General features: G+C 36.6%; 2 protein-coding genes and 2 pseudogenes across 2 annotated transcripts; 3 read left to right on the top strand and 1 right to left on the bottom strand.

The window, feature by feature from the left end:
• Positions 1–28,420: 28,420 nt before the first annotated feature.
• On the top strand, positions 28,421–31,411 carry LOC132165783 (Late embryogenesis abundant (LEA) hydroxyproline-rich glycoprotein family). Its single transcript, XM_059576470.2, has 2 exons — positions 28,421–29,234; positions 31,027–31,411. The coding sequence occupies exons 1-2, from the start codon at positions 28,617–28,619 to the stop codon at positions 31,111–31,113; spliced, it is 705 nt and encodes a 234-aa protein (XP_059432453.1). The 5' UTR covers positions 28,421–28,616; the 3' UTR covers positions 31,114–31,411.
• Positions 31,412–39,604: 8,193 nt separating this feature from the next.
• LOC132189812 (monolignol oxidoreductase AtBBE-like 15 pseudogene) lies at positions 39,605–41,449 on the bottom strand (annotated as a pseudogene).
• Positions 41,450–51,344: 9,895 nt separating this feature from the next.
• LOC132167540 (uncharacterized) lies at positions 51,345–55,406 on the top strand. Its single transcript, XM_088512689.1, has 5 exons — positions 51,345–51,961; positions 52,259–52,599; positions 53,044–53,291; positions 53,859–53,923; positions 54,284–55,406. The coding sequence occupies exons 1-5, from the start codon at positions 51,345–51,347 to the stop codon at positions 55,404–55,406; spliced, it is 2,394 nt and encodes a 797-aa protein (XP_088368815.1).
• A 15,894-nt stretch (positions 55,407–71,300) lies between these two features.
• The window catches only part of LOC148587565 (uncharacterized), a 9,509-nt pseudogene continuing 8,720 nt past the window's right edge, over positions 71,301–72,089 (top strand).

Genomic DNA, 72,089 nt, shown 5'->3' on the forward strand with positions numbered 1-72,089 from the left:
CACATGCATATGTTGATCAGGCACACACATATGAAGAATTCATGCAACCAGGTATTAATCAAGTTAAATAGCACAACAAGATCATCACAAAGGCACCAATATTGAAATATTAACAAAATATAACTAGGGCTTCAATCAAGCCCTACTAATTAAATTAGCTACACATAGAGTTGATGTTAAACATCTTCATAAAAGAAAAGAAAAGAAAGGAAAAGAATAGACCTGAAACTTGAACTTGAAGAGCTCCTATTCTTCTGCTTACAAAGCGTACCTATTCTAAAGGCTTAAGGGTCTATTTATAGGCTTTAGAAGTCCTTGACAAAGTAGTAAACCTAGGGATTTCGTAGGGTTTCAAAATCTTTTACAATTGGGAGTTGAAAAACCCTAATATGGAAAGAATGACAAGCTGGCCGCCACTTGATATGTTTCCTGCGCACGGGTGCGATCGATCACAACCCGTGTGTGCTCGATCACAGGTCTGCGATCGATCCTTCTTATGTCCTGCACTCGATCACTCTTGGCCTGATTTGTGTTTCATCTTCTCAGGTACTGCGCTCGATCACAGGTACCCTATGATCGATCGCAGTGTCAGAGAGCTCCCAATTTTCCCATCTTCTCTCTTTGAGCCCAAATCATCTAGATTTACTTCATTTTCTTCCAAAAGCCTACAAAAGTATGAAAAACACAAAAAGGAATGAAAATGACCTAATTAATCAAAACCAAAGGATTAAACCATGCAAGTTAAGGGCTGAAAATATGAATATTTTAGCACTTATCATCCCTTAGCAATACAAAACTAAAAACTAAATGGAAAAACAGAAAACAAAAAGATAAATTCATCTTTCGTGGGATGTACAATTGCATTTAGCATATGCAACAAGCCTTTTAAACCTCCAAGAATTCCCTAGAGGATGAGTGAAGTCTCGTGAGGGTTTTCCAGGAATGTTACCCACAAACATTATGCAGAAATTCATGTTATTCAAAAATTAAGGTATCACTCTAAACCATGATTCACATTCATTAGCAAGCTTAAAAAGATAAACTCCATCTTTACAATGAATTGAAATTTTGAAATTTAATCACTTACAAAACACATGCTAAGGCATCACAAGTTCGAAACAATGTAAAGTGAAATAGCACATAAATATGAAGCTTCCAAGTATTTCCAATATGCAATGTCTCCATATCTCAAAGTTCACTGAAATCCCCATTAGAATGAACAACAATGACATATTTTTCTTCTTCTTCTTCTTCTTCTTTTTTTTTTCTTTTTCTTTTTCATCAAGTTGTGCAATGTTTGGTTTCCTTAAGCTTTCTAATTGACCCATGTATCAAGTGTTAAGTCAATGACTCCCAAACCAAATGGTTTTAGGGCATTAGGTGTAGAGACACCCCTAGGACTTACTAACTCGAGTCAAAAAGGCTACGGAACCAAACTAACCATAACTTTAACCAAATCAAAATTCTTCACCTTTTGACGTGAACACTCAATGCTTTGAGGCAAGAGATCCAGTTACTTAGTGAAAAGCTTATCAATGATCTTTTTTTTTTTTTTTTTTTATCACACACACACACACACACACACATATATATATATATGCCAAAGTATCATTCTAATAAATCATTCAGTTTTGTTGTCTCAATTATCTACCTAAATTAATAGGCAAATAATTGGATGTTTTACCCCCAAGCGCACGAGGTCAACACAGTGGTATAGTGTGCAAATACGGGATCATTCCCACGAGGATTGCTGAATTTTGTCTAAAATAAATTCCCAAAGTAAAATAAAACAAAAGATTGGATTTGAGTTAATAATGATAAAAAGGTAGGGCTTTGATATCCACCACTAATTATATTTAGATAATATGTTAATATGCTAATGTTTTGATCATGTTATGTATATCTAATATTTGTCAACCACAGGGCATGGGTGTATACTCCTTAAGCTATAGATTTTCCTAAGCAACGAGTTAGGCATGGGTGTATACTCTAACTCTTTTCATTCCTAAAGGATTTAGCATGGGTGTATACTAAGTTGTTCTTTAGGAAAGCATATATTCTATGGAAATCGACAAACACATGAGGCCTAGGGCATGGGTGTATACTCCCGGTTCCCCATGTTGATTAACCCAAGAACCCGGTGTTGATTACTTTTGTTACTTATGTTAAACCCAAGACTCGGTCATCCAAATTGATTTAACTTACTAATCTATACCACATGCACATGTTGATCAGGCACACACATATGAGGAATTCATGAAAACAGGAATTAATCAATTTACATATCACAACAAGATCATCACAGGGGCGCCAATATTGAATATCAACTAAACATAATTAGGGCTTCAATCTAGTCCTACTAAATAAATTAGTTACACATGAAGTTGATGTTAAACATCTTCATAAAAGAAAAGAAAGGAAAAAAATAAACCCGAAACTTGAACTTGAAGAGCTCCAATTCTTCTCCTTGGAAAGTGTCTATTCTAGAGGCTTAATGGTCTATGTATAGGCCTTTAGGAATACTCTAGAAACCCTAAAAATCGTAGGGTTTGAGCCCTAGTTCACTCTAAGCTACAAAACCCTAAAAGTTGCTCTTTCCTTATTAAGGTTGGCGGCTGTCTTGGCCATCATGCACGGGTGCGCTCGATCGCAGCCCGTGTGCGATCGATCACAGGTCTGCGATCGATCCTCTTGGTGCCTGCACTCAATCGTGGTTGCCTTGCAATGAGCCATTCTCACCTGTAGTGTGCTCGATCGTAGCTCCCCTATGATTGATCTCACTACCAGAGCCTTCCAAAATCCAAAATTGCTCTTTTTAAGTCCAAAACTTCTGAGATTGCTTCTTTTTCTTCCAATGACCTACAAAATCAAGGAAAACACAATAAAGAGCTAAAATGACATAATTAACTAAAACTAAAGGATTAAAACATATAAGTTAAGGGCTGAAAATATGAATATTTTAGCACTTAACAAGTTTAACCCAAGACATAGAAACACACACAGATTTCATGTCATACCTCACAAATTATGTACTAATGTGCTTGTGTAAGATCAGATCAAACATGTGAATTCTCAACTGTCCTAAGCAAGTAACCAAACTGAAAAACTCAATTATCAGATCATGTGTTCAAAATTTTAAGCTCACCAATGAAATCAAATCACAATTTTTAAGATCAACCAAAATTTTAAGACAAACATGATTATGCATTTTTTTTTCTTTTCACAAACAAAAATAAAATAAAACTGGGACAATCTTTTTCTTTTCATAAACAATAAAAATAAAAATAAAATAAAACTGGGACAACGTGTGTATAAGTTGTCTCCCATACTCTCAAACTTAAATTACACATTGTCCCCAATGTGTCTATAATATGGAAAGAATTTACCTGAGAGATGGATGACATGTTTAGAATGGCATGGCTCATAGCACACCCCCAAACTTGAACTGAAGCACACTTGTTCCTGAAAATTAAAACACTAAAGTAACAAAGGGAAAACATAATGAAACTAAAAGTAACCAACAGAAAAATAAAACAAACAGGAAAATAAAAAGGATATGCTATGGGGTACCTCCCATGAGCACTAAGTTTAACGTCTTCAACCAGACTGTGACACTTTAAACTTGAAGCACCAGTCTTTTCTTCTCTTGCACCAAAGGGAATGAATTCTTCCTATTACAAGATACTTCTGAATGTCTATAGATCGGGGAGGAGCACTTTGAGTTTTCTGCAACAGTTTCTCATACGGGAGGGAATCATGAACTGGATAATACTCAGGGAATTCATCTATGTTGATGTCCACAAATTGATCATCACATAACCCCAATAGCTTTTCTCTTGGATTCTTAGTAATTCGGGAATAGGAGCTGATGTTGAAGAAGTCTTAGTGCTCTCTTCCTTTTCCGATGTAGCTCTTTTAGAACCTCAGTTTGCTCATCTTCTTCTTCCACCTTGTTGTTCTTAGGAGTGGAATCCAATAAGACCTCAACTTGCTCACGTATCATGTCAAGGTCCAAATCAAATTCATATTGAGCAAAGTGCTATTCCAATGGATCCTCCAGACTTGGCTCACTAAACATCTCAGCTTGCTTGAGGAACTTGTCAAGATCCAAGTAAAAATCAAATTGATCAAAACACTCATTCAATGGATCCTCAAGACTTGGCTCATTAGAAGTCTCAGCATACTCAAGTAGCTTGTCAAGGTCAAGGTCACCTCCAAATTCATCAAAGCACTCTCCCAAAGGATCCTTAAGACTTGGCTCATTAGAAGTTTCAGCATGCTCAAGTAGCTTGTCCAAGTCTAGGTCACTTCCAATTTGATCAAAATGCTCTCCCATCAAATCCTCAAGACTTGGCTCACAAAAACTCTCCTCAACAGTTTCTTCATTCCCAAGTGTGGTGGTTGTTTGCTCATGATAGTAATTGTACTCATCCTTCATGTAGTACTCATTAGGATTGGCCACCAACTGACTTTGACACCCTTCTTCTTCTTTTTTAAGTATATATGATATTTGCTTGTAGTGATCCTCTGTCTTGACCATGGTGTATTGCAACCGTCGATTACAGGCCTTGCTGTGGCTAAGAAAAGCTGACAATGTTTTTTCTAAACTAGCATGCGGTTCTTCTAACATAGAATTCTTCGGAGGAGTTGTCTCTTCTTGGTATTGTTGAGGTGGAGAGGAATATGAATAGTCATATATGAGAGATGGTTCCTCTTCATGAGCTATTATCTTGAAAATTGATTGCCTCAGACTGGGACTAAGACATGAATATGATTGACCATAGAACTGTGGAGATGGCTCCTCTTCTTGTTGGCAAATACTCTCGTCCTCCATATAATGTCCATGAGGAGTGGTAACTGACTGACTTTGAGGCTCTTCCTTTTTGAGAAAATTAGTTCTCTGTGTACAGTGAGCCTCTGTCCTTTTAACTGATTTCAAATGAGAGTTCTTCATCTCCTCAATTGCTGAACTGATCATAGCTAATGTTTACTCAGAAAACTCAAGAGGAGGTGGTTCAGCTTGATACTGCTGTTGTGGAGCTGATTGAGAGGAGTATGCATGATTATAGAATTGATAATATGAGTGATGTTGCATTCCATGAGATTGTGGAGCATGAATTCCAGGAGCTTGAGCTTGCCATGAGAGATTTGACTGTTGGCTCCATGATGGGTAACAGGAATCAAAATAGTGGTCGTTCCCCGATGTGTTCGTATGCCAAAAAGAATTGTTAGAAATTTGTCTTATCGAATGACATTCTCTAACATGGTGATAAGGGTCATGGCAAAATGAACATGGTCCATGGGGTGTCAGAATGTTTCCCCACATGTGTGAAAACAAAAATAAAATAACACAAAGAAGTTAAAATTAAAAGGGAAATAAACACAAAATTAAAACTTACAAAACTGGATACTCGAACAACCCTTCATGAAACAAAAGAAAAAAAAAAATCAGATCTATAATTAGTGCAGTAACTATGCTGCTCTCTGGATGTGCGATTGATTGCACCGTGAGGTGCACTTGATTGCACTGGTGCGCTCGATCGCACTAGTTGGGCGCTCAAGCGCACCTCCAGAGGCAGAACAGGAACTGCGGAAAAAACTAGAAAAACAGAAAAATTTAAAACAAAAATAAATTAAAGGAAACAAAAATTCTAAACAAAATCAAACAATCCCCAGCAACGGCACCAAAAACTTGTTGTGCAAATATCTACCTAAATTAATAGGCAAATAGTTGTACGTTTTACCAGCAAGTGCACAAGGTCAACATAGTAGTATATGATGCAAGTACGGGATCATTCCCACGAGGATTGCTAAATTTTGCTTAAAATAAATTCTGTAAGTAAAACAAAACAAAGATTGATTTTGATTTGATAATATAACAAAAGGTAGGGCTTTGATATCCACCACTAATTATGCTTACATAATATATCAATATGCAAATGCTTTGATCATGTTATGTATATCTAATGTTTGTCAACCTAAGGGCATGGGTGTATACTCCTTAAGCTATAGATTTCCCTAAGCAACGAGTTAGGCATGGGTGTATACTCTAACTCTTTTCTTTCTTAAAGGATTTAGCATTGGTGTATACTAAGTTGTTCTTTAAGAAAGCATGATTCTGTGGAAATCGATAAACACATAAGGCCTAGGACATAGGTGTATTCTCCCGGTTCCCCATGTTGATTAACCCAAGAACCCGGTATGAATTTCTTTTGTTACTTTTATTAAACCCTAGACTCGATCATCCAAATTGATTTAACTAACTAGTCCATATCACATGCATATGTTGATTAGGCAAACACATATGAGGAATTCATGAAAACAGGAATTAATCAAGTTAAATATAACAACATGATCATCACAAAGGCGCCAGTATTGAAATATTAACTAAACATAACTAGGGCTTCAATCTAGCCCTACTAAGTAAATTAGTTAAACATGAGTTTGATGTTAAACATCTTCATAAAATAAAAAGAAAGGAAAAGAATATACCCGAAACTTGAACTTGAAGAGCTCCAATTCTTCTCCTTGAATATTGTCTTTCTATTCTAGAGGTTTAAGGGTCTATTTATAAGCCTTACGAATACTCTAGAAACCCTAAAAATCGTAGGGTTTGAGCCCTAGTTCGCACAAAATTACAAAACCCTAGAAATCACACTTTCCATATCAAGGCTGGCAGCTGGCTTGCTCCTCGCGCATGGATGCGCTCGATCGCAGCCCATGTACGATCGATCGCAAGACTGCGATCGATCCTGTTGCTTGTGCGCACGCCTTGCGCTTGCCTTAGTCTTTGCCTATAGTGCGCTCGATCGCAGCTCCCCTGCGATCGATTGCACTACTAGAGCCTCCAATTTTCTTCAAAATCGCTCTTTAAGCCCGAAACTTCTGAGATTGCTTCCTTTTCTTCAAAGGACCTACAAAAACAAAGAAAACACATAAAAGAACTAAAATGGCATAAATTAATAAAAACTAAAGGATTAACAAATGTAAGTTAAAGGCTAAAATATGAATATTTTAGCACTTAACAATGTCCTTATTGATTCTTGTGCATTCTGATACACACTTTGACTAAAATTGGTGCTCTGATTATCACAAGTATGTTCTTGTGTTATTTTGAAAAGGGTATCTGTTTTTTCTTGAAAATCAAGTATGTTGTTTTTCATAACATAATTGAGATGTGTTGTTCCTCAATCTTTGTCTTTATGTCAACAAAATTTGTGTTTGTTTCAAAACATTTTTGTTGATTGTGTGTGCTTGCATATAGGGTCTTGGTTATGTTTTGTATCTCTTTATGCCTTCTAGAATCTTCATGTGCATAATTCGCTGTGTTGGCTATCTCCTCTCGGAGGTGGTTGTTGGTTGTGTTCCTTACCTTCCTATGGCATAAATTAATCAAAACTAAAGGATTAACAAATGTAATTTAAGGGCTAAAATATGAATATTTTAGCACTTAACAATGTCCTTATTGATTCTTGTGCATTCTGATACACACTTTGACTGAAATTGGTGCTCTGATTATCACAAGTATGTTCTTGTGTTATTTTGAAAAGGGTACCTGTTTTTTCTTGAAAATCAAGTATGTTGTTTTTCAAAACATAATTGAGATGTGTTGTTCCTCAATTTTTGTCTTTATGTCAACAAAATTTGTGTTTGTTTCAAAACCTTTTTGTTGATTGTGTGTGCTTGCATATAGGGTCTTGGTTATGTTTTGTATCTCTTTATGCCTTCTAGAATCTTCATGTGCATAATTCTTTGTGTTGTCTATCTCCTCTCGGAGGTGGTTGTTGGTTGTGTTCCTTACCTTCCTATGCTAGGTTGAGAGCAAGAGTAGATGTTGGTCCTACACCTCCTATGGCTCCTTTTGAAGTTGAAGATTGCATTTGCCAAGGGATTTGTGACTGGCAGTGGCTGAGCTTTGTTTCATTCCAAGAAGCTCAATCAAAAAAATGGGTAAAGGTTGTCTTAACCTTAAACTTTTTGTTCACACACTTGCAATCACATATGTTCGTGCACCACCTTTGCTTAGGTGATTGAATTCCTTTGTGATTGCAGTGTGTTGTGTCTTTGCATGCCTCTTGTTTTATCCTTCTTGTCTATTGCATGCTTTTATCCCTGTGATTATGTTGTTGATATTTTGATGAACCATTGGTTATTCACTTTCAATATTTGGGATTTTTTTTTTTTTTTTTTTTTTGCGCATTTGCATTTGCATTTGCTTTGCTCTTTGATTTTTTTGTTTTGTGCATGTGTTGTTTGTTTTTAAATGTTTTGGACTCTTTGACTCACATGCTCTCATGTTGTGGTTTGTGCTCATAGTGTATGTTTTGACTTGAGCCTTCTTTGATACCACTGTGGTCTTTTGTACCCCCCCTGTTTATACCTTAAAAGGATACAAGTGATACCACTTAAATTCCTTCATTTGCCCGTGTTGACAAAAATGGAGAGAATGTGATTTATGGAGACATTGTTAGGGAGTGGTTGCTCATATTAAAGGGGAGTTAACATTAGAGCCATTTTTGTTTGTGTGATATCTTTCATATGTATATTGTTTTCTTGACATATTATATGAGATATCTTGGCTCAATATGCCTTATGTCACATGCTTGTTCTTATGTGCTTATTTGTTTAAATTCTTTCACATGTGTTTGGTTATATTCTCTTTCCTCTTGAGTTGTTAATTTGGGGAGAATGTGTTTCATTCATTTGCCCCTTTGACCATTCAGGCAAAAAGGGGGAAGAGAGTATTTTGTGTGAGGGGGGGGGGGGGGGGGAATCTTACGCTTATTGATTGGTTTGGTGCTTTGATCTTCGTATCCCACAAACAAATTTTTGTTTTGTGCTTTGATCTCTATTTCTCAACTTGCTTTTTTGTTGACTGGTTTGATGCTTTGATCTTGGTATCTCACAAACAAAGTTTTGTTTGGTGTTTTAATTTTTGTATCTGAACTTGCTTGTTGTTGACTTATTTGGTGCGTTGATCTTTGTATCTCACAAACAAGGTTTTGTTTGGTACGTTGATCTTTGTATCTTGCTTTTTGTTGACATGTTTGGTGCTTTGATCTTCGTATCTCTCAAACAAGGTTTTGTTTCGTACTTTGATCTCTGTATCTTACAAACAAGGTTTTGTGTTCCCCTCTTTTATTGGCATGTTGCCTTGTGTTCTGCAGTTGTTCTCTTATTGGCGTGTTGCCTTGTGTTCTGCATGTTAAGTGCTAAAATATTCATATTTTAAGTCCTTAACTTACATGTATTAATCCTTTAGTTTGGTTAATTTATGCCATTTTACTTCATTTTTGTGTTTCCTTTGTTTTATAGGTTTTTGGTAGAAAAGAAAGACTTTCCAGAAAAGTTCAAAGCTTAAAGGGCAAATTGAGAAGACCTAGAAGATATGGTTAAGCTTAACCAATCATGGTTAAAGTTTAATCAAATAAATGAAATGATTAAATCGGAATTTCTCAAATTGGAGTCAAAATTGGATTGGATTCAAAATTGGATTCTGCATACCTCTCGGTCTTTTGACCATAACATTCAGCTCAGATATCCGATTGAGGTGATTCAAGCAACATTGGAAAGCTAGCTCCAAATCCTATAAATCATTGTGAAATAGTATTTGCCTAATTCGAAGAGCCGCAATGCCAAAATCATGCCGCAAGTTAAGACTGCAATTTTGAGCAAATCCTATTCCGATTTGGACTTAGGTTTTCTTTATCCTAATTGGACTTCGACTTAAATCTCCGAAATTCCTAGGATTACTAGGGTTTCTAGGACTCTCCTAAGCCCTATAAATAGACCTCTAACCCTCACAATTCAATAGACAATTTGAAGGAGACAACTTTGAGGAGAGGAATTGAAGGCTACTTCTAGGAGCGGTTTTCGGTTCTTTCTTTACCTTTTCTTTTTTTATGTGTAACTAACTCTTAAGGAGTGCTAGATTGAAGCCCTAATTATGTTTATTTAATATTTCAATATTGGCGCCTTTGTGATAATCATATTGTGTTGCTTAACTTGATTAATTCCTATTTTCTTGAATTCCTCATATGTATGTGACTGGCCATTATATGCATGTAGTATAGACTAGTTAGTTAAATCAATTTGGATGACCGAGTCTTGGGTTTAACATAAGTAACAAAAGATATCCACACCAGATTCTTTGGTTAATCAACATGAAAAACTGGGAGTAGACACCCATACCCTAGGCCTCATGTGTTTGTCGATTTCCATAAATTTATGCTTTCTTAAAGAACAACTTAGTAGACATTCATGCTAAATCCTTTAAGAAAGAAAAGAATTAGAGTAGACACTCATGCCTAATTCGTTTCTTAGGGAAATCAATAGCTTAAAGAGTAGACACCCATACCCTTAAGTTGGCAAACATTAAGTATTCATAATATGATTGGATTATTGGCATATTGTTGTATTATCTAATAATGATTAGTGGTGGATATCAAAGCCATACTTTACTTTTTCATTTATCTTTTTATTTCCTTTTTCACAATATCAATTCAGTGACAAGTTGATATTCTTAATTAATTCTAAATAAAATCACAATCATCGTGGGAACGATCTCGTACTTGCTGCATTGTACTATTGTTTTGATCTTGTGCACTTGCGAGTTAAAACGTACTAAATATTATCTATTAATTTAGGTAGTATTTGGCACAACACTGTAGTTCTTCTCTTGTTGGGATGTTGCCTTGTTTGTTAACAAAAAAGCCCATCCGTTTATTTTGGCCACCACTTTGGATGGAAACCAAGTCACGTGCGTCACACGTGACACTTTTCAACAAAAAAGTTCGAAATTGCCCTCGGGGGGTAAAGTGTAAACATAAAGAAAAAATTTTAAAAAAAATTACAAAAATTAAAAAACAAAAAACAAAAAACTCGGGTTAGTTACCTTTTTAAAACTAAGGTTCTTTTTTCTCACTTAGATTACAAATCGTACAACAGATGGTACATGACTTATGAGAAAAGACCAACTTAGTACTTCCGTCACATTCGGTTAGCCCAAACTAACAAACTGCCACGTGTCATACCCAAAAAAATGCCAAATGTCCTAAAAATATTTGGCACCACATGTCCTAAAAAAATAAAAATAATTATAAAAAAAATTGAAAAAGATAAACCCTAAAAAAATTGAAAAAATTATGGGCCCATTTTTGCCTTTAGGGGTGGTTTCCGCCACCCCCAGACCATTTCTAAGGGTGGCTCAGCCAGTTATTAAACTAGTTTTTTTAAGGACATGTGGCATTTTTTTGGGGGTGACACATGACAATCCGGTAGTTTGGGCTAATAGAATGAGACGAAGGTACCAAGTTGGTATTTTTCCATAACTCAGGTACCATCTGTGATACGATTTGTAGCCTAGGTAAGAAAAAAATTAAAAAAAAAAAGTGAGAACGTTGGTACTAAAAAGGTAATTAACCCGAGTTTTTTGTTAGTTTAGTTTTTTTTTTTAAAATAAGCTTTTTTAAAAAAAAAAAAAAAAAAAAAAAAAAGTTTTTTCTTTTATTTTATTTTTTTTATATTTACACTTTACCCCTCCAAAGTAATTTATGTTTATATTTTACCCTCCGAAGTAATTTATGTTTACGCTGTACCCCCCAAGGGCATTTTCAAACTTTTTGGTTGAAAAGTGTCACGTGTCACGCACATAACTTGGTTTCCGTCCAAAGTGACGGCTAAAATAAACGAATGGGCTTTTTTGTTAACGTCTGAAACTTTGTGGGGGTCAAGTATCACTTTTTAAATATTGAACGTCAAAACGAAATTGGGTAGATACTTCATGGGGTAAAGTGTATTTTCCCCTTAGAGTTATAATGAAGGAAGGTTGACAAATTATGCGTGTGTGATATGAGTGAAATTATGATAATGAGATTTTAAAAATGAGAAATGCTAGATATTAGAATTTTATTCAACATTCATAATAATAAATAAATAAAAATAAAAGATCAATGGTTAATTTGAAGTATCCGGTCAACATTATTAGACAATTATAGGATGAAAATGTAGTAATTGATAATGTTCCCCTCAAACTTTCATTTGGGACAATAATTTTCCTAAACTACCAAAAAATTGTCAATATACTCCAAGGCCAACAAAAAGACAAAAGTGACCATAAATATTTTTCTATAAGACAAAAGTAACTCCACAAATTAGGAAAAAAAAAAAAAAAAAAAAAAAAGAGGAAAAAAAACTAATAATTAAAAAAAATGTTAAGCTTGTTACAAAAAAAAAAAAAAAAATGTTAAGCTTATAAAACATTTAAAAAAAAAAAAAAAAAAAAATCTCCTACAAAATAATGTGACACAACATGATTGAATTTCTTAAAATTTGAATTCATTTCTTTCGTGTTTTATAATTTGAGGAGGGAATAGGAAAAAAGCCAGATGCAATCCATTCTCGAAGCTATGAATCATCAGCAACTCCAAGCACACCAATGGATACTCCTCTGAGAAACGTGTTCGAAAGGGCCGGCACTACCGCCGCACGCAGTTTGCAACTATGCATTTCCATTTCCTACGTTTTCTCAGCAGCCAAACATATTTTATGTTGTTATTTTAGGGAATTGTTTCCTTTTTGTTTTCTTTCCCGTTTGGTTCATAAGAATCTTAAAAAGAATGGACAAAAAGGAAATTACTTTACTTTGATTTCCCTCGTTTTCTCAACAAACCAAAGAGATAGTCACATATTTGAAGTGAATTAATTTGAGATGTGGCTCGGTTTTTTTTTTTTTTTTTTTACTTTTTTTAATAGAATTTTTAGAGTTTTTTTTTTAAAAAAAAAAACTATTAAGGGCATTTTTGTTATCGGAGAATATTGACAATTTTTTTGGTAGTTTGAATTTTGAAGGGCATTGTCGACATCACATTTGAAAGTTTAAGGGGACATTATTAATTGAGTGGTAGTTTGAAGAGGATACATAGACTTTTTCCCATAAACTATCAAAAAATATTAATATCCTCCAAAGGCAGCAAAAAAACCCTACAAGACAAAAAAACCTTATAAATTTAGGGCATATATATATATATATATATATATATATATAAATTAATTTTTAGGTGGTAGCTTGAAGAGGGTATGTGTATTTTTATTTATTTTTTTCATCTCAAGCTTTAAGCCAGACGGTTGAATGCATTTAGGAAGAGGAAACTAATACGGTCCAATTTTGTTTTCTTTTGAGTGGGGATGTGAAATGAGCTAGTTCATGAAAAATATTTAACTTCTTGCTAACTGCTACGCATCTTCCCTTAAAAATGATTGTTTCAAAAATTTAAATCTAAAATGTAATATATATGCATGTATGGATGGCTAGGCTTGGGTTTTGCTGTGAAATTTCTTTCTTTTTTCTTCTTTAAAAATAAATAAATAAATAAAATCAACATAGGTGGCAATTTATGTCTACCATGTGACATATTGGTAGGGGCCTTAAAAATGATTGTTACACACATATATATATATATATATATATATATATATATGAAATGATGTTGTTTTTGTATTTAAAATTTTAAATATATAAAAATTTAGAAATGATGTCGTATATATGATATTATCATTACTATAGAAACGACATCATTTAAAAAAAAAAAATTCTTTTAAAAGGTAGCTAGTGGGAGGCGGTTAATAAATTTTAGTAATTGCCTTTTCACCCCTACATATTGGGCCGCTACCGGATCTTCTTCTGACATTCAACTTGACGAAAAAAAAAAAAAAAAAAAACGAAATAGAGAACTTTTCAACCAAAAAGAAAAGAGAGAGGAGTTCTTAATTGATTAGTAATTACTTGCCAATGAAGAAATTGAAGAAGGCTTTGTCAGAGTTTTAAGATAAAAGCACATAAATATCTTTCTGATTACTTTGTCCGGATTTAATTAAATTGAATATATTTTTAAATGCCTCAATCATGTGGGCATCAGAAGCAAATACTCTGTTGCCAATTTATTCCTTTATATTATTAATTCATTAATATTCTACTATATTCTTGTGAGTTTTCTGGCCCTACTTCCACTTTTGTTGCAACTTTTGCTGCTATACATACATACACCATATTACACACCCAAAGCAAACTCAATCTGCTTTCCCTTACCTTTTTTTATTTTTATTTTTTGTATTTGGGAGGGGTTTGATGACTATATTTGGTCCTCCAGTTTCACAAGCAACCACGTACGAAACCTTAACAGGAGAGTGGACGAAATATTATAGTTCTTTCCTTTTCTATTTTGAAAAAAAAAAAAAAAAATTCCTTTTTTTTTTTTTAATCTCGGCTAGATGCAATGTTTCTCATACTACATTCATGAACATTTCTTACCGGTTACCAATGCTGATGGATAGCCTCTTGAAAAAAAAAAAAAAAAAAGAGTTATACACATTCTCACTCCCACACTTTTAGATGTGACTTTTAAAATTATTATTAGAACAGTTTTCTTCACAGTGGATGCGCTTTCATTGGGGTCTTCTAGATCTTCAATACGTTATCGTCGTGCACTCCAAATCGCTACAAAAGAGCAAAAGCGTCAAAGCGCCGCCGGCATCTATGCCGTGGAAACTCCGATGCCAAAGTCAGTTTCAAAGAGAAATATGGTGCGTCGATGCACAATAAATCAATATGCTCAAATGGACTAATTGAGCTCTAATCCTTGATTTCTAGTCAGAGAGATGGTGTTTTTGTACCTTGTGTAGATGCCTATTTATAAGCTAAAGAGTTGAAGTAGATTTGAAGTAGATTTGAAGTAGCTCTCTTGAAGAGTTATCTTCTGCAGGGTTGAGATAAGCTTGAATAGCTCTCCTTGCTTGAGTTGAATTAAGATTCCTGGGAGCTTGAGTTGAATTAAGATTCCTGGGAGCTTGAGTTGGAATTGAGCTCATATTCCGTTGTAGACTTGGAATAGGACTTCTTTATTCCAATATAGTCCCAATCAGAATATATCTTCTATTAGTTAAAGGAAAATGCTAAACGTCCCAAATTTTCTTCCCAAAAGTTGGTTCCCAAATGATGTGTCACCATCCCATGAGTTGGTGACACATTTCCCAAAATAATAAATCTCATGAGATGGTAACACATCATTTAGGAACCAACTTTTGGGAAGAAAATTTGAGATGTGTAGCACTCCTCTTAATTAAATATCCCTTGCTTATTTAATGGGGTAATTACCTTTTCCCCCATCAACTACAACGCATTGTCACTTTGCCCCCATAAACTGACAACCCTACTGCTTGACCCTATCAAACTACCATTTTCTGCCAAAAATCCCATTTCCGTCAGTCAAAGACGTTAACTCAAACGGTCAACCCGTCATGTGCACTTCACATGCCATCTTGAAATTTTCTATCCCACATTTTCTCCTCATCAACTACAATGCAGTGTCACTTTGCCCCCCCATTAATTACAACACATTGTCACTTTGCCCCCATCAACTACAACGCATTGTCATTTCAAGATGGCATGTGGGGCATACGTGACAGGTTGGTCGTCTAAGTTAATATCTTTGACTGACAGAATGGAAGTTTTGTGCACAAAATGGTAGTTTGATAGGGTCGGACAATAGGGTTGTCAGTTCACGGGGATAAAGTGACAATGCATTGTAGATGATATGGGAAAATGTAATCCCAATTGGAATATATCTTTTGTTAATTAAATAGCTATTGCTTATTAAATTAATATCTTCTTTTATTAATTTATAGCCCTTGCTATTTAATTAATATTTTCATGGGCTTATCCTTGGCCATTGGGCCCAGAATTTGGTGGGCTTATAATATGAATTTATTCCCAACAATTATCATTTGATTAAAATTCAATAATAATTTAGCACAAATATAATAGTAATTTCAAAAACTACGAGAATAAGAGGGTGAGAGTAAGAGTGGAAGTAAGTGCATGCAACAAATTTTTTTTTTTTTTTTAAAAAAAAAAAAATGAAATTTCTTCCAAAGGGCATTGTGGTAAAGAGTATAGATAAACAATAAAAAGAAAAATACAACACTCCATACACCAAAAAATTTAGGAAAATTTATCTCAATCATCCTAGGACGGCTATCTAGGGAGTACCTAAATATTAAAGGAGAAAGTGCATGAGGCTAAGTAGAGTGCAAAATAGTGGTACGGCGATACTTTCCGTTTATTTTAAATGAAAATAACTTCAATTAGATCGTAGTGTAAATATAGTGTTTTACACCCTATAATAGGAAGCAGACACATCAGCTTAAAACACAAAAAAATAATATAACCCTTCACACTAAAAAATTTTCATTCTCTTGACAAAATACCTAATAGACAAAATTACTGGAGCCACCGTTTTGGTTGGTTTTAGAGACTTCGGTATTGAGGGCTTAAAGGTGGGTGGAGGTTAAGTGGTAGGTGTTGGGTGTTGGGTTAGAACAAATGGAAAAGTACATACAATTGATTTGAATTAAAAATATAATGTTTTCATCTCTATTGTATTTAGTGTTTTTACCTGGTGTGTCAAATTTTTTTTTGAAGGTCGTAAAATGAGGTTTTACACAACATCTTGATAAAATGGTTTCTCTTTAATTTTTTAAGATAACTGATAATTTAATATGATATCAAAAATAAAAGTCTTGAGTTTAAACCCATTGTAAGAAATTCCTTACACCCATTTCATTGTTCACCGCCAAACTTTTCTATCCTTATCGATTTAAACTTTTATTATAAGTAGTAGTTTAATATAGTTAATATGAGCTCAAAACAAATTAGAAAAGCTGCCCAATAGTTGGCCTAGCTAGTAGCTACCAGTCCATGCTGTAAATTGGCATCAAAGGATTTGCTTTTGTATAATGGACACATTAAATATAACAAGACTAAACAACAAATCTGCATGTTCCATTCTGGTTATGGCCGATGAGAACTCTAATGTAAATATGTTTAAATCTACCAAAATATTGAATGCATTTGAGAGGAAATATTACCTCAAAAATAAAAGAAGTTGGAACAAAAAATGGGCAATTATCTGTCCTATGTATTTCCAGCGGCTCCCCATAGGTCCTTCCCTTCTTTACATATAGGGAAAGTGTCAAAAAAATCACAAAAAATCGCTCATAGCAAATACCATATCGATTCCTTAAACATTAATAATGCTACAATATTACAACAACTTAATATGTAAGGAACGAAAAGAGCTTCCTTATAGGTTTCCTATGCATAATTTTAATACAAATTATTTCTCTCTCCTCTCTTATCTCTGTCTCTTTGCTTTTCATTGGAAATTATGTTGGAAATTTGTAAAAAAAAAATTAAGGGTATCTAAGAACTTATATTTTTAAAGAAATAATATTTAATTGAAATAGAAAAATATAAGGAAAAAGTTATTATGAAATATATTTAGATGAGTAATGTTAGAAATTCTTCTTGTACCCCTCTTATGTTACTCCAAGAATAATGTTGCTTTTAAAATTACCATTGGTCTTGTAATTAATCATTATTAGATTTTGATAAAATGATAATTTTAAAAGTCACTTTATTTTTAGAGGGACATAAGATTAAAAAAATAAAAAATAAAAACTACTAAAAATGGTCTCTAAAGATAATAAATATTAAAGCAGTTCCAACTGTTGACAAGAGTGACCACTACTACCAACTTCATTAATATCATCATCAACCCCCTAAAAAGGGGTTTTCTATTTGTCTCTTTTGGTGGCTCGAACACAGGAATATCCAGTCACTAAATTTTGAGTTATATATATATATATATATATATATATATATATATATATATCAGTAGAAAAATAAAGTAATATTGCCTGTGTGTGTGTCTATTTAAACCCAAATGTTCTCTGAAAATTATATTTTTGGAGTTTCATTTCAATGCATAATTAGCTATTCAATGCATAATTAGCCTTCAACCCTCCACCTATGATCGCTTATGCTCTGTGAAGATTACGTGTCAGTCCATTAGGCTTTCAGTGTTTTTCGCTTAGTTCATTTCATCTAAATCTGAGTAGGTGTCATTGTCTATGTTAATGCCACGTAAGCCTCCTCTGATGTGGAGGGCCCACCCAGCAGTAGAGGTGGCTCGTGCGAAGCCTCTCTCAGTTTGAGATAGGCTTGAGGTAGCTTATGAGCCACCCTTTTTTGGGGGTGATTGCCTGAGCCCCACCCCTTCGGGGGTAGGGTACTAGGAGGTGGGAAGCCCCTTGCAGCGATGGAAGGGGATGGCCCTTCAAAATATATATTCAATTTTTATTAAATATAATAAAAAAAATTATTCTTTTAAGACATGCATGGCTACATCGGAAAAGATTTCATTTCAATACTATTCATTTCACTTTTTTATTTTTTTAACGTTATCTTACTTTTTACGTCACATTAATCAATTTTTTATTACTATTCAAATAAAAAAATCATTACAAAACTTTTTTTTTTTTTTATCATTTTTTCATACCAAACATTTTTTATTTTTCACTTTTTTTAAAAAAAAAACATTCTTACTTTTTTTTTACATCAATCAATTTTTGCTAAAATATCAAACCACTAAAATCTTAAAACCCTTTACCAGATACACCCTGTGTTACATGGTATTAACAAGATTGGTGCTACTTAATCGATTTTAGACAAAATGAGCTGAGAATAACTTTAATTAGATTGTGATGTATAAACTGGGTATTTTGCACTTTTTAGTAAGAAGCAGACATCTCAACTTGAAATCTAAAAAATAATATAATCTTTCACTATTACGATCCAAATGTCCTATAATATAATCTTTTACTATTACGATCCAAGTATCCCACATGGGTTAAATCTAATTTTAACCATGTGTATATAAATTCTTGGACATCCTTTCCTTACAAGCCGATTTTCAAGAGTAAGTTTTACCCAAAATTTGTATCATTTACACTAAATAATTTTTCTTCACTTGACAACATATTTCATAGAAAAAATATCTATTGATAAAACCATTGAAATCACTATTTTGGTTGGATTTGGAAACTCCAATGTTAAAGGCTCAGAGGTGCGTGGAGGGTTTGGTAATAGTGGTAAGCATTGAATTAGAACAAATTGACAAGTTCATGAAATTGATTTGAATGAAAAACAAAACAAAAAAAAACAAAACAAAACAAAAAAAAAAAAACAAAACAAAACAAAAAACAACAGTGTTTTTATCTTCATTGCTCTATTGTATTTAATTTTTTATATGATGTATCAATTTTTTATTGAAAGTTGTAAAAATGAATTTTACAAAGGGGCTCTAAAATGAGTGAAGTTGAAAACATGTAAAATCTAAAGAGTTAAAATTCCACTTTAAAAAGTCAAAGGAATAAATTGAGGAAGCTTCGATGAAATTTCTCCCCTCCCTCCCCCATCAAGGAAAAAAAAAACAAAAGAAGAAGAAAAAGAAAGAGAAGTAGGGGGTGTTTGTTAAACCCCCTCACATTCCCCCCACATTTACTACACTATTCACTTTCTTTTTTCCTCAAAAAAACATTCTTACTATTATATCAAATAATTTACTTTTTATATCACATCATTTACTTTTTATTACTATTCAAATAAAAAAATCACTACAAAACAAAATTTTTTACTTTCCAATACCACTTTTTCATTTTCTCATACCAATTATTATTATTATTATTTTCTTCTTTTTATCCATGAACAGTGCCGTGGTCCATGAACAGTTCCGTGTAATTTAACAAACACAACCTAGATTTGTTGTGATAATGTTTAATGATTAATAATGTTGCACAACATACATAACTAGAAAATTAGATGAGTCAACATGATATTTGTTAGAATAGTTTTCAACAAGATGGATGCACTTTTTTCGAGGTCTTCAATACATCGTCGTACACTCCAAACTACAAAAAACCAATATTGTCAAAGGGGGTCCTCTGGGAACCGAAGACACTCCGATGCCAAAGTCAGACAGTTTTCAAGAGAAATATTGTGCTTCGGTGCACAATAATTCAATACACTCAAAGGGACTAACTGAGCTCTGAGAGAGAATATGAGAAGATAGTAGATTATTCAAGATGATTTTGTACCTTGTGTAAGGGCCTATTTATAGGCTTGGGGAGTTGAAGTAAACTTGAACTAGTTCTCTTTGTTTGAATGAGTTTAAGAGTCCAAAGTTGAGATAGAACTCAACAGATATCATGTAGAGATAATCTTGGGTAGATCTTGTAGAAATAATCTTGAATTCATGGGAGCTTGAGCTGGGATTGAACTTGTTTATTCCAATGTAATCCTAATTGGAATATATTATCTATTGATTAATTAAATAGCCCTTACTATTTAATTAATATTTTTATGAGCCTATTCTTGGCCATTGGGTCCAAAATTTAGTGGGCTTGTAGTGTGAATTTATTCCTAACAATATTCATTCACCCCCTTTAAATTGCTCACAAAAAGGTCTTCGAAAGCTTGAAAGAAATGAAAAAATAAAAAATAATGCTAGAAATTTTTACTAAACTTACATGATAGTCTATATAATACTTACTATTGATAATGGCTCAAATTGTCAACAAGTATGAAGATAATTGCTATAAAATATCAATATTCAAGTTGGTGTGCTCAAATCTTATTTATCTATAAGAAGATAATGTTAGTTTTAAAATGAGTCCAATAACAACTTAGAATTGAATTTTTTGGAGGAAACGTGTGTGGATAAACATGTGGGCTTTAATGCTTATCTTTATTATGAAAAAGACTTTGTATTCATGATGGTTTTGTTTTCCCAGCAAATTAAAATTGTTCTCATATTTTTCGTGATTAAGCCTCTATAAAATGATATGTAGTCCTTGGTTGAGATTATCCAGAAAATTCAAATTGGTGAGAACACTTTGTTGCATTTACAAAGTGCAGAGAGTTTTTCTTTACTGGATATTTTTTAGAGGGATAGTTGAGTGGGATGTACAAAGGATTAAGGGTTTGGGTTTGAGATATTAAACTTGAGCGGTTCAGGCTTATACTATTGTATTCAATATTTCTCAATAGTAAAGAAAGAGATCGGATCACACCCTGTGGGTTAAGGGCTTGGGTTTGAGATATTAAATTTGAGCGGTTCAGGCTTGTACTATTGTACTCAATATTTCTCAATAGTAAAGAAGGAGACCGGATCACGCCCCGTGGACGTAGGCATATTGCCGAAACACGTATACTCTTTGTGTACGTGTGTGATTGATGTGTGTTCTCGTGTGTTTTCTTTTCAAACTTGTCTTTCGCATAAAGGGTTGGTGGGAAATTGGTTGTCAATTAATTATCAATTTTCCTAACAAATGGTATCAGAGCTTGGTTGCGGATTTCTACTCGTTAAGAAGAAATGCAATCCTTGAAGTTTGGGATTGAAAGGTTCGACGGGAGAATGAACATTGGCTTGTGGCAAATACGAATCAAGGACATCCAAATCCAATCTAGGCTACACAAAACGTTGAGAGGTATACCCGCCTCTAGTTCTAGTGACGGTGTCGGAAAATTTGGTACTAGTGACGTAGATTGAGAGGATTTGGATCTGAGGGTGGCGAGTTCCATTCGGTTGTGTCTAGCTAAGAACGTTCTTGTTAATGTGCAAGGGACGTCAGCAGCGAAGGAGCTTTGGGAGAAGTGATAAGTGCCAAATATTGCATATTTAGACCCCTTTATTTACATTAGTTAATCCTTTAGTTGTGTCGTTATTTAATATTTTGTGTTAGTTTTGTGTTTTTAGTATTTTGTAGGTCGTTGAAGAAAAACTACAGCTTTAAAGGGAAAAATGAGAAGTTTGGAAGAAAGCATACTTTGAGAAGACCTAGATGATGTGGTTAAGTCTAACCAAATCCAAGAAAAGGTTAAATTAGATTAAAGTTCAGATTAGATAAGATTTCGGATCGGATTCAATTTCAGATTCTGCACATGTCTTAGTATTTTGACCATAACTCTCCGGTCAAATATCTGATTGAAGTGATTCAAACGGCATTAGAAAGCCAGCTCAAAATACTACAATTTGTTGTGAAATAGGATTTTCATAATTCGGACGGTTTCTATGTCAAAATCGCCCCGCAATTAAGAGACACAAATTTGGACGAATCCTATTCCGATTTCAGACTTCTATTTTGACTGAGAGACAGACTTCCGAATTATCTAGGTTTACTTGGACTTCTAGGACTTCCCTAAGCCTATAAATAGACTTCTTTGCATTCAAGAAAAGACACACAATCCCAGAGAGCAAAATTCTTTTGTTTAGTTTTTCTTTAGGTTTAGGTTTAAGTTTAGATTTTATTTTTATGTGGAGCTAAATTCCCAACTAAGGTTGGGGATGAAGCCTCACCGATGAAGAACATCAATACTTTTATGTAAGTTTTTATTATTCTGATTTTATTGGGTTTTATATTTCAATTGTTTTACTTCTAATCAATTGTATGGAGTGATTCTTGGATATCTCTTGTGATTCAAGGATACATTTGATGATTTGAGATAATTTCATGTGATTGATTGCTTGGCTTTTAAATCATAAAAATTGGATATCCCTTGTGATTTGTTCTACGGATACATCTGGTGTTTCAATTTAATTTGGATTCCTTTTGTGATTTGGTCAATGAATGGATACATGGGATGGTTTTGATTAATTCTTTGAAGTATAGTAAAACATATCTATGATTTAATTTGTGAGAACTTCGGATTAATATTGATGAACATAAAGTATGTTATTATGATTTGGTGAGTGTGAATTTCCAAACCTTAGTACCTTTATCCTTAGATTTACTTATTTTATTTAGTTTATGTTTATCCTTTAATTTTCAAAACTCGAAAATCAAAACCCTTTTGGAACTAGATTAGGATTTAATTAGTTTAGATATAAATTGCTCTTTCAAAAATACAATTCTCTGTGGGATCGACCTCGCACTTGCAATCCATTAAACTACAATCGATTCGTGCACTTGCGAGTTAAATAAATTTGCACAACAAGAAGCTTGAGGAGATGTATCAGACGAAGGGAATCTCTAACCGGGTGTACCTGAAGGAGCAGTTTCATTGGTGAATGGCTGAAGGTGTGACTATTTCAGAACATTTGAGTGTTCTCAATGGAATCGTCTCTGAACTTGAAGCTTTGGGAGTTAAAATGGACGATGAAGATAAGGCCTTGAGGCTTATCTTGTCTCTTCCGTCTTCCTATGAACATATGAAGCCAATTTTGATTCATGGGAAAGAGTAGATTTTCTTCTCAGAAGTTACCAGCAAACTTCTGTCAAAGGAAAGAAGGCTGAATGGTGGATAGAATTCTACACCTGAGAACTCGGCGTTGGTAGTTGCAAATTGGAAGAAAAAGAACCCTATGAAGGGAAATCTTGTATGTTGGGGTTGCGGGAAATCTAGACACCTTAAAAGAAATTGCCCAAAAAGAGGAGCAGGTTCAGTAGAGTGCTCCAAAAACACTAATACTGTTTCTCTCGTTACAAAGAGAGATGATGATGTTCTTTGAGAAGGGCATGTACATCCTCTGGCATGACGACTAAAAATGTCAGGATAATGGATGTGTTCTATTAGCAGGTCCACATTTGCATACGAGACATTGGTTTGATTTTTGTTTATGTCGAGTATGTGGTGGAAAAGGGTGTCGCTGGCTGATGAACTTCCAGGGGAACCAAACATGGAAGTTACACCATATTTTTCAACAGGATTTTTTCGACATGTGCCAAAAAAAAATGAAAATTCTTGGAATGGTTTAATTCTAAGTGCATGTGCTCTTTATGGTAGAGCATGATAATTCTTGTAGAATTATTACTGTTGGTGTAGACAATGTTTTGTACCACATCCCAAGGCCTGGGGATGGGCATCGGTCAACATGTGGACTTGAGGTCTTAGGTGAAGGTTGCCAAATTTTCACCAAGGTGGGGATTGTTGATAATGGCTCAAATTGTCAACAAGTGTGAAGATAATTGTTGTAAAATATTAATATTCAAGTTGGTGAGCTCAAGTCCTATTTATCTATAAAAAGATAATGTTAGCTTTAAAAGGAGTCCAAGAACAACTTGGAATTGGATTTTTTTGGAGAAAACGTGTGTAGATAAACATGTGGGCTGCAATGTTTATCTTCATCATGGAAAGGACTTTGTATTCATGATCGTTTCATTTTCCCAGCAGATTAACATTGTTCTCCTATTTTTCGTGATTAAGCCTCTATAAAAGGGTATGTAGTCCTTGGTTGATATTATCTGGAAAATTCAAATGGGTGAGAGCACTTTTGTAGCATTTCCAAAGTGCAGAGAGTTTTTCTTTACTGAGTATTTTTTAGAGGGACAGTTGAGTGGGGTGTACAAGGTGTTAAGGGCTTGGATTTGAGATATTAAACTTGAGTAGTTCCGACTTATATTATTGTATTCAATATTTTTCAATAGTAAAGAAGGAGACCGGATCACGCCCCGTGTAGGCATATTGCCGAAACACGTAAACTCTTTGTATACGTGTGTGATTGGTGTGTATTCTCGTTTGTTTTTTTTTTCCAAACTTGTCTTTCGCATAAAGGGTTGGTGGGAAATTGGTTGCCAATTAATTATCAATTTTCCCAACACTTACCACATTAGTTAATAAATTGACATGAGCAATTTCACAAGTCTCCGTGCCAAGCAAGCTTTGAAAAAAAAAAAAAAAAAAAAAAACGGTGGTTGGACCGAGTAATCTTATAAGTCATTTTTGTGTCTCTCTTATATCCTTCTAAAAATAGTGTAGCTCTTAAAATTGCCATTAAACTTATAATTGATCATGATTAGATTTTGATCAAATTGTGATTTTAAAAATCACCTCACTTTTAGAATGACGCAAAATGAACTTTTAAAATTATTCGATTAAACCACCTCTCTATTTTATCCTTGAAGGGTTGTCAAATACCCGGAGAGGCTGAGGTAAGCACTCACTCCCATGGGTAGCTAACCACCCTATTGGGTGAAAGACGACCACTTCCAAAACTATTGAGGTGGTTAGGACCAACTCCAAAACCATCAAGGTGGTTGCGAGTCCCGACTACCTCCCATGACCCATTGTCTCTTCTTCCTTCTCGACTTGAGTGACTTGGCTCTCCTTGTCTCAACGTCAGCCGGGGAGACATGCAACGAAACTCAAAACCAGAAAATAAATGATATAATAAAATATTTGAAGGCCAAAACCATAGGCCGAATTATGAACGTGACAATGTGGCTCAAATGTAAAAGATGGAAATATGTATAATCTCATTTCAATTATGATTAATCTCACATACTCGTAGAAGTTGAAGCCCAAAGTACGACCCTTTTGCCATAATCTTTTTCAGCCACTTGAATGCCAATTAGATCAAAATTTCCTTTTTGATATCCATTGATTGGCTTTAAATTTATTTATTTATTTGTGGGTGGGATTCTTAAAGTGTCAGTTGAAGCCATTAAACTAATTTGTTATTGTTGTTGAGTGATGGATTGGCCACGTAAGGCCCAACATACCTCACGACCCAAATCCAATAACTGAACTCGTTAAGACTAAACCCATGTGAAAACTTGGTAAGCCAACCTGACAGCTAGTCGGTTCACGGGGCATAATGGTCTTATGCTATGGATAGATCGGTCATTCACTGAAAAAATATATGTTATCCTATACAAACGGGATAATCCTATCTTCCATATTCAAACAGCTATCTACTCTCAACAAAAATAGATCAGCTATGAGCATTTAAACATAGAGACATGTACCCAAGGAAGACTTGGGCATCCCTATCTAGCACCAACAATGCAAACCCACTTATCCCATGATTCTAGACTCCTAAGATCATGAAATGGCTAACAGCCCATATCTTTCGATGATAATTGCACAACAAATATCCAGGGATAAGGGAGCCGAAGCGTACGGGGAACAAACTGCTCCATACCTATAAAATACAAGTCTCAACTCAACTTTGAGGTAATCGCAACTCTTGCTGCTCTCTCTTTGTTGCTCATATTCTCTTCACCCCAAAGATTGATTTGGGCATCGGAGTTTTCCCGCTTGAGCACCCGCCGATAGCTTTGATCCTTTTGTTTGCTTTCTTGCAGCCCGACTCCGCCTTGGACACAATAGCGTCTCACGAAGATCATGCCACGTCATCACTTGGAAACTGTGTATCAACAGTTGTAATTAGTTAAGCCAACTCCTACACTTTTAAGTGCACGAGCCTTTTAGATAAAAAGTTATTATTGCATTCAAAAATTTAATAGTAATTCATTACAAAATTTAATGATAATTTTTACTCTCATATCAGAGAGTATCACTACAAAAAAACAATTTTTTTTTTCTGACTAGCGTTTTCTGACGTGGCGTTTCTAACGCGTGTTGATTGTCAGAAACATAGGTGACAGGAAAAAAAATTTTCTGACGTGTCAGTGGGTAGAACGTCAGAATTTTCTGACGTTCTACTGTCTCACACGTCAGAAAATTTTCTGACGTGTCAGAACTACCATGTCAGAAATTTTTCTGACGTGGTAGTTCTGACACACGTCAGAAAATTAAAAAATTAATTTTTTTTTTAAAAAAATTTTTTCTGGAATTTTGTTTTTGAATTAAAAATTTATTAATTTAAATTATTATTTTTTCTTTTGAGAATTCCTCTGCACGGCAGCTCCTCAGGTGATGCACACCATAAACACGTACATGTGTTTATGGTGTGCAGAGATCACCATCTCTGCACCATGGGGTGCAGAGATGTGCGATCTCTGCACCATGGGGTGCTGAGATGGTGATCTCTGCCATCTCTGCAGAGATGGTGCACTTCTTCTTCTTCCTTGAGCTTCTTCTTCCTCGATCTTCTTCTTCTTCTCTACTCTTTTTTTTTTTCTTTTTCTTCTCTTCTTCTTCTTCTCTTCGATCTCCCTTTCTTTTTCTTCTGCACCTTCTCTTCTGCTTCTTTTCTCCCTTTCTTTTTCTTCTTCTCTTCCCCTTTTTTTGGTTCTCCTTCTTCTGCCTAATTTCTTGCATCTGCCGTGGAGAGAAGGGAGAGGAGACAGACAGACTGTGGGAAAAATAAATGAGGAGGAAAGAATAAAAAGAGAAAAAAAGTGGAGGGAAAATAAGTAGGGGGGAAAATTTCAAAATTTCGGCCTTTTTAGAAATTTTTTTCTTTTCCTGACGTGCAATATTTAGCACGTCAGAAAATTTCTGACGCGCCAAGTTGGCGCGTCAGAAATTTTCTGACACCCCAAACTCACACGTCAGAAATTTTCCCCATATATATTTATTAGTTTTTTTTAAAGTAGTTTTCTGACGTGCCACGTGTCACACGTCAGAAATTTCTGACGTGTGACACGTGGCACGTCAGAAAACTAATATATATATATATATATATATAGCATTCTGACATGGTGGTTTGCCACGTCAGAAAATTTCTGACGTGGTGGTCTGCCACGTCAGAAATTTTCTGACGTGGCAAATTTTGCAACGTTAGAAATTATATCATTTTTAAATTTTTCAAATTTGTAATATTTTTCTGACGCTCCAACATCTAAAACGTCAGAATTTTCTGACGTGTCTGAACAAACACGTCAGAAAATTTTGACGTGTCACTATTTACACGTCAGAAAAAAAATTTATGACGTTTTAAAATTTGCACGTCAGAAATTTTCTGACATGGCAACAAAGTAGGTACTGTAGCCACGTCAGAAAATGTCCTTTTTTTTTTTTTGTAGTGTATGCACTTGAGAATTTGAGAATAGGAGTTTGCTAGCATTTCTAGAAGTGTACAATGAGGCAATTATTAGCAGTTAACCTTTAATCACTAACCTCTTTGATTAGAGGTTTGACAAAAATTGATAACTACCTACCCTTATTATATATAATATATTAAAAAGACATCATTTTACATAAATTTTTATTAATTTTTTATTCATCTAAAACACTCGGGGGTTAAAAAAAAAATAATAATAATAAAAATAGGCTTTTAAGAAGGTCAAAAAAGACTTAAAACACCAAATAAGCTCAAACTGCTTATTTTAAAAGACATAAATTTTCTTTAAATCAGTTTGGAGAAAATTTTGGAGAAAATTTTTTTTTCAACCTACTTTAATAAGTGACAAATGTCATTCAATATGTTTGAAGTTCATAAATTAATGGAATGACAATAAATGACTATTAAAATATTAAAAAAAAAAAAAAAAAAAACATGTGAGATGACACGTGACACTTATTAAACTAGATTGGAGAAAATTTGTATCTCATTTTAAAAGGTGTTTACACAATGCAGTTTGATTTTCAATAATCGCTAACTGCTTAAGGTAGTAATTTAATAACTGCTTAAGATAGTGGGATTAGTTATTAAAGACGTAATTACTAAGCTTAACCGCTTTAAAGTAAGGTGTAGGAGGCTCATTTTGCGCCAAGAAAAAAGGAGGCACATTTTATGGGCTCTAAGGTGGACATAAAAACGATAGCAGTACTCCACATTTTGTCTACTTTTATCGTCGTTGGCTTTATTTAATTGTTAGTACTTATTATCCCTTTTATTTCCCTGTCAAGCAAACTCACCCAACTGACTCAGAGGAACCTCTCTCTCACTCTCTCTCTCACTACCTTTATCACTCTCTCTATCTCTCTCTCTCAAAGCAAAGAAATACTCCTGTGTGGAAAGAAGGTAGAGACTACTAGAGTGAAAGCGAGAGAGAGAGAGAAAGAGGGAGAAGCGGCGCACAATAGTCGAAGAATGACATCAAGGGCTAACGTGAACGGGGAGCACAGAGTGCGGCACCAACATTACTACCCAGCGACGCCGTCGTCGTCCTCCTCTTCCAAGGCCTCCTTCAAGGGCTGCTGCTGCTGCCTTTTCCTCCTCTTCTCCTTCTTAGCTCTCCTAATTCTGGCCGTCGTTTTGGTCATCATCCTGGCCGTCAAACCCAAGAAACCCTCATTCGATCTACAGCAAGTGGGCGTTCAGTACATGGGCATCACACCGAATCCATCCACCCCCGCCACCAATCCGGGTACCACCCCGACATCCTCCGCCTCCCTATCGCTCAACATCCGGATGCTTTTCACGGCGGTGAACCCCAACAGGGTTGGGATCAAGTACGGCGAGTCCAGGTTCACGGTCATGTACCGTGGAATCCCCTTGGGAAAAGCCTCCGTCCCCGGCTTCTACCAGGAGGCCCACAGCGTCAGACAGGTGGAGGCCACCGTCGCGGTCGATCGCGTCAATCTGCTCCAAGCCGACGCCGCCGATTTAGTCCGGGACGCTTCTCTCAACGACCGCGTGGAGCTCAGGGTCCTCGGTGACGTCTCCGCTAAGATCCGTGTCTTAAACTTCGATTCCCCTGGCGTTCAGGTTTCCTAAATTTCCTCCGATTGCTTTTCTAAATTTCCTCCAATTGCTTTTCCATTACAACCCACTTCTAATTTGGGCATACCCAATTATTTTCTTTATTAAATTTTTTTTATTTTATTTTTTCATCTCTCACTAAATTCGGTGCATTAATAATTCCATATATATATATATATATATATATATATATATATATTGGGAAAGCAATTTTGATTTCCTATAAATGGGGTTTGGTTTCTCTGTCTATGTCTGTCAGTGTGATTCCGTCTGCGAAACGGACCGACCACTTGTGTCCCTTTCGGCCTTTTCATATTGTTTGGTTGGTAGCTAATGCCATTTTATGTGTAGACAGGAATGGTTGATTAGGGGTAGTGAAAAAAGAAACTGCGTTTGCGGCAATTCCTTCGTCTTGCCGTCTTTCATACTTTTTTTGTTTTCTTCTTCTTTTTATTTGTTTTAAAAATTATATATTTGGGTTGGTTTAGTTGCTAGTTATGTTTGTAAAAAGTAGTAGGTGGTAAAGTGTCCGAAAGGCAAATGCGGTGGCCGTGTTTATTTTAGAAAAATGTTTTTTTTATAATTTTTTATTGGTTTTTTAAAAGTCGAATTTATTAATTTTTTTTTAATTTTATATTGTAAAATGTTTTTTTTTTTTAAAAAAAAAAAAAATTGTTTATAAGTAACTGTGCTGAAAATTTGTCTCGTTTTGGAAAAACGCTCCAATAATTATAATTATAATTATAATTATGATTATGATAATGGGGTTTCTTTGGTAGAGCATGTTCTTGGATATTTGCGTGCCTCTCCTTTTCTACCCGTTTTTGGTTTTTACATTAAGAATTGGCCACAGTAAAGATTAGATGATCAAATTGGCAGTCAAAACTGAAAAAGAATTAGGTGAAAAAAAAAATGGAGATAAAAGTAAATTCGAAAACTGCTTTTTGTTGTGATGAGGGAGAAAAAGTCTTTGTACAGTCACCGCCATGTGACTTTTGCGTTTTGAGGCCCATGCGGGGCCCGTATTGCACGCTCCCGTCCAACATGAACATTGTTGCTAAGGATATACTGAATTTCTTTTGAAATTACACTTGTAGGTTTCTGTGAGTTCAATTATTAACAACAGGTTTATTTATATGAGGTTCGTCTAATTATGTTTATTTACTTTGATTCATGCATTTAATCACTTTAATTAGTAAATAATTAATTATCAAAAAATATTAATTTTTTATTTATTTTGATTTTTATGAAATGCGTGTTTAAAATTTGGTTATATGTATTTTTGTATAGTTTGATCCGAAAAATCAGGATAAAAGGATTTTATTTTCTCTGAGCTGTTTGGGTGCCACGTCACATTCGAGCTGTTTTCAACATTTCTGAGGTCCATAATTAGCGCATAGATTGTGTTTGGCAGTGGGGTTTAATAATAGGCAAAGCATGGTGTCGCCTTCTCAATTAGCCCATACTTGTATTTCTCGAATAATATAAGGATATATTGGTAAAATTTAGAAAAGTTTAATATATATATATATATATATTCCATTATTATGGTACCAACATCCACTGTAGCATAAATTAGTTATTGCTTATGTGTGGGATTTCCGAGAATCCCGGCAGCGGAAAGTAAAAGTTTTTTTTACTGTAACTTCTCAACCCAAGCTGTTATTGTTGCACGTGTCCCATACATGCTAGCATATCATTTTATTGTTGTATTAACGCATCATATATATATATTTTTATTTTTAATGTATTATCTATCAAGTTTCTCACTCCAGTAAAAAATAATTACTGTGGGCAGGTGTCAGTTGACTGTGCAATAGTGATAAGTCCGAGGAAGCAGTCTCTCACTTACAAGCAATGCGGATTCGATGGATTGAGCGTCTGAGCATTTACCCAAGGGTAAAAAAAAATTCCACACCCTGTCCGACTCTCTCACTCATTTCTCTCCCTGTAATTGTAGAGCCAATGTGAGCAAGGCACGACGAAGTTCACTCGCCTAAATGTGGTGAAGAGATTCTAAACTTGAGAGAAAAAAAAAAAAAAACAAACAAACAAACAAACAAACAAACTTACCAAAGATTTTGCAAGAGAATTTGCTGACTGCGTGTAAAGTGTAATCTAATGTGTGGCATTGAAGCATTCCACGCTCCCCTCATTTTTTTTTTTTTTTTTTTTTTTTTTTTTTTTTTTCTGATTTTGAATGAGTAGGCTCCATTGGCTTGTTCTCCTCTTTCATGTAATATGTCATTTATGGTGCTACCCCAAACCCATTCTATTTTTTTTTTTTTTTTCTTTCTTGAGCGGGGTTAACAAAGGGATTTAAGAGTAAACTAAATCAAATTCTCTAAATAAATAATTTCATTCAATTAAATTGTCCAAAACAGATGAATCCCACAAACAATCTTGAAAAATGAAAAGAAAAAAAAGAATAGAAAAAAATGCTTTCCAAGCCTTGCTGAATGCTGAGGTGTATTCGTTGATAGGTGAAAATAAGAGTGAAATTTGGGAGGAAGATACTGCCTTTTGCTTAAAATGACGGCCAATGTAAGTTTTATTAAAAAAAAAAAAAAAATTGCAACAGAAAAGTAGAATTACGTATCAAAAAGGGGTACGTACCCATTTCAATCAATATGGAAGCAAGCATTGTCGTTGTGATTCCATACATGTCATCATGGAAAGCAGGCTAGCATGGGTTTGGTTTCAGCAAATGAAATCCTGTCATAAAATAAGGATAATAATTTAGACTTAAATCTTATATCTTTAACTCCCCATTAAACTACTATAGTCAGTATGCTTCTCGATCTCTTTCTAGAGAGAGAAGCTCGTAGAAGTTTTGGCCTCCTACGGCCTTGTGCGGCTGTTTTGAGGGGGGGGGATGGAGTTTTTTTTCCATCCCTTTCTCCCCTCCCCCCTTCTTTTTTCCCTTTCCTCTCAGCTTCTCTGGTGTTTTTTTCTCTCTTTTCTCCCTTTCTCCCTTTCTACAGCCACTCCACGTCGTCTCCCTCACGCACATAACAGCCTCCCCACCTCCCTTCCATTGTCGTTCCGCTCATCCCATTCTTCTTGTTACACACATTTTATAAGACCTGAGCCCACGGCCCGGATCATGAAAGAATGGAAATATGGGCCTGGATGTCGTCAGAAGCTCAGAACCTGCCCAAAAGATTGGGCTCATCAATTGCTCAATTTATCCCGAGTATTCCCTGGATATTATATTATAATCCTTGGATAGTCGATAACCGAGGATACACATATAGTTGGAAGCAAGCTATTTGTTGGGATTATGCCCTGAATCCCAATTATTTTATATATATGTGTTTACATTTAAATGTTTGTTATGGATATAGATGTTATATTCACTGATTAAAATGAATTGAGCATATAGCATATAAAATGTCTTTTACATGCTTATTACCATGTTTATCATATTTGTTATGTATGTAAATGTCCTAAGATTACATTGCATATGGCTATGGGTGTGAGTAATGTGGTTATTACACAAGGTCATAGTCCATAATCCTTGTATCCATAAAGTATAAAGTTCGCAATCAGTAAATAGAACTGGATATTTCATTTTGAGTAAGACTATTACACATCGAATCTTGGTGATCTACCTTGATAAAGCGAAGCAGTGTCTTTGGGATTGATGTGTAGTGTGCTGAGAACCTAAGGCATTGAATGGACCAATGAGTTGTCTTTTCATAAAGATAAAAGGTTATTTAGGCTTTGATTCTAAATCATGAGAAGTTTGTGAACTCAGATGTGAAGCGATGATTATTTTGATGTATCGAAGAGTGAGACCTATCGTTGGTCAATAGAACTCAATACGTTGGGCAATCACATCTAACATTGTGAGAACACCAACTTCAAGAGGGAATCTAAATCCTTTGTTGGTAAACAAAGAGACAAGAAATTTCCCCTTTAGATAGATTTTATAGATATTATTCGAATAGTCTTCGGCCGAAGTATTTTGGTTAGCATACCAAAATATACATACATGTGTTTTTCACATGTATGAGAATAAGATAAAATCAGTGACTCAATGATAAAGAGGTAGAGAATTAAGTGGCAGTATCCTAAGCCTTAATTCTGTTACGGAAGATTTCATGGATGAATCATAAGTCAAAAAGTCAAAGAGATTAATTGTTTTAAATAAAAAATATTTATTGGAGTTCAATCACATTCATTTAGTAGAATTAATTGTGATTAGAATATAGTTGCGTAACAAATGTGGGGGTGACACGATTACGGACATATTTAAGCCAATAATATTTTTTCCTTTAGGTTCCTCACTAAGCTGATATAATTTAACCATAAGGCTTTATTTATTGGGCTAAGTGTTTTATTTAATTAAAACATTGGGCTAAAGAGATTAGATGTAATTGGGCTTGGGATAAAACCTAGATGCCCAATGAGCATAAGTGGAAATACATAAGGCCAGAATTTATTCATTGGGCCTAAGTATTAGTGACAAGGGAAAAGGCTTGGGGTGAAACCCAAGCCCAATCCAAGAGCATATAACCGTGTGGCCCATGGATACTGCTCCATGGACCACACGGCCATAGCATGGAGGCTAGGATTAATCCTAGCTGTCCATGCTACTTAATGTGTGCCAAATATTGCACATTTGGACCCCTTAATTTATATTTGTAAATCCTTTGGGTGTGTTATAATATGATGTTTTGTGTTGGTTCTTTGTTTTTAGTATTTTGTAGGTTGCTAAGAGAAAACTGTGTCTTTAAAGGAAAAAATGCAACTCATTCTATTAATTATGGGGCTTAAGACACTTCAGGGAGCATTGGCAGCAAATTTGGATCGAGCGATGATTTGCACCCACGAGTCCCACTAAAAAGGATCTACAATTGTAGATCTTGGATTGAAGCGATATTGGTGTCATTGTAAAGCTAACTCAAATATTTACAAAGTCATGTTTTACAAGAGTTGACTAATTCTGAAGGTAGTGCGCTCGAGCGCACAAATAGTGAGATAGAGTGCACTCGTGCACATCGAAAGTGGAAAGTGCATGCTCGAGTGCGATTGAGCGCACTCGGCCGACCTGGCAGTGCTGAAACCTTAAAATTAGCTTATAAATATCATTTATTTCCATTGTAAATGTAAGGAGATGCGCCAAGGGCGCCGTGCTTTGTCAATTTTCGTGCTTTTTGGGTTTTTGGAGCTTTGAACTCCAATTCTTTTGTAAGTAATGAAGTAATTTAGTTTTCTTATGATTTCTTTTGTCATGAGAGGCTAAACCTTCAACTCAGGTTGAAAATGAAGCCTCGCTATTGATTTGTTTGCATATTTTCATGTTTTGTTCGTACAATTTTGACCTCTAGTGCAATGTATGTTCTTTTCAATTCAATTATTTGACAAAATTGTGATTGATTGTTGTTTATAAATTGTGAAAACGTTGGATATTTGTTGTGTTTCATTCAACGGATACATCGAATGATTTGATTGAGACGGATATCCATTTTGATTTGTATATCAAACGGATACAGTGGATGATTTGATCTCAATTGGATATTCGTTGTGATTTGTAACAATGATGGATTCATTGATTGTTTCAATAGGTTTATAAAAACAATAGAACATATATAGGGTTTAATTGTTTGTCGGTTGTGTGAATGAAAACATGAGAATGTATGCTTTGATTTGGTGAGGTGGATTCCAAAAACCTTAGTAATTTTATTATTTGATTTAATTTTAGTTTTTATTTAATTTACCATTTTGCATGACACAATTCGGAACTGGGTTAAGATAGAATTAGTTTAGATAGAAATTGATTTTTGCAACGCAATTCCTTGTGGATCAACCTCGCACTTGCACACGCTATATTGCACACGGCTCGTGCGCTTGTGAGTAATTATAATTTGCACATCACTACTCTAATATCAACCATTGGATTGATATTACATATTTCTAAATGAATTAGAACTGCTCCTTTGTCCCACATTGCTTAAATCTGATTCTCTGCTTTCCTACATTGCCTATAAATAGAGAGGAGCCTAGAACTCTTAATTCATTCAACCAAGTTATCTTAATCATAGTTTTCAGAAACTTTTAAAAAACTATATTAGTTATTTGTGTTAACTCATGAAGAACAAAAGTGTAAGATTTGAAGAACCAAGTAAGAGCCCACACTCTCTTGGTTATTATCAGTCATTGGTGAGAAGATGCGGAGGTCTTTATATCCCCAACTTCTTTATGTTCTTGAAGAAAAATTTTTTTTGTCTTTGCATTTTTAAAGAAAGAAGAACTTGTTCTTCATGTTCATGAAGAAAAGAAAAATTTGTTATTTGTATTCTTGAAGAATGAAGAACTTGTTCTTTGTGTTCTTGAAAAAAAAAGAGAAATTGTTTTTCGTGTTCTTGAACAATAAACAACACGTTCTTCGAGAAGCAAAAATTTGTTGCCCAAATTCAGGAGTGGCCGTTGATATCCAAGTAAGTGTTATTCATTCTTGCAATTTAATTTTAAATAGCAATAGTTTTTCACATGTTCTTCATAAAGGATCTTGGCATGGAAATTCAATTCCTTCCGCTATGCAAATATTTTGATTTGCAATCCAATTCTCAACACTATTTACCAGTCATAAAGATGAAACGCCAGTTATAGGATACACATCCATTACCACAACGGTTACAGGCCCCATTCCCAGACAAAGCATTAACGCCCAAAACCGTTACGTAGAGTTTATTATTACGCATTAAGTTATCCGAATGTTACACTCGGCTCATAATAGACAGAAGATCAAATCATCAACTCTTCCGTCAGTTACGCCCGGATCCCGGATCCTCCGCCCGATCATCATTATCATATTTGTTGACTATGCCATAAAGATAGGAAGACATCAATGGAGAAAGGTACGCGACATATTATCTCTAAATACTCGGCAACTCACAGAAAGGAGCTAACTTTACCATTGGAGGAGGATTCGCCGGAAACATCCCCGACGTGTTCTCTTAACCCTTGTTCTATCTTGCAGATCGGAGGAGAACCGACATCGAAGGAATTATGATCTTGCCCTCAACTTTTCCCCCTACACCTTTAAACCCTCATTTCAGCCTCTGAAACTTTGGAGAAACTCTGTTGCTTTGATTCTTGAGTGTGTGTGAGGTTGTGATTGTTTTTGGAGAAGGAGGTGTTCTTGGGGAATTTGCTTGTTGAGGTAACCATTGCACCCTCTCTTTGTGTTTTGTTAGGTTGTTATGCTAGCTTCTTGATTTAGGATAGCTTAGTTGTTAATATCTAGGAGTTTGAAGCTTTAATCTCATTTTAAATTTTCCTTTTCGTTTAGGCTTAATCTTATTACTTGGAGACGTTATTGTGGTTAGGAGATGTTAGAAACCTTTTATGTAGCTTAAGGACTTGTCAAAAAGGCTTGGGAGCACGTTGGACCAAATGAGGTTCTACCTGAACCTCACTAGCCGAGCGCTCGCCCTACACCAAGCGCTCGCCCTAGGGCCCCGATGTTCTGCTACCCCTGTTTTTGAGTCTTAGGTTCATTTTAGTTGGACTTAGGACTAGTGGGAGGTTTTCCACAGATTTGGAGAACCTGAAACCTTTGGAAGACTTTTCGGAGGATTTGTACGACCCAGGTGATTTTTAACTCACATAATGCTCGCAATTTATTTTCATGCATTGCACGACTATTTTGTGTACCAAAACATGAATATTTGTAACTCTCACAATATACACTTTGCTATACCATGAGCTCTATCATTTGTAAAAATATGCTACTTAACAAGATAACGACATTGAGATTTGTAAAAGCATACATGTAAAATACAGACAAGACTAATTGTATTGTATGATATGATACACCGATACGTGCAGGATAACAGCCATGGGCTTACTATACATGTTAACTTTATAGTCAAATGTGTGTGTTGTTATATGGGCCTTGGATCCAATGGTTGTTTCGTGACCGGTGCAGCCTTAATGGGCAATCACTACAGGACGTACATCATTAGTATTGTGGGCCACCCGAGGTCAAAATCAGTCGAGCTGCTAGTGTTATAGATAGCAATGTACAATGGTCGGGGCACTGACATTATATTACAGGTCCCTCGAGATAGCGTCAACCCTGCTAAGAAGAGACAATGTCTCGGGTAGATCATACTGTTGAACTATCACTCATTCTCATACTATAAGCTTGTACTATATCTATATTGCATTCATGGATAACTGTCATGCCTAAAATGCTGCATTCTTTACCAAACAAAGTTCATCACTATGGCATGGGTATTATGTGCATTATCTCTCACTAAGTCCTTGGACTTACCCCTTTTTATTTTCCCCCCATTATGTGTAAATTGTGTGGTTTAGCTAGCGTAGAGGAAGATACCTTCGGACAGGATCATGGTGATTGCGCAGGACCTGGTTCAGGTCATTTTTGAGGATATGGACTCTGTTTAGCAGAAATCCATGTGGGAGATGGCGGGACTATCCCAGCAAAGATGATAGAGATAGTGATCATGCTTGCACTACTTAAGACTAAGCGTTACTCTTATTATTTTATTACAAAAAAAATTATCTTTTGGATCTGTAATATATATATTTTGATGATTGGTCTTCGACAAATACATTTGGGAGATCCATTTATAATATGACGCTTTATCTTTACTCTAGTGATGTTTAATTATTGCTTTTTATTCATGTAGTTTAAAGTCTTTCGTTGTATTCTTTCGTTTAGGAGAGATTAAGATTTTTGAGTCTTGTCATGTGAGGGATGTAGGCTGGGAGACGAACCATAGAGTTAATTACTAGTTAATTGATTTCCATGGGCGTTACAACTATGACTAAAATGAGTACAAAGGCGAGGCTCACGACTACCAATTCAACCACCGCCTCAAGAATCATGGCCACCACAAAAACCATGACCACCTCGACCGCCATGTCTGCCACAATAACTACTAGAGCTGCATGGGTAGTCACAAAAGCAGCGCGCTCACCAATAAGCTCAGAACTCAACTGAGAGCCATGATCAAAAAGAGTAGCACGCTGAATCCGAAAAAAAAACCTTAGGAAGTGTGGGGAGGTCAAAACCACCCAAAATCTGAGCACGAACCGAATCAAACTCGGATTTCAAGCCAAGAAGAAACTGAACCACATCCAAATCTTGATGCTGCTTTTCTATTTTTTGCAGGTCTGTAGAGAGTGGATGGTATGAGTTCCTCTCCTTACAGATGGCCACAACCTAATTGTAGTACTCATCCATAGTCTGAGCACCTTGTTCAAGCCCAAAATATTGTTTACAAACCTCATAAATTCAAATGATATTTCTAGTATCAAAATACATATGACTGAGATGATCCCAAATATCCTTGGCATCAACCGGATAGATGCATGAGGATCCAATGTGAGACTCAATACTGTTCAACATATGAGAGATAATTTGACTATCTTCTTGTTCCCAAAGGCTAGGAGCAGTGCCTATCAACATACCCGAGGTTAAGTGAGTAAACAAGCCTTTGCCTTTCAGAAAAACTTCAACAGACCGTGCCCAAAAAAATATAATTCTTTCCATTCAGCTTCACATGAGTCATTGGAGCATTAACTAAGGGAGTTTCAAGTTTGGTGGCCATAATCTCAACAACAAAGAAGTCAAAGACTCCACCACAACAATACTAAAAATAAGTAACTTTAACAACCACTCAAAATAATGAGAAACCCACTGCAACAATGTTGTAAAAAAGGCCAAACCAGCTCAAACCAACACAAATCAGCAAAATAATGAAAAAGAGAGAGAGGAACCGGTCCAAATACTGCTGAACCTCCAAAAAATCACCATAGACCGGATTGAACCAGTCAATAACTAAGTAGAACTGGACCGAAACAAATTGAACCGGACATAAACAGACTAAACCGGTTGTAAAAACGAGTCACACTAACCTGAACCGGATCCTAAGAGAACTAGGTTGAAGATATACCCACTCTGGGATAGGATATCCTGATCCCGGTTAAATAAGAAACACCACTAGTAACCAAACAGAGACCATCATCCCCAATACCTCACCAGAAACACGCTGGTGTCTGACAGACCTCACTAGCGACACCAACAGCAACGACCACAAGGTAGCTATTCAACATCAACTCAGTTGTTGCCGAAGCAAACCAGATTCTCCGATGATCACTATAACACGCCGGCAACTGTATACGTCACCAACCACCATAGAACACGCGGGCCAACCACCACAGAACACGCCAGCCACCATCTATCCTCATTCACGATTTGTGGGCTGAAGCCCACTTCTCAAAATTCCACGATCTGTAGATAAACACACAGAGAGGGGAAAAGCAGAGAGAAAAAAATATTAATAATAAAGAAGGGAGGAAGAAGCAGGGTGGGTAGAGAGTAATATGATGCCATCAATAGTTATAGCTTTGATACCATGTTTAATATTGAATACAAAGACCAAAATACCCATATAACATATTAACCATAATACGCTCCTTCTAAGAAATAAAGACTAATTTTGTAATTTTCCTTTTAGGATTGCATCTCTAACTTCTATAGCACAATAAGGATGGTCTGGCCACCCGCCACCCAGTTATGGTTGTTCTTCAATTTTATTAATAAGAAGATGTAGCCTTTTCACTGTACGTGTGGAAGAGGTGGGATGCTCTGTTCGTGCCTGAAGAAGTTATCTGGATCAACTTTAGTCTTCACTCTTACCAATCTGTTGAAGTTGTTCTTGAAGTACTTGCTGCCCCAACTTCTTGCCTCTATGAAGCTGCCCTCCTTGTCCAGGTTCACCCCCAAATCGAGATCCTTGTAATTCACATATGCACGCCTTGGAAGCGTCGAAACATGAGGAGCCATGTAATTGTAAAGCCTCCTAATCCACTCCATATGCGGCATTGCCTTCTCCTTAGGATCCTGCCACAAGGAAAGGTACTGGATTTTGAACAAGGTTCCGTTTCTGTGAGGAAAAGGAATTGCCGACTCTGAAATCTTGCTCATCATTCCCCCATATGGAGTCCATATCATCAAAGGGCTATTTTCTAGCAGTAACCTTTTCCAGAGCCCCTCAAGCGCAGCCTCTGGTATGGGTTCTTTCACAAAATCTGATTTTGCTTTGAAATAGTTCTTGAATGTGGACTTCCCTTGTAGCAGAACTTCTGGGGGTGTTCCACTTGGGAACCCTGCAATATAGAGCACGGATTTAATCCAGCTCGTTTCTGTACAATCTTTTCGTGTCAAACCCATCTCCGGGAAGCTTTTTTTCATAACTTGGAGCAGAGCATCAGCACCACCAAGAAACAGAGCATTGTAAGAAGTTGTCACTGTTCTTCCACCTTTCCCACCAGCACTGGCCAATTGAATGATGACTCTGATGAACAGATTCTCATCAAGATTACTGGCAACTTGTTCCCATTTATGGAGGATCTTTGTTGCGTCTTGTTCTAAGGTTTTAGTAACAGTGAAAACTGTGACGGTTGGGGGAACAGGAACCAGCTTTATCTTCCACCAAAGAATGATTCCAAAATTTGCTCCTCCCCCACCTCTAATAGCCCAAAAAAGATCTTTCCCCATGGCTTTCCGGTCAAGAATTCTGCCATTAACATCAACAATCCGGGCATCTAAGACATTGTCAGCACCAAGGCCATATTTTCTCATCATGGAACCGTATGCACCTCCGGTAATGTGCCCTCCGACGCCTAAGCTTGTGCAAAGGCCGGCCGGGAAGCCGCGAGTGTTGCTTTTCTCAGCAATTCTATAGTAAACTTCGCCGATAGTGGCACCGGCCTGAATCCATGCGCTATTATCTTTTACATCGACATTTATGGATCTGAGCTTTGCCAGGTCAAGAATGAAGAAAGGCGTCTCGATTAGGGAGACATAAGAGAGGGCCTCGTAGTCGTGGCCTCCGCTGCGGACTCTGAGATGTATTTGGAGCTCCTTGGAACAGATCACCGCAGCTTGAACGTGGGATTCATGCACCGGCAAGAAGATGAAGTTGGGCTTTGGCACCGAAGGGAGCAAGTACCTGAGGTTTTGTGCAGAGGATTCAAGAACACTTGCAAAGGAAGAATTGTTTGGGGTGACAAAAGCGGTGGCTATTGGAATGGAAATATTTGAATGAAGGGAGAGGCATTGGATGAATTTTCCTTGAAGAATTAAAAAAGATGAATCTGCGGAGGAAGAAGCTGAGAGCACAAGGAAAAATAGCGGAAACAAGGAAAAGCTTAGAGACACAGACACCATTGTTCTGTTTTGCTCTTTACTCAAGAATAATAGGGGGGGAGCACTCATATTTATAATGTGTACTTGGCGTTGATTGGGTGAAGGAAGGAAAATGGGGTCGGATTTTCCTTGAAAAAAAAACATAAATATTTTGTATATTTTGTGTTGTGATATGGACAAAAACATTGAAGAGGATTTTAGGCGTGGTTCCTTGAATGGGGTTGAGTGGTGTAGGAGTATTGAATTCTAGGAGATAATTGTTACGTAAGCTGAAGGCTTTCTATTTAATTTTACTTATCAATAATTAATCAACTAATTAACTTCCAGCAGTTTACCTTACTACTAAGTGCTTGAGAATTAGTTGATTCATTATTTGACAAGTATAATTAATCAACTAATTCTGTTCCTTTTTTATTAATCAACTAATAAAAAAGGAACAGAATTGCTTCGGTAGTTGTTGCAACTGCTCCATGTGATCTTGGAAAACCAAGAAATTAAACAAAATCCGAAAAAAAAAAAAACAAAAATGAGAGAGAAAGAGAGAGAGAGAGAGAAGCACCTGAACTTTTCCTTGATTATTCATCCTATCAAAGATAATAAAAATCAATTATAATTAATTCTACAAAATAATTATTTATTTGGAATTTAATTTATGTCTAATTAAACCATGTGCTGAGTAAGAGTGTGAAGGTGGAAATTGTGTACGCAACACAATTGGCATGCTTTACGATTTGTTTGGAGTAATTTGTTTTACTTTCTTTCTTTCTTTTGCTGAAAAATCATCTTCAAACAACAATGGAAAACATTTGTCCAAACTCCATTTCGTAAGGTGCCCAACACGTTTCCTTACTCAATTACGCATACCAAGCAAGCACCATGTCAATCTTATGGAAGGCTTTCTCCTTTCACAATGTTCACATGGGAAGTAACTCAAAATACGTCACAATTTAGCAATAATAAATAAGTCTAAAGAATAGTATTACTAAAAAAAAAAAAAAAGCTAATGTTGACGGTTGGTACTTCCTTAATTAGCAGAATAGATGAGTATTAGAAAATTGAAAAAAAAAAAACTTATGTTGAATATATGGCTTATATGTTAGTATCGATGATTCTACATCTCCCATAAATGCTACAGATTGTTCCGCTCCTACAGATTCTCCTATTGATTATTAACCACCACACAGACTCATAATCCAGATCCACTACAAAAAAAAAAGAGGTTCTCTCAACGTTTCCAGTTCCAGCGTTTCTATAAAATGCCGTGTAAAACATCATATTCCGGCATGTTGTGCGGCCACTGCTAATGGGCCAGCAATGGCAATGTTTTCAGATGAAATGCCGTCACTGGGTCCCTGTTTGCCAAAAAAAAGGCTGTCTATTTTGGGATAAGGCGTCGTTTCTTTGGTAGGGTTTAATCTGAGGAGTTAAACCTAACTAGCTAAGAGATGGAACTAGGGTGAGAAGAAAGGAAGAAGGAGGAGATCAACGGCTTGTTTACGAAAAGAGAAAGGCAGGAAGGAAGTGAAAATAGGTCTGCAGCTTATTCATTCAAGTTGGACACGTGGAGCTAATTGCATGGTGGGTGAAATCAGCTATCAAACATTATTATTATTATTATTATTATTTTGTAAGTAGCTGCAGACCTATTATGAAAAGGCGTAAACGTGGTATATATATATATATATATATATATATATAAAGAACATTCACAGCCTTAAATGTGAGTATTCACCCACATTTAAGGCCGAATACTCTGTTAAAACCAAAAGGTTTGTCGATGACTCACTTGCTAAAGGATTTAAGTTCTTGCATGTTGGTTCTGTTTAAGTTGCTGTTAAACCATTAACCAAATTAGGCATTAATGCCTCTATTTTATTATGTCTTCGTGATGCTCGATTTGTTAACTTTTAGACTAGTATTCTTGGTATGATACAATCTTCTTTGTTTAATGATCCAATTCATTTTGATACATTCCCTAACTTAACTCTTGCTTTGAATGATATTCATATTCTTAAAGCTTTAACCTTGAATGTACTAACCTCTGGTTATGATATGGAAGAAGGTAGCAGATCTCTTGCTATCATCTACCGTATTTATTACAAATTGTTGAAAACCAATCTAAATCCTCAGGCTATTATTAAGAATTCTGGTAGCTCTACTATTTTGATTCAAAGTTCTACTCAGGATGCTAATATACGAATTCCTAGAATGATTCGATGGGAAGAAATTGACCTTCCCAATGATTGGCTCTTGGAGAATATATCTAAGCCTGCCAGAGTAGTAAACGATACCAGTAATCTTGATTATATCCAGCAGTATTTAGATGGATATGTAAAATTCAGTTTCTCCGATTTGAACCGTCCTAATAGAATTGAAAGGCCTTTATTAATCAATGAAAGAAGAAATTCTTTCACTGGCTCAACCACTTCAGAAGGTCTCCGACGGAGAGATCAAGATGTTGAAAAATTTCTTGCTCACCCTGATTTAAAACTAAAAGGTGTTTCTGATGATTCTCAAGTCTCTTCTGCTTTTTACACTACTAAGCAAACTCCTCCTCCTACTCAAGCTGATGATGATGGAGGATCTCTTTCCCCTTCTGCCTCAGATTTTAATGCACCGCTTCCTCCCCCTCATCAATTAAATGTTCTTCATGCTCCAGTTAAAGATTTCTTTTCCCAAATCGATTGGCCTGCTTTACAAAAAGATTTTTCTTCAAAAGAAAACCAATTACTACGGAATGCTTACTGCTCTAATTTTTCCGAAGAAGAAAGATCCATTATCAAAATCTGTTGAACTGAAAAAATGCTTGAAGCACAAAAGCATATTTTGTTTTTCGATTTTCTTCAAAATCATTACCCCAACAATAATGTTTTAAATGTTGTTAAAAAATCTTTGGGGAAAGTCTACATATCCTCCTCAAACTACCACCCAATTGACAATGTCCCCCCCAAACTTTCAATTGCGACAATGTACTCCCCAAACTACCAAAACATTGTCAATATCCCCCCCGAAGCTAGTAAAAAGATCAAAATGTCCCTATATATTTATTAATATGACAAAAATACCCCTAAAATTCAAAAAAAAAAAAAACGAAAATTTTAATTTTTAAACGATTTTTTTTTAAAACCGAAATTTTTATTTTTTTTAAAAAATCAATTTTTATTTTTTTAGATTTTTTTTTTTAAATATGTTTTAAAAAACGAAAATTTAATTTTTTTTTTTAAAACGAAAATATTTTAATTTTTTTTTAAACGGAAATTTTTATTTAAAATTATAAAAGAAAACATTCTTTAAAAAAAAAAACAAACAAAAAAACAAACGAAAAATTTTCAATTTTTACATTAAAAAAAAAATCGAAATTTTTTAATTTTTTTTTTCTAATAAAAAGATTTTTTTAATTTTATTTTAGGTTTTTTCAGAAATTTTAGTATTCTTTTTTTTTTTTTTTTTAATTTTACTAAGGGTAGTTTCATCAATGAGGGGGACATTGACAATGTTTTGGTAGTTTAGAGGGTACATTGTCGCAATTTAAAGTTTGGGGGGGACATTGTCAATTGAGTGGTAGTTTGAGGGGGGTATGTGGACTTTACCCAAAATCTTTTGTTAAAGAAGATAAAACCACTGTCAAAGCTTTTCACCCACCTCTTGAAAATTTAATAATCAAAACTTATGGAGCTGACACAACTGTTAAAGCCTCCCCTTTTAAAAATTCTGACTCTGCTCCTGCTTATAATGAAACCAGAAAGATCATTGAGCAAAATAATTTTGTCAACCAATCCCTGCATATTATTGGCCAACAATTAGATCGTATTGAAAATAAAATAGACTCTCCCATTACCTCTGGTGTTGAAACTAAAAAACCAATCATCTCTCTACCTGAAGAAAGAAAAAATCTTGGGTTGAGAACCACTAACCAAAAAATTGTTGACAGAATTGACAAAATGTTGAAAAATCTAAAAACTAGTCAAGCCTCTAGCTCTGGACAAGCTTGTGTCATCCAAAAAATCGATGAAATGTCTGATTCAGAAAATTCTGACTATTCTCAATATCCTTATGATTTCAACATTAAAATGATTGAAGAAAATTTCGATCCGAATCAAAGACTCCAAAGAATTTTTGAAAAAAGCACTTCTCAAATCTCTCAATGACGATTTTGATTCAGATGTAAATTCTGATGCTTCTTCTGAAGCTACATTCAACCCCATGTGAGAATGGTATGGGAATTCTGGCTTTCTCGGTGATAGTCCTGATAATTATTACCTCGGAATTGAAGATTTATAGTTCATTTGCCCTCCTCAGTAGCACCAACAAACATCATTTGCCCTTCAGTGGCACCGTTTACAGATCATTTGCCCTCCTCAGTGGTACCGTTTACAGTTCATTGGCCCACCGCGGCATCGTTTACAGTTCATTTGCCCTCCGTGGCATCGTTCAAACCATTTGCCTTCCATGGCACCGTTTACTGTTCATTGACATTTTCCAGGTCATCATGGCACAGTTACACTACAGTTCCTGCCGACATTACAGTGCTTGCTACAGTGCCTGCCGACACTATAGTATTTACTTTTACTGTTAATTTTTCTGATATAATTTTATTTACCTGCTGGACTTTGTCTATAAAAGGACAAGTCCCCTTCATTGTAAGGCAGAAGCTTTCAACCTAAACACCTCAAATCCCTCTGCAACCATCCTGCTGCTTTCTACTTGTAATCTTTTGTGCTTTTGTGTAACCTCACTACTTCCAGTTTACATTTGAATTTGTAAGTACTCTTATTAATCAAATCTTTTGATATCTTTCCATTATCTATTTGTTTTATTTCTCTTACCCTTTTATACGCTCTAATTTCGCGTTTACTCTGGAAAATCTTGCATCATGTTTATTTTAATTGCTTATACCTCCTACATGGATGGTTCTACTGCTTTATTTTCATTTATTTTCAAGTAATTGCATTTATTTGGTTCTACTGCTTTATTTCCCTCCTTGGTTCAACGGTTTTAACAGGCTTTGATACCAAGGAAGGAGGGAAATAAAGCAGTAGAACCAAATAAATGCAATTACTTGAAAATAAATGAAAATAAAGCAGTAGAACCATCCATGTAGGAGGTATATGCAATTAAAATAAACATGATGCAAGATTTTCCAAAGTAAACGCGAAATTGGAGCGTATAAAAGGGTAAGAGAGAAATAAAACAAATAGATAATGGAAAGATATCAAAAGATTTGATTAATAAGAGTACTTACAAATTCAAACGTAAACTGGAAGTAGTGAGGCTATACAAAAGCACAAAAGATTACAAGTAAAAAGCAGCAGGATGGTTGCAGAGGGATTTCAGGTGTTTAGGCTAAAAGCTTCTACCTTACAATGAAGGGGACTTGTCCTTTTATAGACAGAGTCCAGCAGGTAAATAAAATTACATCAGAAAAATTAACAGTAAAAGTAAATACTATAGTGTCGGCAGGCACTGTAGCAAGCACTGTAATGTCGGCAGGAACTGTAGTGTAACTGTGCCATGATGACCTGGCAAATGTCAATGAACAGTAAACGGTGCCATGGAAGGCAAATGGTTTGAACGATGCCACGGAGGGCAAATGAACTGTAAACGGTGCCACTGAGGAGGGCAAATGATCTGTAAACGGTGCCACTGAAGGGCAAATGATGTTTATTGGTGCCACTGAGGAGGGCAAATGAACTATAAATATCGGTGCCACTAAGGAGGGCAAATGAACTATAAATCTTCAATTCCGGGGTAATAATTATCGGGACTATCACTGGGAAAGCTAGAATTCCCATACCATTCTTGCATGGGGTTGAATGTAGCTTCAGAAGAAGCATAAGAATTTACATCTGAATCAGAATCGTCATTGAGAGATTTGAGAAGTGCTTTTAGAATGTCCTTCTCTTTTTTCTTTGAAGATGATTTTTTCTTGGAAGAACTGGATGAAGTGGCAGGGGCAGCAGCCTCTTTGGGAGGAGAAAGGAAAGTGCTGGGGGTTATTAATTGAGTGGGATTGCCAATGGTTAATTGATTGGGAACATGAGGAGCTTGGACTTTTGGTAATTGGGCTAGAGCTTTGACATTGTCAACTATATTATCAGTTCGTGGGTAATTATCCCACCATTTAATATACCAATGGCGTTCAAGCTTGTCATCAAGTATAACATATTGCCACTTGATGATCCAGGGAATTTTGAATTTTTTTAGCAAAATGGAGAGTGTGGGGAAACTTGGCCCCATGTTCATCAGTATTGTAAAGATTTTTAAATGATTTAAAAGCCTCGACAATTTTTAGCAGGAGAATATCAGGAATAAGACCAAATTGTTTCCACCAGTTGGAAAACCAGAGGGGGTGAATGCCTCCATATTCTTTATCAAAGCTTAAGAACCAGGAGTGGTCAAATTTGGAATTTTGGAGGAGCATTAATTTGAACCAAGCATTGACATAATCGTAATAGCAGAAAGGTATTGCGAAATCATCTAATTTTCTGAGTTGCGAGGGATGTTCCCCCTAATTTTTTTCAAGAATGATTCTATCAAAATGGACACTGTGATAAATGAGCTTTGGGGATCAGTCTTACTATAAATGGGTTTGAAATGGACGAACTTTGTCTGGAGTAAGATATTGGTGTAATAGGAAAGAGTTTTCTGAGGATGTTCAAGAATCCAATGAAATTGAGGAGGAAAGTAGGAAGTAGCAATTTGGGCAGGAAATTTAATGTGAGATTGGTTTAATTCAATATGAAACAAGTATTCAGAATGAGGAAGAATGATATAAGCTGAGTGATAAGTGCCGAATGTTGCACATTCAAGCCCCTTAATTTACATATGTTAATTCCTTAGCATTGTTATTTGTTTGATTTTGTTTTGTTTTTATGTTTCAGGTCTTATTTGACAAACCATTGGAAATTGGGGTTAAAAGATCCAAAATTTGACCATTTTGGAACTAGGATCGAGCGCAGCATTCATGGGATCGAGCGCACTGCGCTCGAGCGTCTGCCATCAAGGGTCGAGCGCATTCCTGTGCTCGCACGCACACCATCCAGGCTCGAGTGCACTGCGCTCGAGCGCACCAAGTCTTGGATCGAGCGCACTCGAGCGTACAGTGCACGGCAAGAACTCCTCTCCAGCATGGACTTGGATTTCTGTCTCCCAATTGGACTGGGAGACTGCTCTCCGATTCTCTAAGGGTTTTTAAGGTTCTCCTAATCCCTATAAATAAGGCTCTAAACATTGTAAACAGACACACCGCTTCTAGAGCAAAATTCAGTAAAATAGTCTGTGGAGCTTAGGAGATCATGAGCAGCTAAACCCAATTGTGGGGTATTGATGTAGCCCTTTCCAAGCACAATGGTTTGATTGTATTTAATTTCTAGTTTTTCAATTTATGCATGTTGATTGTATAACCCTGAGGATTGCTACAGTTGATTTCTGTTCTTCATATTAAATGCAGTTGTTCTTTAAATTCCAATTCAATATTAGTAAAATTCTTATCTTGTCTTAGAAATTATTTTACTATTATTGAACTCAAATCATTCTTATTTTCTGTGATCATAAGAATGATGGTTATACAATGGTATTTAATTGGCATGCAATCAATATGATTAGATAGACCATACCTAGGGAAAACGGATCGTACTACACCTTAGTTTAGTGTAATTTAGGTAGACGGTCCGTGCCAACCGAAGATGGGTTATGCTATTCCGTTGATTGTATGAGATTATTTTTATGTCTTCTTGTTGAAATTATAACATGCATAGAATGAATTGCTAGAGTTAATTATGGTTAACCATTGATGTGCGGATCGTGGTGAAGTCAATACCCTACTCTTTCTCTCATAAATTTACTCCCTTTATTTCCGTTTATTTTATGCACTTTAAATTCTCACAACCAATTCACTCTCTTTTAATTAAGTTAATTTTGATCTTTTAATTTTGATAATTAAACCCCTGCAGTCCTTGAGGTTCGACACCCTCAATATAGCCCTATCCTACGGGATTCGTTCTATTGCGAGTGGTAATTTTATTATTGATATTTTTTGTCACAAAAATACCACATCAATTTTTGGCGCCGATGCCGGGGACTGCTTAACGATTTTATTGTCAAATTTTAGAGATTAATTTTAGCTTAATAATTTATTTTCCTGTTTTAAGTTGCTAATTTTTAATTCTGTTTTGTGTTGATTTTAATGTTTTTCAGAAACTGCAAACAGGTCCGTAAGCTGCCTTCTCTGTGATTGCGATCGAGCGCAGCCCGTGTGCGATCGAGCGCACGGCCACACTTCAGCAGGATTCCAGCCAGCAGCGCTCGAGCCCTCCACTCCTGCGCTCGCACCCATTTGCGGCAGTACGCTCGAGTGCACCCTACCGTGCGATCGAGCGCACTTGCGGCATCCTGCATCCAGGCCCTAAGTGCACACCAAGGCCGTTTGTGAGCTTGTTTGTTGTCTGTTTTAGCTTAATTTTTCTGCTTTCTTCTAAATTTCTGTTTAGTTTATGTTAGGTCGTCATTCTTTATCTTTTCCATTAATTTCTTGCGACCTTGAAATTGAACACACTCTTAGACAAATTAGATCCCAAAAGAACTCTAATTCGCTAGAGGAACGTTCCACTGAGACTATAGGGGACGGTAACCACGTAGCATTGCAAGATCACTATCTTCCTACCACTTACACTACTCCCACATGTCTCCGGTTGCCGGAAATTACGGCAACCCATTATGAAATTAAGCCTAGCACTATACGAAGTTTACCTTCCTTTTTAGGGCTTAGCACTGAAAATCCTTACGAATTCCTCGGTGATTTCGAATCAATCTGTGAGACCACTAAAATGAATGGATTCACTGAAGATGCCCTAAGGATGCGTCTTTTTCCTTTCTCCCTCAAGGAAAAAGCCAAACATTGGTTCCAGTCCTTAACACCCAATTCTATCACTTCTTGGGTGCAATTGCAACAAGAATTTCTTAAGAAGTACTTTCCCATAGGCATGACCAATGATACTAGGAGAGCCATCACTACATTCTCCCAGTACGAGGGAGAAGATTTCCATGAGACTTGGGATAGGTTGCAGACCTTGCTTAGATCATGTCCACACCACGTTGTCCCAAAATGGCAGCTAGTGTAGTGTTTTTATGATGGCCTGACCGAGTCCAATAGAAAAATGGTAGATGCATCTTGTGGGGGGACATTCATGTTGAAAAGTGAAAATGAAGCATGGTCTATGTTTGAAAACTTAAGTAATAATTCTCTTTAGCAGGTTTCCACAAGACGAAGGGCACCAGCACCTAAGGCACCCAAGACGGAGAGTTTGTATGAAGCCGGCCATTCTCCAAACATGGCCAACCAAGTAGTTGAGGCTATCACCAAGAAGTTGGATCAAGTTCTGTTGACTGTTGGTTTTGCTCCTAATACTGCTCACACACACACTGAAGCATGCTCATTCTGTTCCAGTCCTATGCATCATGTAAATAACTACCCTGTTATTGGAAATTATACTGACATTTCTAATGAGCAGGTTAATGCAGCTTTCTCCAGACCGGGTAATGATCCGTACTCCAATACCTACAACCCCGGGTGGCAAAATCATCCAAATTTCTCATGGAAGAATTCAAGCAACTCATCCTCAGGGCCACACAATCATTCACAATCCAACAGGTAGCCCTATCAATCTTAGTCCACTTACCGGCCTCCACAACAGCATTACCAAGCTCCCTCCGAGTCTAATTTTGAGGATCGGATTGTAAAAGCAATAACTGAGCTTACCAGTGAGATCAAGCAGTCAATTAAATCTCAAGAGGAAATAGTCAACTCACATTCCCAATCCATTGCCAAGCTAGAAGCTCAAGTCGGACAACTTGCCAACACCATCAACAGAAGAGACGAAGGAAAGCTTCCAAGTCAGTCAGTGGTAAACCCTAAGGGGCACTATATGGTCGATGAGGGCACTTCATACCATCAGCAAGTTCAAGCCATCACCACCTTAAGAAGCGGCAAAATAGTTGACAATCATGTGGAGGAGAAGAAAGATGAACACAAGGAGGTTGCACAGAATTTGCAGAATGATAAAAGCAAGCAAGTAAGCAATGAGGCTTCGTCATCAGCAGCATCCACTCCAGAGATCCCCTATGAGCCACCAGCCCCCTTCCTAGAACGTCTCAAGGCACCTTCCCACATTGGGAAACAAGGCGAGAAAATACAAGGAATGATGGAGATGTTCAAACAGGTAAAGATCAATCTTCCTCTTCTTGATGCCATTGCACAAGTGCCTGCCTATGCGAAGTTCCTTAAAGACTTGTGTACTCAAAAGCGGAAGACCAGAAACCACATCCCCAAGAAAGTTCTTCTGACTGAGCAAGTAAGTTCTCTGATTAAGCACAACACCCCTCCGAAGTTCAAGGACCCCGGGGCTCCTACAATTTCATGCATCATCGGAAAAAGAGAGATTGATAAGGCACTCTTAGATTTGGGAGCTGGAGTGAATTTACTTCCCTATTCAGTATATCAGCAGCTGGGCCTAGGGGAGCTGAAGCCCACCACAGTGATTCTGTAACTAGCTGATCGGTCAATTAAGAAGCCTAGAGGGATTGTAGAAGATGTGATCATCCAAGTGGATAAATTTTTCTTCCCAGTCGACTTTATCGTGCTGGATACCGAGCCTGTGCCCAATCCTGAGAAGCTGGTTCCTATCATCCTTGGGCGTCCATTCTTAGCCATAGCAAATGCATGCATCAACTGTCGAACTGGAGTCATGGAAATCTCATTTGGCAATATGAAAGTTCGGTTGAATATCTTTACTGCATTTCAGCATGCTCCTGATTAGAATGAGTGTTTCTTTTTAGACAGCATTGAAGAATATATAGAAGACTCACTACCCAGCCTCCTGACAAAGGACCCAGTAGAAGCTTGCCTGAATTATTTCGACTTTGAAGAATTCAACACCGACCAATACATTCAAGAGGTCCATGAATTGTTAGAAACAGCCGCTAGTGCAGATTTCCATCCTTGGAGAGTAGTAACGGAGCCCCTACCTGTGACATCAAGCACTCCTCCTGTTCCATCTCTACTGTCTGCACCGAAGCTTGAGTTGAAGCCCCTGCCAGAAAAGCTCAAATATGCATTTCTAGGGTCTAACAATACCCTGCCGGTCATCATTGCTTCTGACTTACAACAAGACCAAGAAGACAGTCTGCTCGCAGTGTTAAAGGAGTATAAAGAGGCTATTGGTTGGACCGTGGCAGATTTGAAAGGCATTGACCCCTCTATCTGTATGCACCGGATCCATTTGGAAGAAGATGCTCGACCCTCCCGTCAGGCACAGCGCTAGTTGAATCCCAACATGAAGGAGGTAGTAATGAAAGAGGTCGTCAAGTTACTTGATACAGGCATCATCTACCCCATCTCAGATAGCAAATGGCTGAGCCCCACTCAAGTGGTTCCAAAGAAATCAGGCATCACTGTTGTTGAGAATTCTGCTGGCGAATTGGTTCTACAGCGCACAACCACGGGGTGGCGTGTCTGCATTGACTACCAGAAGCTCAATTCTCATACCCGAAAGGATCACTTCCCGTTCCCTTTCATTGATCAAATTTTGGAGTGTCTTGCTGGCCAGAGCTACTATTGCTTCTTAGATGGCTATTCCGGGTATAATCAGGTTGCAGTTGATCCCCAAGACCAAGAGAAGACGAGGTTCACATGTCCATTTGGTACCTTTGCTTACCAACGCATGCCTTTCGGCTTATGCAATGCACCTGCCACATTCCAGAGATGTATGATGTCTATCTTCTCTGACATGGTGGAAAATTTTTTGGAGGTATTTATGGATGACTTTTCTGTTTTTGGATCTTCTTTTGATAAATGCCTCCATAATCTATCACTTGTGCTTCAACGTTGCAAAGAAACTAACCTGATTTTGAGCTGGGAGAAAAGCCACTTCATGGTCCAAGAAGGTATAGTTTTGGGCCATAAAGTGTCCAAACGAGGTATTGAGGTGGACCGGGCCAAAGTTGAGCTCATTGAAAATTTACCACCACCCACTTCAGTAAAGCAGATCTGTTCTTTCCTAGGGCACGCCGGCTTCTATCGTCGTTTCATCAAAGATTTCAGCAAAATCTCAAGGCCCTTATGTCACTTGCTTGCTAAGGACATCCCTTTTCACTTTGATGAAGCATGTCACCAGGCATTCCAGCAGCTCCGATTCCTATTATCCTCTGCCCCCATCATGCAGCCGCCTGACTGGTCATTGCCCTTTGAGATCATGTGTGATGCATCTGATTATGCTGTGGGTGCAGTTTTGGGACAACGGGTAGGGAAGCTTCCTCATGTCATTTATTATGCTAGCAAGACGTTGATAGATGCTCAAGTCAATTACACAACTACTGAGAAAGAATTGCTAGCTGTGGTATTTGCTCTGGATAAATTCCGCTCATATCTTCTGGGATCAAAGGTTATAATTTTTTCTGATCAGGCTGCTCTACGACACCTGCTAGCAAAGAAGGAAACAAAGCCTCGGTTGATCCGCTGGATTCAACTTCTGCAAGAGTTTGACATTGAGATTCGGGACAAGAAGGGTACTGAAATTGTTGTTGCTGACCATTTCTCACGGATTTCATTTGCGACGCCCCGGCCGGTTCCTGTTCATGACTCGTTCCCAGATGAGCAACTCTTAGAAATTACCCCGAGAAGTCTGCCGTGGTATGCCGATATTGTCAATTATCTAGCAACAGGTCGGATTCCCTCTCAGTGGTCTAAGCAAGATAAGGACCGCTTCTTCAAGCAAGTCCGATTCTATTATTGGGAAGATCCAGAGTTGTTCAAGTATTGTGCTGACCAGATCATCCGACGATGTGTTCCTGAGAGTGAATTTTCCAGCATTCTTACCTTTTGTCATTCTCTAGCTTGTGGGGGACATTTCAGTGCCAAGAAGACAGCAGCCAAGGTTCTACAATGCGGATTCACATGGCCCACCTTGTTCAAAGATGCCTATAACTTCTGCCGAGCTTGTGAGAGATGTCAGCGCCTAGGAGCTATGTCTCGGAGGGACATGATGCCATGGAACCCCATCCTTATTGTCGAGATTTTTGATGTCTGGGGTATCGACTTCATGGGACCCTTCCCATCATCTTGTGGACATGGGTATATTTTGGTAGGTGTAGATTATGTCTCTAAGTGGGTCGAAGCTATTGCCACAAAGACCAATGATCACAAGGTTGTAGTGAAGTTCCTCCAAGCCAACATTTTTAGCAGATTTGGTACTCCTCGGGCTATCATCAGTGATGAAGGTAGACACTTTTGCAACTGTTTTTTCAAGGCCTTGCTTCTCAAGTATTCTATCACACATAAGGTAGCCACCCCTTACCATCCTCAAACAAGTGGCCAAGTGGAAGTGTCTAACCGGGAGATTAAGCATATTCTGGAGAAAACGGTTAGGCCAGACCGCAAGGATTGGTCCTTGCGCCTCAATGATGCATTATGGGCCTACCGCACAGCTTACAAAACCCCCATTGGAATGTCTCCCTATCGGCTGGTTTATGGCAAGGCGTGTCACCTCCCTGTGGAATTAGAACACAAGGCTATGTGGGCCATCAAGCAGTTCAATTTCGACATGCAAGGTGCCGGTCCGCACCGGAAACTTCAGTTGACAGAGTTGGAGGAGCTGCGGCGAGATGCCTATGATAGTGCTTGCCTTTACAAGGAGCGGATTAAGGCCTTTAATGACAAACATATCTTGCCCAAGAAATTTGTTCGGGATCAGAAAGTATGGCTCTTCAATTCCAGACTCCGGCTTTTCCCTGGGAAGCTCCGTTCAAGATGGGACGACCCCTTCATAGTCACCTTAGTGTCACCCCATGGAGCCGTTGAATTGTGGGACCTAAAGGATGGCACTCTATTCAAGGTCAACGGTCAAAGGTTGAAGCCTTGCATCCAGAACCTCGAGCCAGGTACAGACGTGGAATCCGTCGATTTGACGGATCCCGTCTATCTTTTTGATTAAGGCACTGACACCCTGGGCTCGAGCGCACCCACTATGCGCTCGATCCCAGTACACGGGCCTGCGCTCGAGCCCACCCTGCGTGGGATCGAGCGCAGCCGCTCTCAACCAAGCACACACGTGCACGCGTACGCTTGCACGCACCTTCAGTGTCGCTCGAGCGTATCCCTGCACTCCACTCCATCCTCTGCACGAGTGCGATCGAGCGCACGCTAGTGCCGCTCGAGCGCACTCGTCCAGAGACCTCACGTGACCTTTTTAGGTCACAAAATCCCCTCTTTCTCCCCCATTTTTCCCCTCTCCCGCAGCACCGCCCCCTCCCCCACCACTGCGCTCACCCAACACCACCACCCAATACCACCACCAAACACCACCAATCTCCACTCCGTCGCCGCCGCACTCCCCTACCACCACCGAAACCCCAACGTCGCCCCACGTTCCCCCTCTCCGACCACTTTAACCACCCCCATTTCCCATTCTCCCCAATACCCCACCGCCCCCAGTTTTCTCAATTTTTTTTGTAGAAATCAGCAGTTCGTGGGTCCACGGACTGCTCTGTGTTGGTTTTTCTTTGTTTGCAGGGGGTTGGGCAGCCTAGTAAGGTGGTTCTTCACCACCTCCATTTTGTGGTGCACACCAAGTGTTCGAGCAATTGCCTCAACGAAGCCCAGCCATGCTTCCGGCCACCGCTTCCACATCCCGCTCTTCCCCTGCCCGGGAGACCACCCCTTAGGCTCCCTCCCAGCCATTACCTCCCCGTGGGAAGCCCCGGAAGCTCATCTTGGAGACCTCCTTTGCCGTCGACATAGTTTTTCATAGCCTTCCAGCCACCAAGTGGGCGGTCAAGGAATGCCGACGATGCGGCCTCACTGCACTGTTCTAGCCAGTCAGCCCCATTGCGTACGAAGGGCTGGTTTGGGACTTTTATGCCCACCTGACTTTTGTTTGTACCCGGCCGGGCGTCCTCTCTTCATCAGTGGCGGGCATAGACGTGGAGCTGACCGCTAAAGACATTGCTTCTGCCTTGCAGTGTTCTCATGAGTGCCCGTCCGACATTTTGGCTAGGGATGGCTCACCTCGGTACTCAGACTTGCCGGCCGACCTCACATTGCAGTTTATTGTCGATGACATGTGCCACGGCCGCTACACCGATGACCTCCGCAATTCCACTAGCAAGGTCCTGCTACCTTCCCGCCTGTGGTTTGTGGACTTCATCCTGCAATGGAATGTGTGCCCCTTTGGACACAAAACTTAGAGGTGCGGCCCCTTTCTTGCAGCACTCTATGCCTTTCAGAGAGGCTATTGGATCTCCATTTCCCAGCTCATTTGGGACCAGATGCACAAGTTTTGGGATGGGGCAATTGTGCGGTGCACGCAGGGTTCGGCATCGTGGGGACTTCCATTCCCGTTTCTCCTCACCCAGATCTTTCAGACCCGAGGCATAGAGGGTACTCCTACTGATGGACCTATTTCCACACATCCTCAGTTTGGTCTGATCCAGTGGAATCAGAGTTATTCTCACATGCCGCAACGACGACGGGTGCCTGCTGAAGCAGCAGTTGATAGGGACGCTGATGGGCCTGTGCCCGATGAGCCACCTCCAGCAGCGCCAATCGACAGCATGGGAGCAGCAGCTACAGTCACTCTGACCATGTCACAATATGAGTCCTTACATAAAGAATTGCAAGACCTCCGCTCTGAGCTTGCAAACCAGAGAGCGGAAGACAGGCGCCAGGCAGAGGAACGATTTGAAGCCCAGCAAGAACTGCTGCGTGCCATTGTAGCTCGGCTGCCACCTGCCCCCGGGGCATCTTCTTCTGCGCCACAGTGACAAGTTGGTGTTTCTTTTTCCCCTGCATTGTTTTATTGTTATTTTCCACACACTGAGGACATTGTGCACTTTAAGTTGGGGGGTGTGGGCATATACATGATAGTTCTGAGCATGCAATTGATTTTCCTATTGTGGTTTGAAATTCATTGATGGGCTTAATATGACGAACACATGATCACTTGATTAAGAAATTAAAACTGGGTTACTCTCATTGGCAGCATGAAATATTACTTGTTTCAATTTAATTTTCACAAGCACACTTGCGTATAGTCTGTGGGGTATAAAATCTGGAATCAAGAATGTTTGGTTTTAATATTCAGAATGTAGTTGGGCAACTTATTGGGAAAACAACTTTGGCCTAGAGTATATAAAAAAAAAATAATAATAATAAATAAATAAAAATGATCATTTTAAACTTTCCACCAAGTAACCGGACCTCTTGCCTCATTAAGTAGTGAGTGTTCGCGTCAAAAAGTGAAAAGTTTGGATTGGTTGACAAAAAAAAAAAAAAAAAAGAAGTAGCTTAGCTTTGTAGCCTTTTTGACCCGAGTTAGTAAGTCCTTAGGGGTGTTTTTACACTTAATGCCCTAAAACTATCTGGTTTGGGAGTCATTGGCCTAACACTCGATAAATGGGTCAGAAAGCTTAAGGGAGCTAAGTGAAAAAAAAAAAAAAAAAAAAAAAGTTGCCTTAGTTGTTTGTCCGATGGGGAGTCCAATGAATTTTGAGTATTGATCCATGCATGATTGAGATTAGTTTTGAAATCCCTTGATTATGTGTTGAGTTCACATACACTAGTTGAATTTTGTAATATCTCATAATTGCCATGATTGGAGCTAAGTTGTGATTGCCTGAAATTGTGAAGATACTGTTTGTTTTATTATGCCTGCTAATGACTGAAAACCATGATGGTCATGAGATTGCATTCTTAGGAATTACATGGTTAGAAAATGTTTGTGGGTATCATTCCTGGAAAATCCTCACGAGACTTCACTCGTCCTCTAGGGAACTCCTAGGGGTTTAAAAGGCTTGTTGCATATGCTAAATGCAACCGTACGTCCCACGAAAGCTGGATTTATCTTTTTTGTTTTTCAATTTATTTTCTGTTTTATATTGCTAAGGGACTAGCAATATGTAAGTTGGGGGGTGTGATAAGCGCCGAATGTTGCACATTCAAGCCCCTTAACTTACATATGTTAATTCCTTAGCATTGTTATTTGTTTGATTTTGTTTTGTTTTTATGTTTTAGGTCTTATTTGACAAACCATTGGAAATTGGGGTTAAAAGATCCAAAAGTTGAGCATTCTGGAACTAGGATCGAGCGCAGCATTCATGGGATCGAGCGCACTGCGCTCGAGCGTCTGCGATCAAGGGTCGAGCACATTCCTGCGCTCGCGCGTACACCATCCAGGCTTGAGCGCACTGCGCTCGAGCGCACCAAGTCTTGGATCGAGCGCACTCGAGCGTACAGTGCACTGCAAGAACTCCTCTCCACCATGGAGTTGGATTTCTGTCTCCCAATTGGACTGGGAGACTGCTCTCCGATTCTCTCAGGGTTTTTAGGGTTTTTAGGGTTCTCCTAATCCCTATAAATAGGGCTCTAAACATTGTAAACAGACACACCGCTTCTAGAGCAAAATTCAATAAAATAGTCTGTGGAGCTTAGGAGATCATGAGCAGCTAAACCCAATTGTGGGGTATTGATGTAGCCCTTTCCAAGCACAATGGTTTGATTGTATTTAATTTCTAGTTTTTCAATTGATGCATGTTGATTGTATAACCCTGAGGATTGCTACAGTTGATTTTTGTTCTTCATATTAAATGCAGTTGTTCTTTAAATTCCAATTCAATATTAGTAAAATTCTTATCTTGTCTTAGAAATTATTTTACTATTATTGAACTCAAATCATTCTTATTTTCTGTGATCATAAGAATGATGGTTATACAATGGTATTTAATTGGCATGCAATCAATAGGATTAGATAGACCATACCTAGGGAAGACGGATCGTACTACACCTTAGTTTAGTGTAATTTAGGTAGACGGTCCGTGCCAACCGAAGATGGGTTATGCTATTCCGTTGATTGTATGAGATTATTTTTATGTCTTCTTGTTGAAATTATAACATGCATAGAATGAATTGCTAGAGTTAATTATGGTTAACCATTGATGTGTGGATCGTGGTGAAGTCAATACCCTACTCTCTCTCTCATAAATTTACTCCCTTTATTTCCATTTATTTTATGCACTTTAAATTCTCACAACCAATTCACTCTCTTTTAATTTTGAGAAGTGATGACAAAAGGGTCGACACCCTCAATATAGCCCTATCCTACGGGATTCGTTCTATTGCGAGTGGGAATTTTATTATTGATATTTTTGGTCACAAAAATACCACATCACTGAGGTTTTATTGTATTTAATGAAAGGAGCAGCGATTTTTTTGAGAAGCGATGACAAAATGGTCATAATCCAAAATAAGAGCACTGGAGTAAGTGGCCGATGATCTAGGATTGAAAGCTGAGAAACGATTGGCCAAAGCAATAGATGAATTGGTAGCTGGAGGAGAAATGGCAGTCTTTGGTTTCAAGACCAAAGGCTTGGATTCAATCTTCTCTTTGTCCTTTTTGCTTGCTGAATAAAGAACAATTAAGGCTGAAATTTCTGTGAACATTTAAGGCTGAATAACAATTTATTTAGCCTTAAATCTTCTCTTTGTCCTCTTTGTCCTTTTTCCAAACCAAAACCAAGGAATCTAATTTTGGTTTGGAAAAGCTTGATCTTTTTAGCAGAAACAACAAGTCCATTGTGTTTGACTGTTTCTAGAAACGAATTCAAATGTTTCCAGTGTTCATCAACAGATTTAGAATAAATCAGAACATCATCAATTTAAACGATAGTAAAGTGACTGAAGGGATTGAAAATATCATTCATGATATTTTGGAATTCACTAGGAGCATTTTTGAGACAAAAAGGCATAACATTCCACTCATAATGTCCAAACGGGGTGCTAAATGCAGTCTTATACCTAGCTTTATCATCAATTTGAATTTGCCAAAAGCCTGACTTCATATCGAACTTAGAGAAAACTATTGCCTCACTAATGTGACTAACTAAATCCTTTCTATTAGGGATGGGGTATCTGATCCATTCTAGTACATCATTGAGTGGTTTATAATTGATTACAAGCCTAGGAGTTCCCCTTTCGACTTCAGCATTTTTCATTACATAAAAAGCAGCACAAGACCAATGAGACTTGCTCTTACGAATGATACCTTTGGCAAGTAAATCAGCTATCTCCTTTTGGCAAAAATCTAAAGTTCCAGCATTCATTTGAATGGGTCTGGCTTTATTGGGAATTTTATTTTCAGAAATTTTTTTAATATAAGGTAAAGAAACAATGTGTTTTTTCCTATGCCAAAAAGTAGTAGGAAGGTAAGAACAGACAAGATCAATGATGTAGGTATTGAAAGAGGCAATTTTAGATTGCAATAATTTATCAGAAAGTTGTTCAGCAATCTTTTTCTATTTAACTTCTTGTTTTTAAAAAATTAAATGTTTAGTTTTAGCATAGATAATGTTAAAGTGGCTAGTATCAATCTCAAATTTGTCAGTAAAATAAAATTTTACTTCAACACCCATTTTAATAGTTGAAACACCAGATTCGTCAACAGAAAATGGATAAAGCATGCAAATGAAAGGAAGACCAAGAATGAATTTTTCAGTCATATTTTTAACAAGAACAGTAGGAGTATCAAAACAAATATTTCCCTAACAAACATGTATACTATTTAATTCATATTTGATTTGTAAACGACTTCTACAGGCATAATTTAACCTTTCAGTGGATTTTTCAAAATATTTGTTGGGCACTATTCCTTCTTGAATACAATTTAAATCAGCACCAGAATCAATCAAAGCAATGGTATCAAAGGCATAATCAGGAGCAATAACAATATCAACTTTAGAATACCATTTAGATGGAACAATCTTGTTAATAAGACTGATAATCTTGACTTCATTGGAAATCATTCTATTGCTGGATTCCGCTTCATTAGAATGCTCAGATTGCTTATCATTTTCTATCGGAATTGTGATCTTAAAAACAATTTTGAATTTTCAGTATTAATAGTTGTTGTTTTAAATCATTATTATCAAATTTAACAGTAAATAGGTCATTTTTCAAATCTGCAATTTCTTTCTTGATTGTTAGAATAAATTATTTCCTTTGTTAGAATATTTTATATTTCCGTTATTTAATTTGTAATGTAGGGTTTATTTCTTTCCTTATGTATTTTAGGGTTTAATTTGAGTTTCTTGGTCACTACTCATTGTCTCTCTATAAATAGAGAGTTATGTAATATTGATTGATACGGTGACTATACAAGATGTAGCCCATACGTCTCTCTCCGCTTCCGCTCTCTTTTCTTTCTCTTTTATATTTTAGTATTTTATATTCTATATATATTTAAACATGGTATTAGAGCTACGTTTCTGTTACTGTGGCTTTCAATAAAAGTCTTATGACGTTTCTATGGTATTTTCTAGCATTCTCTTCTGATGATCTTTTAATTTTGTTGTGATCCACGGCTTTATTCATTGGCGAATCTTGGCACAATGCGGTTTTGGCCCTTCACGGGAATTTTAACGGCTAGTTTTTGTTCTCTGGCCTCATTGTCAGTTGCGGCTTGGCCCTTCACCGGATTCTTTTAGTGGCTTGTCTCCGTTCTCCGGTATTTCTCCAGCCGTCACTTTTAGCCTTTCTCGTCTTTGTTATTGGCGAACCCTGGCACAATGTGGTTTGGCCCTTCAAGGGATTTAATGACTAGTTTTCGTTCTTCGACCGTCATTGTCAGTTGCGGCCCCTTAACTGGATTCTTTTAGCAGCTTGTCTCTAGTCTCCGGTATTTCTCTGGCCGTCACTTTCAGCCTTTCTCGTCGGCATTGTATTGATGCAACCATTGACTTCAGATGCCTTCAATTTATTCTCTTTTCCAAACTCAAGCTTACACCTTGAGTTTGAGGGGGGATGTTAGAATAAATTATTTCCTTTGTTAGAATATTTTATATTTCCGTTATTTAATTTGTAATGTAGGGTTTATTTCTTTCCTTATGTATTTTAGGGTTTAATTTGAGTTTCTTGGTCACTACTCATTGTCTCTCTATAAATAGAGAGTTATGTAATATTGATTGATACAGTAAATATACAAGATGTAGCCCATACGTCTCTCTCCGCTTCCGCTCTCTTTTCTCTCTTTTATATTTTAGTATTTTATATTTTATATATATTTTAACAATATTACTAATCTTATGTTGCAAATTTGAGATAGTAATTTCTTTGGATTTTTGTTTAGAAAATCGTTCCAGAGTTTCATCAAGAGAGATTTTTGCATTATTAGGTTTATTATCGTTTTTAATCATTGTATTCTTGAGTTTTTTAAGGTAGTCTTCCTTGAGTTCAGGATTCTCAATTTTTGAAATTAAAGTAATTAGTAAATTTTCTTGTTCTTTAGTTTTTGTGAGAACATTGCATGATTTAACATTTTTGCAGCAAGAATCATTACAACCAATTTTGAAATCATTATCAGAAAATTCACTAGCAGAATGGTAATCAGAGTCACTTGAAGTTGCTGAAAAATCGTAATCAGATGAAGAAAGATTTTTTCAATCTCAGTTTTCCGTTTCAGGTGATAAACTTTATGAATGGAACATTGATGGTTTATCTGAACAAGAAGTATTGAATAAAATGAATTACATGTCTATGGTTGCTAATGCTTACGTTACTAATCACAATTTAAGCCAATCAGAAATTGTTGATTTGCTTTCTACGGGTTTCTCAGGAACTCTTCGGAATTGGTGGGATAAACATCTCACTGAAGACTCTCGAGAAACAATTAGAGAAGCTGTCAAGAAAGATGAAGATGGCTTACCTATATTTGATGAACAACGTGGCACTGGTGAACCCGACAGTATTAACACATTAATTTATACCATCATTAAACACTTTATTGGAACACCTTCTAACATCACTTCTCGCATTTCTGACTTCCTGAATAATCTTCGTGGTCCCACTGTGTCTGATTATAGATGGTATCAAAATGTTTTTCTTTCCCGTGTTATGGTTAGATCTGATAGTCAAAAACCTATTGGAAAGAAAAGTTTATTGATGGATTACCTTCATTATTTGCTCACAAAGTTAAAGTTGAACTTATTAACTCCAACACTAGATTAATTGAATATGAAAATTTAACTTATGGTGATTTGTTTTCTACTGTTAAAAAACTCGGCATAAAAATGTGTATTGATCAAAAAATGATAAGACAACAACTAAAGAACACTAAAAAAGTCAAATATGAAATGGGAAATTTCTGTGAACAATTAAGGCTGAATACTCTGTTAAAACCGTTGAACAAACGTTTGCTATTTCTAGTAATAATGAGAAATTTTAATTGTTTAATAAAAAGTTTGTCAATGACTCACTTGCTAAAGGATTTAAGTTCTTGCATATTGGTTCTGTTCAAGTTGCTGTTAAACCATTAACCAGTATTCAGCCTTATATATATATACCAACGTTATGGTAAAATGCTGCGAGAAGAATTGCACAGCTGCATTTCAATTTCGTAAATTAATTAAAGGTCATGGTTTTCTCCTTAAATTTCGATCAATTATCATATATGATTTAAATAATTATATGACTAACCTATTATATTTGTAAGTTCCTACAATCCTACAGTTGTGACTTGTGATTAACAATTTAATATAATATTAGTTCTCAATTAAGAAAAAAGAAAAAAATAATTCAAAAAATAAAAATAAAAGATAGTGGGTTCAACTAATATCTATCTATGCAAATCAATATCCTGAAAACTAAGTTCAACTAAATGGTCTAAATATTCGAAAATCTCTGCAAATCAACACTCCTAAATCAAATCAATATCTTGCTCTGATCTTCTTCAGCAATATCATATATGATTTAATTAATTATATGACTAACATATTATATTTGTAAATTTCTACTATTGTCATTAACAATTTAATATAATATTAATTCTCACTAAGAGAAAAGAAAAAAGGATTCAAAAAATAAAATAAAAGAGAGTGGGTTTAACTAATATTTATCTAGTAAATTATTATTTATTTTAGTTAATGTAATTTTCAAGAGAATGTGTTTAATGCAATTCAAGAATATCATTTTATGTTTAGGTTATTTAAATGTTGAGCAATTATTATACACATTTAAGGATAGTTAAGAAAAATTTGGTAATAAATCTTCAATTAAAAATATAAATTTTATTTTAAAGAAGGAATTTTTTGTTTATTAGCATTCTCATATTTACATATTATAACTGAATATCAAATAATATTTGAAATATAAAAATACATTAAATTTGTTTTTATTTTGTTTAATTCAATTTCTTATGGTAATGTGTTTAATGAAATTCAAGATAAAAAAGGAAGACACATTCTTTGCCCATAAACGTAAGAGTCAAACAATATTAATGATTCAATATGGCCATATATAGCTTAAATGAGTGGATGTTGTAATCTTGAGCGTTAATTATGATAATCAATTTTAAGAGTTAACTTAAATCGTTGGATCAAATCTATAAGATTGAGCTCCTGGTTATTTAAAGCACCATATAATTTGCAGAGCATGAGGTGGCCTACAGCTGGATCCGATTTCCCCTTGACCAATAGTTCAGATTAAATAGAAAATAATCTAACGACTCATATTAAAAATCAACCGTACATTTTTGGCCTCGGTATGCATTATTGTTAGGCACAGAGAAATTTTTAACTGTGAGTTTCTCCACGTGCAATTACGCTCCACGTCGCCCATTGATTGGTTCAAACTGTCAAATAAAAGATCTTAATTAGTTGATGAATAAATGAAATCGTTGGATCTTTGTGCGGTGATGAACATGCAGGACATAAGATTATTGCCTTTTGAGTTTGTGCGTATCCCATCACGCATCGGCATCAACGACTCACATTTAATCAAAACAAAATTGAACGGTTGAGTACGTTTTCACGAGAATTTAGGTGATTTAAATACAAATCCTTAATTAGCCAATACCAAAATGCACCATTTTTTATTTTTAGCATTAATTACGATTGACTTAGTGTTTAATGAAATTCAAAGAATATAATTTTATGTTTAGGTTATTTAAACGTTGAGCAATTATTATGCACATTTAAGGATAGTTAAGGAAAACTTGGTATCAATCTTGAATTAAAAATTCAAATTTTATTTGAAAGAAAGAAATTTTTGTATATTAACGTTCTCATATTTACATTTGTCAAGATTCCTTATAATTCTTATCAAATAATATTTAAAATAAAAAAAAATACATTAAATTTGAATTTATTTTGGTTAATTTTTTTTGAATCAAAATCATTGCATTCTCATTAACTCTTAGCATGATAGAGTAGTTTGCTCCATCTTAATAATTTCCAAAATACATTTGGGTGGCTCAAGAAGCCACAATTTGTCCACAAAGTTTCTAGTTGCAAATTTAGATAAAAGGTGTGCTGCGTTATTTCCTTCCCTGCTGACAAAAGACATCCTCCAACACTGAAGAGCTTGTGTCTTCCAGCAAAAATCATCACTAGCAAGCCAACTCTGCCCTAGTCCACATTCTGTCCATTCACTGCATTTACTACAATCTGAGCATCCCCTTCAAACTGAACCTTCATAAAACCACGTTCGCCACACATTTGGATCGCCATCAAAGCTGCTCGAGCCTCCACTATCGTACGATCAAGAGCTCCCACTACTAATTTACATTGAGCTGCTATGACCTCTCCTTTTTCGTCCCTCACCACCACTCCAAATCCCATCCAGCCTTGGGTCTTGACAATGGATGCATCCCAATTTGCCTTCAACCATCCGGGTGCCTGTGCTTTCCATTTTGTTTCCCTTAGCACAGCAGTAGATGGGCTTTCCTTACTCCTTCTTTCCATCACCACCATAAATTCTGCCACATAGTCTTTCACTCCATTACCCAACGAAGTTGGGTGTTGAAAAGGCTTACCAAACACAACGTTGTTTCTTCTAAGCCAAATGCGTCTTGCAACTCCCACAAACAGTTGGGTTTCCTTTGAATCACATATGGAAAACACCTTCTCAACTAAATGTAAGAAGTCGCTTCCCTCAGATGACCATTTTTGCAACTTTTTACACCCCACACTCCACACATCCACTGCTGCCGGGCACTGCCAGAGGGCATGGATCACTGATTCTGCTTCACTTCCGCACTGTGGGCACAAAGCATCTTCTACAATCTTTCTTCGGTGTGGATTGACCCGAGTTGGCAATATTTCATGACAAGCACGCCATAAGAAAGTTTTTTCCACATTTGGGAGTCCAAGTTTCCAAATTTCCTGCCATACTTTGCTAACTCCTCTCCTAAAAGAAGTCTCAGCCACTCCTCGTTGTTCCATCTCTTTCTATAGGAAATAGGCACTTTTAACAGAAAATAGCCCATTTTTTGTTCCCCTCCAGATTTGATTATCCCCCTGATTAGTTGTACTTAATGGTAAAGACAAAATCAGTTGGATCTCCTCCTTGAGAAACAGGTTCTCCAAAATGTTGAGATTCCACCACTTCGTATCCAATCAGCTCACTAACCAAAGCATTCAAGTTCAATAAAACGGGCGGAAATTGTACCATGTAAGTAGTCAGCTAAGGAGGCCATTTATCCTTCCAAATTCGTAGATGCTAACCATTCCCAATTCTCCATCTTAATCCTTCCTTAAGCAACTCACAAGAACTATGGATACTATGCCAAGCGAAGGATGGTCTATCCCCTAGATTGGAATCTAGAAAATCACCACCCAGGTAGTACTTTGCTTCCTTAATTTTTGAGAGGAAACTATCGGATTTTTGCCAAAGTCTCCATCCCTGTTCTGCCAACAAAGCCTTATTAAAGCTCCTAAAATCTCTATAACCCAAACCTCCATCAACTTTTGCTAAGCCCATTAGACTCCAACTCATCCAATGCACCTTGGATTTATTTCGGTGACCCCACCAAAATTGTTGCATTAAAGAATTTAGTTCCACACATAGGAGCTTCGGGAAAAGAAACACACTCATACAATACGTAGGGATTGCTTGAATCACCGCATTAAGTAGAATTTCCTTACCGGCTTGAGAAAGGAATTGAATCTTCCAATCTTGTAATCGTTTCCATACTCGATCTTTTATACTCCGAAAAGTAGCAATTCTTGACTTGCCCACCAACGCCGGCAACCCCAAATAGGTATCATATCATTGTGTAACCGGTATTCTTGCCTCCTCCACAATCTCCTCCTTTATCAATTGAGTCGTGTTTTGACTAAAACATATGGCAGTTTTTGCATTATTTAACCTTTGGCCCAAAGCTTCCTCATATAATTTTAGAATGTTTGACAATTGATTCCATTGTGAAATACTTGACCTGCAAAATAGCAAACTATCGTCAGCAAAAAATAGATGGCTTACCCGGGATCCATATTTGGAAGTAGGGACCCCCGCCAGTAAACCACCCCTGTTTGCCTGTATCACCATGGAACTAAGGACTTCCACACATAGGAGGAGCAAATATGGCGAAATCGGATCCCCTTGTCTAAGGCCTCTTGAAGGTTGGATATGCCCATATGGTTCCCCATTCACCAAAATTGAATAATGTACCGTAGTCACACACATTATCATCAATTGTCTCCACCTAGGAGCAAAACCTATCCGCCACATCGTTTCCTCCAGAAAACCCCACTCCAACTTTTCATACGCTTTACTCATGTCCAATTTTATATTCATAAAACCCTTCTTACTCTTCATACGAGTATGCATGGTATGCAAAGTTTCATAAGCTGCCAATATATTATCAGAAATGAGTCTACCAGGGACAAAATCACTTTGAGTATGGGCTATAATATGAGGTAACACTTTCTTCAAACGGTTAGCAAGGACCTTGGAGATTAGTTTGTATAACAGGTTACATAGACTAATGGGTCGAAATTCTATTACGCACTTGGGGCTTTTTACTTTGGGTATCAAGGCTATATGTGTAAGATTTAAATTCTCCGGCATCTTTCCAGAATTTAAAATATCAACAACAGACATGCCAACCTCTCTCCCAATAGTCTCCCAATGATTCTGGAAAAATCCCGCAATAAATCCATCCGGCCCCGGAGCTATAAGAGGACCCATTTGTTTGAGAGCAAGAGTAACTTCTTCACAAGAAAATTCTTTCAACAACTCATTATTCATTTCATCTGTTACTTTAGTATTAATATTTTACAAACACTGGTCCATATTACTTCCACCCCCAGTAGTAAATAAATTAGCAAAATAGTCAACAGAAGCTACCTTTATTTCTTCTGGAGACTCCCAAGTTACTCCATGCGCATCTTGTATCTTAAAAATCTGGTTTTTCTTTTTTTTTCCTTTAATTGGCACAAGCACGAAAGAATTTTGTATTTCGGTCCCCCATCCTCAGCCAGTCCGCATTTGCTCTATGTTTCCATTTCGTATCTTCTTGGTCTAGCAAAGAATTTATCTCTCTGCAAAAGGGCTGCTTCCTTGTTGTGCAAATATCTACCTAAATTAATAGGTAAATAATTGTACGTTTTACCTGCAAGTGCACAAGGTTAACATAGTAATATATGGTGCAAGTACAGGATCATTCCCACGAGGATTACTGAATTTCCGTTTAAAAATAAATTCCTTAAGTAGAATAGAGATTGATTGAGTTGATAATAATAAAAATGTAGGGCTTTGATATCCACCGCTAATTATATTTAGCTAATATATTAATATGCCAATGTTTTGATCATATTATGGATATTGAATGTTTGTCAACCTAAGGGCATTGGTGTCTACTCCTTAAGCTATTGATTTCCCTAAGCAACGAATTAGGCATGGGTGTTTACTCTAATTCTTTTCTTTCTTAAAGGATTTAGCATGGGTGTCTACTAAGTTGTTCTTTAAGAAAGCATAAAAACTGTGAAAATCGACAAACACATGAGGCCTAGGGCATGGGTGTCTACTCCCGGTTCTCCATGTTGATTAACCCAAGAGCCCGGTGTGGATTACTTTCGTTACTTATGTTAAACCCAGGACTCAGTCATCCAAATTGACCTAACTAACTAGTCCATATCACATGCACATGTTGATCAGGCACACACATATAAGGAATTCATGAAACTAGGTATTAATCAAGTTAGATATCATAACAGGTTCATTACAAAGGCGCCAATATTGAAATATCAAATAAACATAACTAGGGCTTCAATCTAGCCCTACTAATAAAAGTTACACATAAAATTAATGTTAAACATCTTAGTAAAAGAAAAGAAAAGAATAAACCTGAGACTTGAACTTCAAGAGCTCCTCTACTTCTCCTTACCAAGCGTCCAATTCTAGAGACTTAAGGGTTTATTTATAGGCTTTAGAAGTCTTAGACAAAGTAGTAAACCTAGGAAATTCGTAGGGTTTTGAGACCTATTACAAATTGGAATTGGAAAACCCTAATATGGAAATATTGTCAATCCAGCCGCCACTTGATAAGTCACCTGGGCACGGGTGCGCTCTATCGCAGCCTGTGTGCACTCGATCGCATGTCTGCGATCGTTTCTTCTTTTGTCATGCGCTCGATTGGTCCTGGCCTATTTGCTGCTATGTCCTCTCGGGTATTGCGCTTGATCGCAAGTACCCTACGATTGATCGAAGTACCAGGGAGCTCCATTGTCTTCATTTCCTCTTTTGAGCTCAAATTACCTAGTTTTACTTCTTTTTCTTCCAAAGGCCTGGAAAAGTACGAAAAACACAAAAAGGAATTAAAGTGGCCTAATTAAGTAAAACCAAAGGAATAAAATATGCAAGTTAAGGGCTGAAAATATGAGTATTTTAGCACTTATCATTCCTCTCCCGCCCGCACATCACAGCTTCCCTAGACCGAATTCAATTTTTGCTTCAAGCGGTGGATTTTTTTCTGGAGACCCATGCTCGCCTTTCCTCCATTCCATAAATCCCATGCTTCAACAAGACAATTTATGGTTCAAATGGGCCCATATATATATATATATATATATATATATATATATATATATATATATATGTATATATATATATATATATAACTAAATTAACTAATATTAAGTTAAGACTGACTGTAACCAAGTGAAGAGTACTCACTTTAGCAATTCATTAACTTTTTAAATTTTTTTTCATTCAAGAAGGTCAAAATAGTCATTTTACTCTCAAACAAAAATTCCCTATTCTTGTGGAATCCACACTTGTTTATAGCTTTAAGTTTAAGATAAAGTCTAACATTCTTTTATCAATTAAATAAGGTGTCATTACACCTAATCTGATAACATAGATTTTGATAAAACATGAGGTCTCTTTGAGTTTTTTTGTTAGATATTAATTAAATAATTAAATATATTATTTTTTATGTGACTTAATTTTTTTGAGATAATAATAATTTAATATGATGTTAAAAGGATTCAATTGTTGAGAGGAAATTTAAGCCCGGAGTATTAAAGTAGTAATTAAATAAATAAATTCATAATTTTTGTCAACTTAACTTTTTAAGATAATTAGTAATTTAAGGCTCTAACCTTTATGCCTATCCTCCTCCCCCCCCCCCCTTTTTTTTTTTTGATATCTTTATGCCTATCCTCATGTGCTTAACATAGAGGCATGATTAGAAGATGTATCTTTTACATGATTAAACTCTCATTCAAGTATTTCACTAAATTTATAATTTTATTTTATTTATTTTTTCAGATTTGGAATTACCGTATATATTAATCAATATATAATCAAGCATTCATTAAAACAAATGTAGAAATATATTTTTCGTTGTTAGGCTAGTGGGAGCTAAATACAATTAGAAAAAGGAAAAATGATTCAATGTGTTATAGTTAGCAATGAACAAAAGTTGGATGACAAAGAATAAATGGTCAGAGGAGTATGTGAGGGGGGTTAATGACTTTTTGGAATATCCATCTAACAACGGAACTCATAATGGGAAATTCGTTGCTCGTGTACGAGGTGTGCCAATGGAACCTCGTGGGTACGGAGTATGGTACACGCACATTTGATAAATTATGGAATTTGTCAAGGTTACTGATAAGTGCCAAATATTGCATATTTGGACCCCTTTATTTACATTAGTTAACCCTTTAGATGTGTCGTTATTTAATGTTTTGTATTAGTTTTGTGTTTTTAGTATCTTGTAGGTCGTTAAAGAAAAACTGCAGCTTTAAAGAGAAAAATGCAAAGTTTGGAAGAAAGCATACTTTGAGAAGACCTAGATGATGTGGTTAAGTTTAACCAAATCCAAGAAAAATGTTAAATCAGATTAAAGATCAGATTGGATTAAATTTCAAATTGGATAAGATTTCGGATTGAATTTAAATTCAGATTTTGTATATGTCTCAGTATTTTGATCATAACTTTCCGTTCAAATATCAGATTGAAGTAATTCAAGTGGCATTGGAAAGCTAACTCAAAATACTATAGTTTATCGTGAAATAGGACTTTCCCAATTCGGAAGGTTACTATGCCAAAATCGCCCTGTAAAATAAGGAAACAAGTATGGACGAATCCTATTCCGATTTCAGACTTCTATTTTGACTGTGAGACAGACCTCCGAATTATCTAGGTTTACTTGGGCTTCCAGGACTTCCCTAAGCCTATAAATAGACCTCTTTGCATTCAAGAAAAGGGAGAGAATTTTAGAGAGCAAAATTCTACAGTTTTTTCTCTTTTTAGTTTAGGTTTTCTTTAGATTTAAGTTTTATTTTTATATGGAGCTAAATTCCCAACTAAGGTTGGGGATGAAGCCTCACCAATGAAGAACATC

This window comes from Corylus avellana, chromosome 2 (genome assembly GCF_965113065.1).
Source record: "Corylus avellana chromosome 2, dhCorAvel1.hap1.2, whole genome shotgun sequence".
Classification (NCBI taxonomy): domain Eukaryota; kingdom Viridiplantae; phylum Streptophyta; class Magnoliopsida; order Fagales; family Betulaceae; genus Corylus; species Corylus avellana.

Coding starts and splice junctions, on each gene's coding strand:
- LOC132167540 (XM_088512689.1), top strand. CDS start 51,345: ATGGTCGATGAGGGCACTTCATACCATCAGCAAGTTCAAGCCATCACC. Junction 51,962..52,258: donor AAGCCCACCACAGTGATTCT/GTAACTAGCTGA, acceptor CTTTTTAGACAG/CATTGAAGAATATATAGAAG. Junction 53,292..53,858: donor GCCTCCATAATCTATCACTT/GTGCTTCAACGT, acceptor CTGGGATCAAAG/GTTATAATTTTTTCTGATCA.
- LOC132165783 (XM_059576470.2), top strand. CDS start 28,617: ATGACATCAAGGGCTAACGTGAACGGGGAGCACAGAGTGCGGCACCAA. Junction 29,235..31,026: donor TCGATTCCCCTGGCGTTCAG/GTTTCCTAAATT, acceptor TACTGTGGGCAG/GTGTCAGTTGACTGTGCAAT.